Raw genomic sequence first — 72,089 nt, forward strand, 5'->3', positions numbered from 1 at the left:
TGATCAACCCTGAGCACAAGCATTTTGCAGGAAACTCTTAATTAATAGAGGCCTATTTCCTTAGGAATTGTGCAAGGAAATAGGGGCTCAAGTAGAGGCATAAATTGACTAAGTTTGTGTCAAAGATTCTTAGTGAGCAGAGAGATAGGTTACGCACTTGTAGGTTGTTCTCAATTGAGCAAAGTAATTGTAATACATCTATATTCATCATATTATTGCAAGCATACATTGGGGTTTTTAGCAGCTTTCTTTCCCCAGGAAAAATACTATTTGCATGTGTGTGATTTCTTATTGCATATTTGATTTTTTTTCTAAATTGTGAATTAACTTCCTCAAAGTAGTAGAGTGTGTTTGTGTCTTATGATTTTGATTAAAAATTCATGAGCAGTTGTAAATATACACTGTAATTTCTACAACAACTAACTACTAATTAAAGGAATTGTTGGAAATAAAATAAATATATAAGAGATACTACAACTACTTTATAAAGTGTGAAAAATACTTGGCTAAGGAGGGGGCCCTACCTCCTTAGACGATGCACTAGTTTACGAAAGCACTATGACACTATTTACTTAACACACTATTCATTGAACTAGAATGAAAATGAAATTTATAGTGTAGGAAACTGCAAATACAATAAAGGATTTAATTGTTATTCTGATTCACTCTCATCAACTTATCAACTCATTAATCCCCTCAGCTCAAGGAGAGCATGGGTTTTTATACATAGTGTTCTCTATTTAAATTAACCAAAGAAGTTGATGGAAAACAATGAGAATTAGGTCGTTCCAACCTATTACATCAACTTTCCAAAAGATAGAAAAAATTAAGCACATGCTAAATTAATCAATTATATGACAAATGGAAAATGGGTCATTCATTCCTTTCTAAGCACCTATTTCCTTTTTCATTTTCCTGCATTAGGATATTGGTTGTTCGAATGCCTATCCAATCCATAGATGATAGTTTTTTGGTTAATTGATGTGCTATTACATTTGGCATAGAGTTTCAACACCCTTCCCTAGAGTTGCAACAATGGTCGTGAGTTGTAGAAACAACCATGTGGTGCGAGTCATAGCAACAATGGGAATCACAAGAAGTAGGAGTAAAAACAATAGATCGGTGGTAGTCACAACAACAGAGAGGTGAGAGTCATAGCAACAAAGAGGTGGGAGTCACAACAATAAGGAGTTGTAACAAAAATCATAACAATCCAAATTTGTAGAACGAGTGGCAACAACTCAGAGTTGAAATAGCTACACTGAAGTAGAGAGTTGCAACACTCACAGTAGGAGCTATAACAACTATGTCCTCAAAAAGAGCTACATAACTTATTGGGAGCGTCATAACAATTATGCTTGAAAGGTACCTTTGTAGCCTTGTTCTTGTATACCATTGTTAACATAGAAAGGTAATAATCTCCTAAAAATGTGTAAGACTATGTATTAAAATGGGATATTAAGGGGATAACTGTACCTTGACCAAAACCACATCACTATGGATGAAAAAGGTATTAGGATAACATGGAAACGAGAAAAAGGCATGCAAAAAGGTAATGGACGAGTGCTGAAAATATGTCAGTTTGAGCAACCATCATCTCCCCCCAGTGAAATTCATTGCATGTCCCTATAAAACCAAATAGTTAGTCTGAGTCTTAGTAGTCATATCACTGGATAATGAAAATTTACACCTATCTATTTATCTTCACAACTTTTTACCCACTTAATATATCTGTGCACTCTCTCTAGTGATGCCTTCAGGTTGTTGGGAGTAAAAGGGTCTCTTGTTGGATGTCCTCACTAGCTTGTTTCCATCTCTCAATATATCTTTTCCATTTTTGCTTCTTCCAATACTTCAATTTATGGCTTACATTGTACAATATATTTCTCTTTGTTCTTGCTCACAGACTCTCATTAGAGGAAATTTTAACCTAAAAGTGCCCTGAAATTTTCACATAATTTTCATGTAATAATATGTAAACCAAACAAAACCCTTTAAATTTAAAAATAGGTACATGTAAATATTTTGGAGCGAAACTAAGAAAAACTACTTTTTTTTAATTGTATTTTTTTGTTTTCTCCTTATAGGTTTACTCAAATTTCAAGTGTAGATACTCGTTGGATGCGTAATTAAATTTCACATTCGATGAATACCCATTATGCATTCTTTTGAGAGGGTCCATATTGATAAAATTGAAGACACATTGGAAAAATGTGTTCAACACGTTTTTAATGTATCTTCAATTTTTATCAATGTGAGTTTTCTCAAAAGTATGCAGATTGGGTAATCGTTGGATGTGGAGTTTAATTCCACATCCAACGAGTGTATACACTTGAAATTTGAGAAAACCTATAAAGAGATAAGCAAAAAATACAATTAAAAAGGATATTTTTCTTCTTTACCCTCCAAAGTTTATCTCTTATTTTATTATTTTAACTATTATTTTATTATTTTTCCTTAGGAGGCCACTTTTGGGCTAAAATTTCTATGTGATGGAGAATAGGTCCATTGTTTATGTTTGCTAATGAATTGTAGAGGCCTATAAAATTCTCCTATGACCATAGGTTGCTTTTGAGATTGTTATCCGCAATATTATGAGTAGATGCTCAATCAACATGGTTGCTGAAACAAAACACAAATGCGCTAAGTTGGACATTCCCCATGAAGTGGTTAGGGTTCCAAATAGGGTCATGGAATAGTGAGATATTATGTTGATATAGATTCTAAAATATTCTAAAATATTTCGTCCAAGTTAAATCCCTAAATATCCACTTAATTACGCGAAGTAGATTAGGGCTTCCACAATTTTAATTAATTATTAATAATTATCAAGTGGATGGTAGAGATGTAACCTCCATCAAATATTCTAGAATATTCGTAGTAGTTACACAAATAAAAGTTTGAGATTTATCTCCAAAATAGTTATGCCATTTATTCCCTTTTTAATTAAATTGATTAATTAAAGAATGTCATATGATGTGAGTTATGGTTTTTTAGGCATGTGGTATTGATAACACATGGGGTTGGCCTATGGAATTTTAACAAATGATTAATAATCTCCACTCTAAAGTGGGAGAGAATCTTGTTCAATATTTTTTTAAATGTATATATATGTTTAGCTTATATATTAATTATTTTATTATTTATTAATAATAATAATAATTTAAAATAAAGCTACATTTTAGTATTCTTTTTGACATTATGAGATGTATTTGTCATAAATATTAATATTAATAAGTATTTTAATACATTTGATTTGAATTGATGCTTATTAATATTTATTAATCATTTAACTTATATAGATACTATTGATAATTAAATTAAAATTATGAAACATATTCCAAAATAAATACTCTTATGAACATAAATATATTCAAATAAATAAAAAAATTTAGAATTTTATATTTAAAAAAAATAATTGAACCTTTTTATATATCCAAAATTAAATAAATTCATATAAAATTTTCTACAGCTATTCTAGAACATACATATATAATATTCATCCTTTATCCTTAATGATAAGTATTAAAAAAGATAACATTAAAGATAAATCATAATCATTATCTTATAATTTTAAATTCTCTTACTTTAAGGTTAAGATCTCCACTCCGCTTCCTTTGCTCTCGGTGCAAATAACATAACTTTGATATGATTAGTTCTTACAAAATTTTGTTCTGCATTTATTAAATTAAAATATCATCTCCACCCGGCATCCTATGTTATTGGTGCAAATAACAGAGCTTTGATGTCATTACTTCTTACAAATATTTGCTGTCCACTTCTTGAATTAAAATCCTTCTTAATAATAACGGTTTTCCTCTACTATAAAGAATAGTTATAAAAGCATCACCTTTCCTTTCACACAAGGAAAATTGATAATGTATCTCCTCATACTTTCAAGGGTGAGTTTGTTACGATTGTGACGTGTCATGTCTACGGTATTAGATGCAGCGGAGACACATGTAAGGAACCAAATGAAACCAGGTCTGAGAGGCCTATACGTTTCACTTGCCCAACGCTCGTCAGCTAAAGATTCATTACTCAATCTGAACTCATGCAAAAAAATCTGAGATCATGGTTCAAGATAGAGGTGGTTGCAATGAAATTATAAGCTTAGTTGCAATGAAATTATAAGCTTAGTTTGTATTTCTACATGGTGCAATGCCATTTTACAGTTTTGTGACACCAAACAATATCAGAATGGCGGGAACAGGCACATGAATGAATGATTCTATAATAAAAGGAGTTGGGTGTTTGCAGATTTCTTACTGTTTTGAACTATTGAATTATTGGGTTTATTTGAACTATTTTCATCATTATTAGTCAACTTTGAAGATTACCATTGTTACTGATTTCAATATGAATAGAGATCTTCGTACCGGTAGGAGACCGAAGAGTGAAGTACCTCTGAGAACTTTAGCAAGAATTACATCAGTGGCCGCAGGAGTGCAGTTTGGATGGGCTTTGCAGTTATCTCTTCTGACACCTTATGTGCAGGTCTTGGGGATTTCTCACACATGGGCTAGCTATATATGGCTATGTGGACCCATTTCTGGCATGTTTGTGCAGCCACTTGTGGGATATTATAGCGATAGATGTGAAAGTCCATGGGGCAGGAGAAGGCCTTTCATTTTTATAGGGGCAGTTCATGTGGTGGTGGCAGTTATGCTGATTGGGTTTTCAGCAGACATTGGATATTTGTTTGGGGATTCACTCACGTCCAGGCCAAGGGCTATTGTTATCTTTGTGTTGGGATTTTGGCTCCTTGATCTGGCCAACAATATGTTACAAGGGCCTTGCAGGGCCCTCCTTGCAGATTTGTCAGGTACATGCATATCATTATCTTCTATACCACCTTGTTATATTTTTTTAGAATATGTAACAATGCCAATATTCCATAGATGGTGGATTCTATGCTGTATGGAAATCAGAGAGTATTGTTTCATGGTGTTCCATTTTCACTGGATTCCTTTGGTTAGTGTACTTGTGGGGTGTGTTGATGGGATTATGCTATCCTACCGGGGTGTGTTTTGCCTCAAAAAGTTGACAATGCACTACAAGTACTCTTCTCGATCCTCAATTCCAAGACCAGGAATGTGGGATTGTATTTCACCTCGAAAAGTTGGAAATGCACTGAAAATATTAAACTGAACTCTCAACTTTCAACTCTAAGAGCAGAAAACATCTTACAACTCTCTGAGTGAAAACGCCATATTTGGGTTTGTTTGGCTATTTTTAGTGAAAATTGCCTAGTTTTGCCAATGGCTACCTGGTTGAGTGGTGAGATCGATGAAGTATTAAGCGGTCACCAGGGTTGCACTTCTTGCTGTGGTCTGTCCCATCCAAATGGCATGTCGAAAAAGGGGCAAGGAATGAGGTTGGGCGCAACCCATGCGGAATTTGGTGGAAGAGGCACCCCTCAGACTTGACTCCTAAGCCGAAGGAAAACTGCGTTATGCGGTGCAGTTCCAGACCTTGGTGTGCATTTGTCCAAACAACTTCTATAAAACGAAAAGAATAAAATCCTTGTCTGAGGCCAATGTTACCCCTTCCATGTGTATGCAAACTTATAGGAGTTGATGGATGCATTGCCACTGTTTGTAGTATGCACCAATTCTGTTCTGCTTTGGCACCACATAATTTATTTAATAGTTATTGTAGGCCAGAAATCATGAACCGGTTTACATTGTGTTGAAAACTAGTCCTTGATAGGTGCATTTGTTTGACAATAGTGTGTAGATCCTTATTAACTCAGGATCTATCAAGTGTTGAAAGGGATCAAATCCCTCGAAGTCACAAACCTTTTTGGTACAAGTTGAGTGTTCTTAATAGTTAAGAACATGTGTCACTTCCTCAAATATCATGGGTTCAAAACCATGAGGTAGGAGTCTGTATTTGGCTTGTTGAGATGAGGCTCAACGGGTAAGTGTCCCTCTTGATTGGGACACCATGTAACCATTTGATGGGATGTGCCTCCAGGATATGTTTGTAACATGTCCTTGCCAAGCCACAAGTTCCCACTAGTATTGGCTTGCAGTATTGACAAAATTTAATGGTTAAAGAAAAAAATTCAGTTAAAGTTTGTACCCAGAGGGATTTGATCCCATAGACCTTGCATTGGTTTATATATGTGTGTGTGAGAATCGATGATTTTTTATTGAACTTAAATGGATGTGAAAATACTTATTTTAAGGCTACAAATGGGATGAATGTTACAATATCTTTCATCCTAGACTGTAGAAGGTGCCTCTCCACATGGTCAAGGTTTGTACTATTAATCTTAGCTACCAAGATTTCCCTTTCTAAGTGCTTTGCATTCAAAGGACAAACCTTGATAGGGGTGCCTTTTATTTGATAAAATGTAGTCTTTGTAGCTTAGGCTAATTGCAACAAACTCATTTTGTAAGCTTATGCTACAAGATTAACTTTTTGGGAAAAAGTCAAGGTAATTGTTGATGGCTCCTTTGACCTTAGTTTACCCCTCAAGGTATATCTTTCTGTATATTCCAATACTACATACGATTACCAAAAACAACCTTCTTAGTCAGTCATTTTTATTGATTGCACTATAAGGAAGCAAAGGTGTGGAACACGCTCCCTAAATTAATGAATGAATGTTCTAGATTGGATCATTTAATTATTTGTCATCTATCTCGATGATTTCAAATTGGAAAAAGTTAGGAATTAGCTTGCCGGGTTATTTTAACAATGGGACCCAAAGATTTGGGGTTTGAAACTTTTTAGAGCCATTTTGAGGTATCGAATGACATTTTTTGGGGTCAAAACTTTCCTTCTTTAGCATAGGACCCTAAGATGTTGATATACGCTATAAAGACCTTTCTAACAGTGCAAATATCACATCAATTGGAGTTCGCATGCAAAAGTTATGCCTCTTGTAACTTGACCTATCGTGTTGACTGTGGAAATTTCTAAGTCCGACAAATCATAAATCCCTACTGCATTATCTGGTTTATTATCTCCTACTTGTTCTTTCAATTAACAAGTTATTTATTAATATAAATACCGAAATAAACACAAATGCATCCTTCACACATAAACAGATCAACAACTGAAATAATTGAGACAACACAAAGGACACCATTATTTTTCGACAATCGTCCCCGAAAAAACCTAATGCGAGAAAACTGGTGTAGTAGATATGAAGGTTTTATTATTATGCAGCTTTTTGAATACAACTAGGGTGCTAGAAATGGCTCACCCTTTAGAGATTTTCCTCGACAGAAGTACCTTGCTCCAGAGACAAATATTCTGGTTGATCAACAACTAGATGATGAGCCCCATAGTGACTTCGAAGGGATGGGCTTATCATCAGACCTCAGTACACGTTCCAGCATCGGATGCATGCCCTTATAATCCCCCTCAGGCAGTTCAAAGTTTGATCTCACAGACTCCGAGTGAAAATAGATCACCACATTGATAGGGCAGATAGGATCTGCCAGCTCTGTCACTTACAGGAGATAGAAACAGAGACACATTTCATCTTCGGATGCCCTGCGTACTACGAGATCCGAGGCCGTTTCCATTGTCTCTTCAGGTCCTCTTAGACCTTGTCCAACTTCCTTAGATATGTTGACCCGAGATGCCTAGAACTTTATCTCCAGGAGGCCTTCAGATTTCGTGCCCGTTTTCTTCAGTCTCCCACCAGATCGAACACTATGCAGAAGATCACGGACTTCTTTAGGGCGCTACCCTCAACATGGGGCACCAAAAGAACCTTAGACCGTTCCACAGACAATGAAAACAGATCAGTGCGGTCCCGGGGGGGCGACCCACCAGACTGCACTAGTGCTCCAGGATTAGTTCCTCCCCTGGAAGGCGCCTTAGAACTTGCAGGCGATGTCATCGACAACCCAGTATATCTACAAGACAATAGGCTTTGACAAGCTTCCCTCAGTTTTCTTCTCTCGACCTTGGATGTTAGGAGTAGGGGTTACACAGGAGATCCTTCCCCCCCTCTTCTTCTTCTTTTTCATCTCTGCTTCATCGCAACGGTCTGTTTCGAAGCCGAGAGCTCCTTGCTTCTTCATTTACATTTTAGATGTATTTCTTTCTTTTTAAAAGAAATGTTTAAAGGGGACCATTTGGTCCACCAACTTGCATGATGTAATCATTATAACCGACAGTCCCATTGAACTACTATGGTCATTTGTTGGACATTAATAAAATTATCTTATCTTATCTTATCATTGTAACCGACAGTCTTGTTGACCTATTATGGTCATTTGTTGGACATTAATAAAATTATCTTATCTTAGCTGGATAGCGAAATATGCTCCAAGCTTCCTTCCTGAACTGCATCACCCTCTACAACTTTGCTTCTGCTTCTTAGCTCTCAATCTTCCCCACGAAAACACCACATCACATCTCTTTCTGCTCAGCATCAACTTTGATAGCCTCTATGTCTGCCTGCGTCAACTCTGTGTTAGCTTCTAGGCCTCTTGCATCCTCAGCGCTAGCTCTCCAAGCCTTTGCGTCAGCTCTGGCTGGCTCTGCGTCAGTCCAAGCTGCCTTTGCGCTGTCTCTTTGACACTATCTCTGCCTCTTTGCTCTATATTCTTGGCCTTCTACCGAACCGCCCCTCTCTGCAACAGATCACTAACTCGATTTCTCTTCAAACCCTGCCCCATAAAATCGAATTCTTGATCAACTTGGTGTGTCTTCAACTGATCCTCAAGCCTCTTCTTATACTTTTCTTGTTGACGATTCAACGATCGAGATTAAGTCTCTAATCAACGACTAAGATTAGATTTGGCTTGATCCTCGTTATTAGAACTTTCTCACCCGTATTATATTAATACACATTAATATTTTAATTTTGCTAAGTTTAGACTTAGGAACCACATTAAAAATATTAATTATTTTAATATCTTTTCGTCCGAGTGGAATTTCTCTTCCATACGATTTCTGGGTCTTGGAGATCTCATGGGCCTTAGCCTCTCCACCAATTTTCATGGCTAGAGCACATCCGATGCTACCAAAAATCAACACTCCCTCTTAGTGAGGAATGTGCTCTAGTAATGCTTCACCATAGAAACATCATACTGATCCTCCACATTGGTACCTGTGCTGATGCTTGGCCTGCTGCCTCACATCCTCTGCACTGCTGCCTATAACACTGCCATTGCCACTGCTACATATGTACTGCAGCTCCCTCTCAACATGCGGCCCATACCACTGCCTATGCTAATTTTTGCACTGCAACTCAGTTATCGAGAAGTAAGTAACTGACTTCTCCCAACCATCGACATCCCAATCAGTCTGGTAGCCTCGTGATGTTGAAGCTGCCTCTACTGCTAACCCATGCTCCCTCTGCTGCCACTGCGCTGCTACAGAACTTTGCACTCTAGCCCTGCCTTACTGCTCCACCACACTTTGCTCCACCCGACACCTGTCATCATGCTACTATCATTAAGGGCTATCGTAGCCAGATTTGATCCAAGAGTTTCGGCACCTCAAGGATCCTGCCCCTAGCATGTAGTCCTCTTGACTACAACTCTATGTCACCCCACCTCTTCTTTAGAGGCGCATGAGCACTCATGCCACAATTGTCATCAGTCTCGACCTCTTTCTTTGCGTTAGCTGGAGCTGCCTTTGAATCAAAAGCTTCTCCCTTGCCTTTCTTCCTGGGACACTAGGATGCATAATGACCTAGCTCCCCACAATGGAGCACTTGACCTTGGAGATATCCATCTTCTTCCTTTTCCCTTGCTGTCTCGCAGATGCTAGAGCCACATCCTCCTCCTCCTCCTCTTTCTTGACTCGAACTCCCTTACCACTACTCCCCGCCTTAATCATCCTCCTGGTCTCTTCATGTCGAAGAGCTGCCCACATCTCCTCCCAACTGGGAAGAGTAGCCCTGCCCAAAATACTTTGGTTAAATGTCTCCCACTCCTCGGAGACTGTATTCCGGGCAGTCCCGGCCATAAACTTTGGATTTGGTGTAGACCCCACGGAAGTAAGCTGGTCGCGAATCTCCTGCAACTTGAGAAAGAATGGATCTATCTGCTCTCCCTTATGCATCTGATATGACCTCAGCTAATTCTCCAATAGCATCTTCCACTGCACGGAAGAGCCCTGGTATAAGGTGGTCAGGGTGTCCCACATCTCCTTTGCTATGTTCTTCTCAGCAATGTGTGGTATGACATGATCTTTGACCCGTCTAGGATCATGCAATTCGCACTCGCCATCACCTCCTCATACTTCTCATTCTCAGCTGGGTCAACTGGGATAGCCACTACTTTCAAGGCAAAGTCCTTGATACAACGTCGATCCAGGACTGCCAGGATCCTGGCCTTCCAGATGACAAAGTTGGAATCCCCATCCAACCTGTCTTGATCCCTCAGTCTGTTCACTGCCATTTTAGCTCCTCTTTTGGACTCCCTCTGAGTCTCGACTCCCCTCCTAGAAATCTCCCTTTGAGTCATGATTTCCCTCCTAGAAATCTTATGGCTAGCTGTCGAACCGCTTCTCTCCAATCCTCCTTGCAACTGCAACTCGGATCTGGATTCCTTGGTTAGAAATCCATCGAGGTAGTGATTCCCTCTACCTTGGTTCCGTCTCCTTAGACACTGTTATGTATTGATAGAAACAGTGTCCCACCAACTCTTCAAATCACAATCTGGCCACAGCTCCCCAAGCCATGACAACTAAAGAAACTGAGCCTTTCAGGCTCTACGCAATCTCGACAGAAGTTGAATCTGCTCCTCCAACCAAATGCGTCAATCCTACCTAGCTGAGCAGGATGATGTGGCTCTTTGTGAGCCCCTTTTGCCTCACTCTGCCTCTACACTGGCCCTTCCCTTGGCTTGTACTGTTGATGCAGGCTCTGTGTCACCTCTTCTCTTGCTGCTTTTGCTCTAGAACAATGTTATCTTTCAAGACAGTTGCTACTGCTGCAAATTTCAGATTTCTGTTGGTGTCTTCAGTCCTCTTGTGATCTGCAATCCCTTTGACACCATGTGGAAATTTCTAAGTCTGACATATCAGAAATCCCTACTGCATTATCTGGTTTATTATCTCCTACTTGTTCTTTCAATTAACAAGTTATTTATCAATATAAATATCGAAATAAACACGAATGCAACCTCCACACATATACAGATCAACAACTGAAATAACTGAGACAACACAAGGGACACCATTATTTTTGGACAATCGTCCCCGAAAAAACCCAATACGGGAAAACCGGTGCATCAGATATGAGGGTTTTATTATTACATAGTTTTCTGAATACAACTAGGGTGCCAGAAGTGGCTCACCCTTCAAAGATTTTGGTTTTCTGAATATAACTAGGGTGCCAGAAGTGGCTCACCCTTAAGAGATTTTAGTTTTTTGAATACAACTAGGGTGCCAGAAGTGGCTCACCCTTCAGAGATTTTCCTTGTCAGAAGTACCTTGCTCTGGAGATAAATATTCCGGCTGATCAACAACTGGATGATGAGCCCCACAGTGACTTCGACTGTTCCTTAGATGGACAGTGAAAGCTGCTCCAAGATTCCTTCTGGAACTGCGTCACCCTCTAGGGCCTACGTCACCATCTATGGCTCTGCGTCTGCTTCTCAACTCTCACTCCGCCCCACAAAAACACCACAACACAACTCTTTCTGCCTAGCATCATATCTACTAGCCTTTGCGTCTGCCTGCGTCAACTCTGCATCAGCTTCTCGGCTTCCTGCGTCCTCAGTGATGGCCCTCCAAGCCTCTGTGTCAGCTTTGGCTGTCTTTATGTCAGCCCAGGCTGCCTTTGCGCTATCTCTCTAACACTATCTCTACCTCTTTGCTATGTATTCTCGGCCTTCTGCCGAACTGCCCCTCGTTGCAACAAATCACTTACTCGATTTCTTAGCAAAGCTTGCCCCAAAAAATCGAATTCTTGATCAACTTGGTATGTCTCCAATTGATCCTTAAGCCTCCTCTTATACTTTTCATGTTGACGATTCAACAACCGAGGTTAAGTCTCTAATCAACGGCTAAGATTAGATCTGGCTTGATCCTCTTTATTTAAAACTTTCTCACCCATTTTCTATTAATACACATTAATATTTTAATTTTCCTAAATTTAGACTTAGGAACCCCATTAAAAATATTCGGGTGGAACTTCTCCAAACAATTTCTGGGTCTTGGAGATCTCATGTGCCTTAGTCTCTCCACCAATTTTCATGGCTAGAGCACATCCGATGCTACCAAAAATCAACATTGATCACCATGGTATGAGAGGATGCCACATCAACTTCCATTACTCATGCAAATGGGGCTAGCCACTTGTGTACTTCTCTAGAAGGTCCAAAACCATAACTATAGTGGAGGGTTGAGAGAGTCAATCTTACCCCTAGTTGGCTATCGGGACGCTAGGATTAGGGGTTCTATTCTGTGCTATTGTATTTTTTTTGTATCTGAGCAGAGCAACTAGGAATGGAAAGTTAGAGAGTAGAACAGGGGGTGGTTAAGATTTTGTAGCAGCCTTATAGGCTATAGGTCTAAGATAACTTCATAGAGAGTACCTTTTACTTTGTACTTATATATTTCCACACTAGAGAAAAGGGAGTAGAGTGGCCTCACCTTCTAGTTGGGTTTTCTCTTGTAAGGATTTCCCATGTCAAACTTGTGTTCATTGTGGATGGCATGTGTGTATTTCTTTTTGTTCTTTGTTTCTCACATTTCAACTATTTCATTCATTTAAGCAGAAAATTAGCTATTAAATGATTTGAGATCTAAAGGAAAATTAAACTACATTGTATAGATTTCAATTATTTTTGTTAGATCTATTGTGACGATCTGTTCTAGTGGAATACCCACAATAGTTTACAAATCAATGAGAGAAGAATGTCTAGAAATTCAAAACAAAACAGTTGGAAAAAAGTTGAAATAAACAACAAAGAATTAATAACACTATTTATTGGGGAAAATCCTTTTGAGAGAGGGAAAAAAAAGCACTCCTAAAGCACATTGAAAGTATTACTCAACAACTAGATGGTTACAATATAGAGCCTGTATGCTGTCAACAAGAGTGTGTAGCAGTAGCAATAGTAAGTTAAAACTAACACTTTGTATTCCTCCAATCATAACACTAGATAAATAGGCATAACAAAGCCACAAATCATTTATGGTTTTTCCAATTTACTTGTGAAAAACCACCAATGAGTGACCACCTATTGCTACCTACTGTTAATTTCTTGCTAGACATTAATTCCTTGCTGCTAGTCAACATTTTATCCCTACAATTGCTCTACCTTTATTCCTTGCCACTACTATGCATTTATTCCTTGCTACTTCTTAGCAATAATCACATACTCCACTACAAGGTTGCGGGGTGTATGACACACGTGTTCCAACTTTCTCCCACTTGACATATATGTTGCAAGAATACAAGGGATAATGCATCAAGCATTGGTTTCAGAAGGGAGAATTGGTTTCACCAATGCATCTATAACATTTTGCAAAGTCTCAACTTTCTCTAGTTTCATGTTTCCATCCTCTACCCTGTCCATTTTGAAATGTTTAACTTTTCCATGGTTGCAACATTTTTCCTTGGACATTGCAAGAGATGTAGGTTTCCCATGAGATTTGGTTCTTCCCTTTTCTCTCTTCTTGTGCCTTTTCTTTGATTTTACACAAATATCCAATGCCTCATTTGTGGATTCAGAAGCTTTCCACCTCACTTTGAGAGTAAAGCACCTGGGACCTCAGCAAGCACCAATGTCCTTCCGGTGCTTACAATGGCCATTACTAGGTTGTCCCATGAATTTGGCAAAGAACACGAAAGGTCATATAATAATCCTCCCCATCCATCTTCACTCCGACTGAGGTCAATTGGGTCACAATAGTATTAAAGGCATTTAGATGCTGTAGAATCACCATCCCTCATTCTCAAAGAAAACAACTTGTTTCACAGCAAAATTTTATTGACCAAAGATTTAGCCTGATCCAAACTCCCCAACTTCTTCCAGAGAGTTGTTGCTGTTATTTCTTCAGAAATGTTCAATGATTCGAAATCAGCCAAACAAATCCTGATAAGAGAGTTGTTGCAGTTATTTCGTCAGATATGTTCAATGATATCAAATCAGCCAAACAAATCCTGATAAGGCTTCTCACCTTTTCTCTGACATCCCCCATTCTTCATTTTTCATACCAATGGGTTAGTTTCAGATACTGCAACTCATAGATCTTGATTAAGATACTTCACCTTGAGATTCCACAGCTCACAGTTAGTGCCACTAAACTTCTTCATTTCTAATCTAGATATGCTCGTCATTTCTCTGCAATAAGATTTCCTTCTGTGCAAGCTCCCACTCAAACCAAGAGCAGATAAAAAAATCTTTGACCCTAACACCTTGGATCCAAGGTTGTCAAGCTCTGATACCAAATCAAAGGAATTAGAGATGTGAAATACACTTTCTACACTAATACATGAGAGAAGAACGTGAAAAAACTTAAAACAGAACAATTGCAAACAAATAAAATATACAACAAATCATTAACAACATGATTTCCTGGGGAAAACAGTTCTAGGAGGAAACCCACACTCTAAAGCACGTACAATGTATTATGCAACAACTAAATGGTTACAATACAGAGTCTCTGTGCTCTCAACAAGAGTGTCCAACAGTAGCAAAAGGATTCTAGAGAAATTTCGATAGCATAAAAATAATTAATTATTCTATTTTCTTCCAACTCTAGCACTAAATAAATAGGCATAAGAAAACACTAAACCATTTATGATTTTTTTCAATTTTACATTCTAGAAACCACTATCAAGTAGTAGGCCAACTGTCACTGCTTAGCATTAATTGTCTGCCACTAGTTTGCATTTATTCCCTGCCATTGCTTTCCATTTCTTCCCTGCTACAGCTCAGAAATCATTGCTTGCTCCAATACAGGACTGCAGGGTGTACAACAGTCCCAACATGTACTATCGAGTTCAGTTCTTTGTATCTTTGAGATATTTGCTAACCAAGATTCCGTTGGTTAAGTAAATTTTGTCCAATTAAGAACCCTTGGGTGATTGAATTTCTGTGTTTGAACCATGGAGGGCTTTTGAACATTATTATTAATTTCATTATCTCCTCTTTGAGAGTCTCGGATTATTGGAAAACATCATGACATCATGTTCCCAGTTTCTCTCCAAGGTGACCTTTATCACAAAATGTGTATGGGTATTTGTTGGAGAGTGCAATCCACACCTTGATATGGAGTGACAAGGGTGCATGATATGAAATAGAAATGTATCTCAGTGGTAGAGCAGTCTATTGGCTGGGGCTGGTCCTTATTTAGATTCCTAGCCTGTCCAAAATTTCAATATGGAATCAAAGCCAGGTGTTGAGTATACTTGGTGAATTGTCTTAGAGGTGGGTGTTGGTGTTGGCGATCCACACCTTGACATTTGCTGGGGCAAGTCCTGGTTCAATTGCTATCCTGTCTACTACCAACATGGTATCAGAGCCGGGTCTTTTTGGTCGAGGTCGATTGCCAGGTGGATAGGCGGTCTAAGCGAATGTGTGGGTTAACTTTTTAAGAGGGGCTTTGGAAGGTTACCCCTAGATGTCAAAGCCTGGTAAGGGTGCCCAGTATGAAATGGGTATATGTTGTTCAATGGTATAGCAGCCCGCTGGCTGGGAGCAGCTGCTGGGTACAATTGCTAGCCTTTCAAATTTTCAACAATATTTAGGTGACCTATATAGACTGCTATTCTTATAATCGATAATTCGTTACTATTTTTTTTTTATATTGATACAAGTGCTTTCTTTAAGATCGAGATTCCTATACTTCCTGTCATGTTATAATCACTACAAGTTAGTTGAAAGGTTAAATTCAAATTTGATAAGTTGTCTATTCCTAAGATTGTTTTACTTGTGGCAGGAAGAAATGAGAGGCGGACAAGAAGTGCCAATGCTTTTTACTCTTTGTTCATGGCAGTAGGCAATGTGCTAGGATTTGCAACTGGTTCTTTCAGCAAATGGTACAAAGTCCTTCCTTTCACAAAAACAGAGGCCTGTGATGTCAGCTGTTCCAATCTAAAGTCTGCATTTCTCATAGCAATAATCATATTGGCAATAACCACCTTCCTCAGTATAACTGCCACACCTGAGAAAAGATGGTCACAAGCTGAATCAGAACCAATTCTGAGAGCTAATGCCTCAGGAGAAAAGATTCATGTTGAAGATGATGATAATGAACAGGAAGATGAAGAAATACAAGAAGCATTTATCTGGGAGTTATTTAGTGCTTTCAGGGATCTACCTCGTCCCATGTGGTATTTACTTATAACAACTGCACTCACTTGGATTGCATGGTTTCCTTTTCTCCTCTTTGACACAGATTGGATGGGTCGTGAAGTTTATAGAGGAGAGCCTGGTGGTCCGGGGCCTTTCTTTTCTCTATATGAGCGAGGTGTTAGAGCAGGATCACTTGGCCTAATGTTGAATTCATTAACATTGGGGGCAACTTCTCTAATGATAGAGTACCTGTCCCGAAAGTTGGGCCCTAAGTTATTGTTGGCACTTGCAAACACAATCCTATGCCTTTCACTTGCATGTACTGTTCTGATCACCAAAGCAGCAGAAAGTCTTAGCAATGAACCCTCGTCTCCTCCTACGACTCTTAAAATCATGGCTTTGTTAGTTTTTACAGTCCTTGGAGCACCTCTTGCGGTATGTTTTGCTTTTTCGATTTCGAAAGTTATTTTCTTTACATGCCAATTTTCCATGCTAGTGTTATATCAGGACTAGGAAATCACGTGTTTCCTGTATAACATTGAATTTATGTTTATAATGATAACGAAAAACTTCATGCAGGTGACATATAGTGTTCCATTTGCTTTGACAGCAACTTTTACTTCTTCTGCTGGGGGAGGCCAAGGTAGACATTGTATCCTGGAATATTTCTCCATTCAAACTTTTTTGAAAAGCTTTTTAATAAGGATAATGAACAAGATTTTGAAGAATTACAGGCTGTGAAGTATTGTTCAATTATAATTCTATTCAAACAGGGAAAATTAAATTTTTTGATTATGCCAACAACAATATTTTGAAATACATTTTGATTAGGATCGAGGTATGTTTGAAAATCAATTTACATAGGAAAACAAAATTGAAAATCGTTAGCAAGAGCAGGCTGCAATGTTCAGTCTTCAAGTGTGGTTCTATTTAAAACTTGGATCTATATTCATCAAGTTGGATTTATATTTTGGTCAAGACTGAAATATGTACAAGATAACAGCCAAAGGTGTGGGCACACACCATATTGAATTTTGAAAACACAGGCTGATTACATAACATCATGGACACATTTTCGAAATGAGATTCTTTAGTCAGGGTTGACATAGGGTTGGATTTCTAACAGGATCGAAAACAAGATTGAATGCATTGAAGAAACCAAGCCAAGGTAGAAATGATACAGTAAAAGTTCCACAGAAACACACAAGATCATAAAACATTTAACGTGTTCTGATTCCAAATTCATTCTGGGTAGAAAAGGTCGAAGAAATTTAACTAAATGGAACAAATGAATTCGTTTAAAATTCTTTGTTTTTTATGTTCTCTTTTAAGGATATAACATGTAGGGATTTCTTTTTCCATCCAAATAGTGGATTCGTTGACGCTATTTAAATGACCCAGGATCACAATTTTCATTAAAGGTTTTCTTTTATTCCCGCCCAAAGGAAATATAACCTAAAAGACATTGTTCAGGCAAGTGACACCAGCACAACATAGGTGGGACTACTGCAAATCAATTCCAAACACCAAAACTCCAGAGGCCGGAGCTGGTGATGGGACTTGCTTTCATATTGCTTGTGTTACCCCAGGTCTGATATGCGCCTCAGGGTTGACAAGCTCGAGGTTGTGTATTTTGAGTTCCAATATTTGATGAACATCAGGCAAATGTGGATATTTGTGAAAAGATGTGCATCCTCAAGCATCACAACATCTGAGATGCAAAGATGGATCTATGCTATGGGAGAGGACCCGGTAACTGTGCACCCTAACTTCAGGGAATGCAGTGTTTACAGGAGTCACTTTTCACTTTCAAGTTTTTCCACATATACATGGCTTGCTTTGTTCTTTAGTTTCAGATTTTATCTGGAGTGGGACATGTTTAAAATACTGCCATGTCAGTAAATGAATTTCCAAGGTCTTCAAAATATTTCACTTTAAATCCCAGATTAATGGTTGAAAATTAATTACATTACTGGTTGATTAATCTCTCATGTAGGTAGATTTAACTTAAAATGGAATTTAAAATTTGAAAACATTTTTTTTTTTTCTTTTGTATGTAGAGGAATCAATAACTGGGCTGGGTTGGTTTTGTACTCGTGTGACATAGGGTTAGTTCCAACCACTACCACTATAACTTCTAGGTTCCTATTTATGCCAAGCATAGGCGAGTCAGAGGATTTGAACTCTGAACCGAGTCGCACACAATACTTCATTTTCATGGCCATCGTCATTTCAGTTGAGCTGCCCAGATGCTAGAATTTAAAATTTGAAAACATTAATTTATTTCAAAATTTAAAAAAAAGTTGTGGTAAACAGTTTAAAAAACATACAAATATTATTTTAATATTAATATTTTCGAGAATCACAAAAATGTCGCACATAAAATAATTTTTATGAACAGTTTATCAGAGCTAGTTTTCCAAGTAGTTTTATATTTATTCAAGATTGGGATCCATTAAGCCAACTTCCCTCACAGTCATCCCTTACAGTATTGGACCTAGTTGAAGTTTTGAGTCTTCTTTCCTAATGACAATATTCAATACTCTCAATGCAACGTCGAGATTCAAAGTACAGTTACATGAAAACGAAGATTGGATGGATTGCCCCAACCTTAATGAAGATTACCTGTTTCAATTTTCACTTATGTCATACTTTATATCTATTTTGATTTGAGCATGCCATTAGTATTTACTTAACCTCGCCATAATACCCATTTCAAAAGGTTGTCTCTAATTTGTTAGTTTGACAACGAATTAGTAACTTTAGGTAAATGTAAATAGACATTTGTATACCGAATAATTAGTTATGTAACGATAGTTGGTGATATAAAACTATCGAATGCCCATGAAATAAAGAAACAGAGAATCATTGTTAAATAAAATTCTATTCAATTCAGTTTTGTGTTTTCATTTTCACGTCTTGGTCATTTGTGGTTTCTTTGCTGTTTCTTTCCTGTTTTTCTCCCATTCTATCAACAATTGGTATCGGAGCTCGAGGGCCGAGCGATTGGGCGTAGGCATGAAGACCCTGTGTGAATGGGCGTGAAGGCGCTGAGAAGAAGCTGCGCTGAGAAGACCTGTGTGAGGGAAGCTTCAGAATTTGTGTGAAGAGCCAGAAGAGCGGCTGTGAAGTTGCTTCTTGCGTGGTCTGCTTCAGAACCTGTGTGTGGAGACCAGAACATTTCTTTTTCAGCCTGTCTGAGGTTTGCCAGAATCTGCCAGCCTGCGTGAGAGGGTAGATCTGAGGTTTGCCAGAATCTGCCAGCCTACGTGAGAGGGAAGATCTGAGTTGCTGCCTGCATGTGGAGACCAGAACGTATCCTTTTCAGCCTGCGTGAGAGGGTAGATCTGAGATTTGCCAGAATTTGTCTGCGTGTTGGTGTTGGCTGCCAAACCTCTGCTGCGTTGGAGCAAGTGGCTCTGAAGTCTGCGTGCCGCTGCCCAGGACCGCTGCCTTTGTTCTGCGTGTTGGCTGCCAGAATTTTTTCGGCAAATCTTCTGCAAATCGGGTATTTTTTAAAGAAATTTGTCTCAGAATTTTTTTTTCGGAAAGCAGTGAAAGTAAAGTTCTTTCAAAATAAAAAAAAAAAAGGAAACAAAGGATCTCAATTTTTTTTTTTTTGAAGAAAAACAAAGGCTGAAAGGAAACAAAGGATCTGAAATTAAAAAAAAACTGTTGAGTTGGGAATTTTTTTTTTTTTTTACAGTTTTTTTAGAAAGACAAACAAAATTATAAATAATTCCTAGAAAGACTGAAACCCTAGGAAGGAGGAAAAATGGCCAAGATGTCGAATGCAAAATTCGAGGTGGAGAAATTCACCGGAAAGAGCAATTTTGCTCTTTGGAAACTGAAGGTTAAGGATCTGCTTGTGCAACAAGGGTTGCACAAGGCATTGGATGGGGCAACTAAGAAACCTGCAACCATGACTACTTCAGACTGGAAGGACTTGGATGCCCGAGCTCTCAGTACCATCTGGTTATGCCTAGCGGATGAAGTTCTCTTCAACATTGTTGAAGGGACTACGGCGTCAGGATTGTGGGAAAAACTTGAAAACCTCTATATGACAAAATCATTAACCAACAGAATTTATCTGAAACGACAGTTATACAGTCTTAGAATGAAAGAAGGTTCAAGTGTCGCAAAACATTTGAATGTTTTTAATACACTAATTTGTCAATTAACATATATGGAAGTCAAAATATAGGAAGAAGATAAAGCCATAACCTTGCTGTGTTCTCTGCCTGAATCATGGGATCACTTCGTAACTTCAATCAGCTTCAGCTCTGCTGATTCTTTGAAGTTTGAATCAGTCGTGGGAGCTCTTCTGTCTGAAGAAGTACGAAGGAAATCCATCACTGAAACAGCTGCATCAGAAGCCATGGTCGCTAGGGGACGCTCAAAGGAAAGAGGAGAAAAACCAAGGGGGTCTTCTAGGTCGAAATCGAAGGGCAAGAAGTGTAAGGCAAAATGTTGGAACTGTGGTAAAGTTGGACACTTGAAGAAGGACTGTTGGAAACAGAAGGAGTCTGAAAACCGAAGAACGAAGCGAATCAGGTCGATTCAGGTATGATAGACGAAGTTTTATCTGCTGAAGAATTATGTATGATAGATGAAACTTCACCTGAATGTAATGTCTCTCAAGTTTTGATAGCTGGTTGTTAGACTCTGGTGCTTCGCATCACATGTGCCCACATAGAAATTGGTTTACCTCGTATGAAAATGTAAACGGTAGTTCTGTGTTTATGGGTAACAATGTGTCATGTCAGATTGTTGGGATGGGAGATATCAGGATTAAGATGCATGATAACATAGTTAGGACATTAACTAGTGTTAGACATGTACCTGATTTGAAGAAAAATTTAATCTCTTTGGGAGTGTTGGATTTAGATGGTTATAAGTTTACAGGTCAGAATGGCGTCTTGAAAGTCTTTAAAGGAGCCCTTATGGTTATGAAGGCAGAAAAGGTCGGAAATCTTTACAGGTTAAAAGGAAGTACTCAGGTCAGTGAAGCAGCGGTTGCGTCAGAAAAGGAAGAAGCAAGTACTCGTCTGTGGCATCAGCGATTGGGTCATATGAGCGAGAAAGGTCTTCATATACTGATGAAACGTAAATCTCTTCCCGGTCTGAAATCCTTGAATTTAGATTTCTGTAAACATTGTGTGTATGGAAAACAGTGTAAACAGAGATTTAAAGTTGGAAATCATAATAGTAAAGATGTTTTAGACTACATTCATTCTGATCTGTGGGGGCCTTCCCCTGTTATGTCATATGGAGGTGCATTGTATTTTTTAACGTTCATTGATGATTACTCCCGTAGAGTTTGGGTCTATATGCTAAAAAGCAAAGCTGATGTATTAAATGTCTTTAAACAATTTAAAGTAATGGTAGAGAAAAGAACAGGCAAATCTATTAAATGTCTAAGAACTGACAATGGTGGTGAGTTCACTTCTGTTGAATTGAACAATACTGTAAGGATGAGGGCATTGTTAGACACAAAATTGCTGTTTATACTCCTCAGCAAAATGGTGTTGTTGAGCGTATGAATCGGACTCTTATGGAAAGAGCCAGAAGCATGATTAGCAATGCTAACTTGCAAAAGGAGTTGTGGGCAGAAGCAGTATCTACTGCTTGTTATTTAGTTAACAGATCACCTTCAGTAGTAATTGATTGTAAAATTCTTGAAGAAGTTTGGATAGGTCAGTCTTGTGACTATTCACATTTGAGGATATTTGGCTGTGATGCTTATTCTCTTATTCCGAAAAATCAGTGTTCAAAATTAGATCCAAAGTCGAAATGTTATGTCTTTGTTGGATATGACTATGCAGTGAAAGGATATAGGTTGTGGGATCCTACATTGCGGAAGATAGTCATTAGTAGAGATGTAACATTTGATGAATCCTCCTTGTTAAAATCAAATGTTGAAAGAATTGAATAGGGACAAGTATCGTCGAGTCAACGAGTTCAGTTGGAGGCTAGACCTTTCGGTGACAGTCGAAAGGAAGGAGAGACTTCTGGAGAAAAAGGTGTTGAAGACACAAAGGAAGTCGTTGAAGCTTCTGAACCAGTGCAAGTTTCTGAACCAGTTCAGCAACCGGTCGCTCTGAGAAGGTCTACAAGGGAAAGGAAAACTCCCAAAAGGTATGAAGATTCTGCTTCATCTTTTGCTTTGATTACTGAAGATGGGGAACCTTCTTGTTATCAGGAAGCAGTAGATGATACAGATAGCGAGAAATGGAAAATGGCTATGGAAGAAGAAATGGACTCCTTAGCCAAGAACAATACTTGGGATCTTGTAGAGCTTCCTGAAGGGAGAAGTGTTGTTGGATGTAAATGGGTCTTCAAGCTGAAACAGAAGGTTGATGGTAGTATTGAAAGGTATAAGGTGCGACTGGTAGCAAAAGGGTATTCTCAGGTTGAAGGTATAGACTTTCATGAGATTTTTTCTCCAGTTAAAAAACTTGTTTCTATACGTACTGTGTTGGCACTAACTGCGTTGCTTAATCTTGAGTTAGAACAGTTAGATGTTAAAACAACTTTTCTACATGGTGATTTGAACGAAGAGATATATATGGAACAACCAGAAGGTTTTGTACGAGGTCGCAGCAGAAGATTAGTTTGCAAGCTCAGGAAATCATTGTATGGTCTGAGGCAGTCTCCCAGACAATGGTACAAGAAGTTTGATTCCTTCATGGTGAGCTAGAACTTTATAAGAAGTGAGTATGATCATTGTGTGTACTTCAAAAGTTTCAATGGCATATTCATTATCTTAGTTTTGTATGTTGACGATATGCTTATTGCAAGCAAAAGCATGGAAGAGATCAATAGGTTAAAGGCTCAACTCTCTAGGACGTTTGATATGAAGGATCTTGGAGCAACAAAACATATCTTGGGCATGGAGATACACAGAGACAGGAAAAATGGTAAGCTTTGGTTGTCACAGCAGAAGTATGTGGAGAAGGTACTTGAAAAGTTCTCTATGAATAATGTGAAACCTGTTAATGTTCCTTTAGCTTCCCATTTTAAGCTTTTTTCGGTTTTGAGTCCTAGAGCTGATGAAGAAAAGTAGTATATGTCTCATGTACCATATGCAAACGCTGTAGGCAACTTAATGTATGCGATGGCATCTACAAGACCTGACATTTCACATGCAGTTGGAGTTGTCAGCAGGTTCATGGCAAATCCAGGTAAAGAACATTGGCAAGCAGTGAAATGGGTGCTTCGATATCTAAGAGGCACAAGTGACCATTGCATCGTCTTTAATGGTAGTGAAGGATCAGTCTGCGGATATGTAGATGCTGACTATGCAGGTGATTTGGACAAAAGAAGATCTACTACAAGTTATGTCTTTACTCCTGCAAGTGGAGCAATTAGTTGGATGTCAAAGCTTCAAGAAACAGTTGCGTTGTCCACTACCGAAGCTGAATATATAGCTGCTTCAGATGCCAATAAAGAAGCAATCTGGTTAAAGGGTCTACTCGATGAGATTGGAAGGACGCAAGAGAAAGTGAATGCACTTTGTGACAGTCAAAGCGCTATTCACTTGGCTACAAACCCTGCCTATCACAGCAGAACCAAACACATTGATGTAAGGTATCATTTTCTGAGACATGTGATCGATGGCGGAAAAGTAGCTCTTAAAAAGGTCCATACACGAGAAAATTGTGCAGACATATTCACAAAGCCGGTTACAGTAGAGAAGCTGCGATGGTGTTTAGCTTCTCTTGGCTTGCAGGAAAGATGATGAATGGGAAAATTGTTGTCAAGGTGGAGTTTGTTAGTTTGACAACGAATTAGTAACTTTAGGTAAATGTAAATAGACAGTTGTATACCGAATAATTAGTTATGTAATGATAGTTGGTGATATAAAACTATCGAATGCCCATAAGAAACGGAGAATCATTGTTAAATAAAATTCCATTCAATTCAGTTTTGTGTTTTCAATTTCACGTCTTGGTCATTTGTGGTTTCTTTGCTGTTTCTTTTCCTGTTTTTTTCCCATTCTATCAACATGATTTGTAGAGCTTAAATAGATATTCTAAAACTTCTAATCAAATATGAATTTTGTCTGTTTTTTGGATCTTTGTATAAGTCTGTGTGTGTTTTGAATCTTTCCATTGTCATGCTAAAAGTCTAATCTTATATGAATTTGTATTTTTTTTTATTGGATTAGGCCTGTCAATGGGAGTGTTGAACCTTTCAATTGTCATTCCACAGGTAATTACTTACCCTGAATATTTTTTTGATGTTGAATCCCTTTATACTTTAATCCTACTAGCTATATGTATTGCTCATTGTGTTTGTTTATTCAGATTATTGTATCTGTGGGAAGTGGACCTTGGGATGCACTATTTGGAGGGGGCAATCTCCCTGCTTTTGTCCTAGGATCTTTCTCTGCATTAGCAGGTGGAATAGCAGCTCTACTATTGCTGCCCACACCACCTCCTGACTTCCCAGTTCCGCGAATACTGCGAACAAGAAGCTCTCCTGTTCCCTGATGATCACATTTTCTGTATATTTTTTCTTTATCATTAATTAAATTCAAGATAAAGCTCTCTGTGCTCTTACCGAATCTCAGAATTGAAAGGTTTCATTCTAACTTAGTTTCACCATGGTGTATATTGAAGATGAAAGAGAGTTGTCTTCATCAGCAGAAAGATGGAGTGCCATATTTTTGCAGGCAGTTTTGATGGAATCTCCAACTCTAGACAATGAAGTTGTGTACGTTTTTTCAAAATAAAATAAAATATTAGACAGCCCTTTGATTATAATTTTTTATGTGTCTGGAAGGATGGCAGGCTAAAGATTTCGGACCTTCATGTTTTGTTTGCTCTTGTTTTTGCACCTTCACGGCAACTATTGGATGGTTAATATGGCTTTTTAATTTTCCATTCTTTAGCTAGTGGCAGTCTGTTTTAGCGGTTCCCTGCTTTGCTCAAGGGATTCACATTCTACCGTTCTAATGTAACTTTGCTTGATTGAGCAGTCCAATATTATTTTTTATTTTTTTTCTCTATATGTTTGTACAGTCTTTAGCAACGCGCATTATTTTTATCGATGTTTGTAACATTAAGGTAATCAATCTAAATGTTTAAACACATTGTATTTGGGAACTTATATTGGGGTATTCAGCAATTCATATTTTTATAAATATTTATACGCATTAGAGTAATCAACAAAGTTTTGATTAATAATGAACTAATAGCAATAATGTATTACAATTGTAATGCTAAATAGTTAACTAATAGCAGTAATAATAATAATATTAAAATAATACTTATTGGTTTTTTTTGTCTGGATTTGAACTTTAAATCTCATGTTTTACATTATATTTATTTTCTATATTATTTTATAACAAGGCGATCACCAATTGAACTACACCATAGCAATAATGATTTACTAATGAAAGTTATATATATATATATATATATGTCTAATCCATGGGGTTTTGAATTTTGAATCTCATCCTTTCCATATTATTTTATAAAAAGGTGATCACCAATTGAACTACACACTACACCAGAGTAATAATATATTAATGCATGTTGAGATATACTTTTTTTTTGTTGGTCTTTGAATCTCATGCTTGACATATTATTTCATATTATTTAATAACAAGACGATCACTAATTGAACTACACCCCATAGGCTATTGAGATATACCCTTTAAATTTAAATTTAAAATTTTATTTATTCATTGTAAAGAATATATAAATATACAATATTCACTACTATGCTATCGGGTGTTTATCAATTGCCATGTTTTTTAATTGTAAAATTTTTTAATTATAAATAGTTGTATGCATTGTTTTGGGATATATTACATTTTCCACTATTATTATTATTTTCGATAAATATGAAAGGAAAAGTTAATACAAATGGAAAATTGTGGGATATATTACATTTTCCACTAGCAACACAAATATAAAAATAATTTATGTACCCGCACAAATATAAAAATAAAAAGAAAAGTTAGTATTCGTATTAATAAATTTAAATATTGTCCTTGGAAAGGTTAGTACTTGTATTTAATACTCGTATTAATAAATTCAGATTTTGGTCTATATGAAGGGCTATGGTTTTGGGGAAGAGCGGGGCTTTTTACTACTACATGGTTCCCTAAATTTGATGCAACAACCATGGTAGTCACAACACTACTGGTTTGGGTGCAACTTGCAAAATTTCCTCTACATTTTTGGCACCCTCAAGTCCTTGAAGGTATTGGAAATACTTTGGGTAGGTTCAAAAAGAGAGATATGGAAAAACAAAGAAAGGTATTTTTACCTTTTGCTAGAATTTGTGTGGAGATAGACTTTAACAAAGGTTTATTGGATCACATCATACTTAAATAGAACAACCTTCAATGGTCACAATTTCTTGACTATGAGAATACACATTTAGATGACATTCTTGCTTCCAAACATGTCACCTTATCAAAATGAAATCTTTGCCAACGGGGTGATAGTTTGCAGACCCAAATCTTTCCAAAAATGAAAAAAAAGACACAATGAAGAATGCAACAAAAGAAAATGGGGGCACACAGATTAAAGATGAAACAAGCACAACTCTTTTAGAATGGGTTAGTTTTTGCACCATTACAACACTCAAATTGTCAAACAAAACTAGATCACAATGAGGATGACACTGTGGACAAGAAGCGTGTTCATGTATCTGAAAGCTTTGATTCAAAAAAAGGGCATCCAACAATGGATTATGATCACAGGATGGCCCTTGGACTAGTGGACCTCAAAGGTGGGGATAGGTAACAAGTACAAAAAAGAAAGGAAAGAAGGAGAAGATAGATATCCACATTTCTTGATCTTCTCCTTTGTTTTGTATTTATTTTTTTATTTGTATTTTTTGTTACACTTCATTAGGAATTTAGGTCACACATTCTAAATACTTTTCTTAAGAAATTATTTGTTATGTAAATCATGTGCCTCTTTTTTAGCCACTCATGGATCTAGGCACAACCAGGTAAATGCACACTTTATGTATGTATATGTAAAATATATTTTCTTTTAAACATGAATGGAAATATGGATTTCTTTTTGCAAGAAAAAATATACTAATACTAATAAATGTTGTATACATTGAAATATACACTTACACTTTATGTATTTATATATGAAATTATACAAACACGAGATAAATATAAAAAAGAAAGCCAATTGTCCATTTAAGTACAAGCACAAGATAAAGATAAACATAAAAAGGAAAGTCAAGTGAGTATGCATAATCAACTTGTAAGTAAACAGTTATTATTATCATGATGGTTACTTATTGATTTCCATGTCTTTTTTGAATGTAAATAGTTGTATACATTGTTTTGGGATGTATTAGGATGATTCACTATTATTATTATTGTTATATATATATATATATATATATATATATATATATATATGAAGTGGAAAGTCAGGTAAATATGAATAATGAATATGCATAATCAACATGCATTTAAATAAGTATTAGGTTGAATGCGAATGGTTGTACACATTGGTTTGGAATATATTACATTTTCTTTATTATTATTAATATGTTATTGGTTTGGAATATATTATATTTTCTTTATTATTATTATTATTGTGTTTGCTTATATATTACTATTTTTCAATATATGTTTAAGTAAACATTTAAGTACAAGCACAAGATAAACATAAACATAAAAAGGAAAGTCAAGTGAGTATGCATAATCAACTTGTAAGTAAACAATTATTATTAACATATCCAATATTCATTATTATCGTGATGGGTACTTACTGATTTCCATGTCTTTTTTGAATGTAAATATTGAATGTAAATAGTCGTAGACATTGTTTTGGGATATATTAGGATCGTTCACTATATATATATATATATACACACACACACACGAAGTGGAAAGTCAGGTAAATATGCATAATCAACATGCATTTAAATAAGTATTAGGTTGAATGTGAATAGTTGTACACATTGGTTTGGAATATATTACATTTTCTTTATTATTATTATTGTTGTTGTTGTTGTGTTTGCTCATATATTACTATTTTTCGATATATGTATAAGTAAGTATTTATAATTAATTTGAAAGTAAACAATTATTATGTTGGTTAATTGTGATTATTAGACTTGGTTTTTTTTCAATATATGTTCTTTTAATGAGTTAGTAATCTTATTTAAAATATAGTTCTTTTAGTTATTATTAGATAACACTGGGTCTTGTTTGCTATTAGCATACACACACACACACGAGTAATATACCATACTCTTCTATGGTATTACAATAAATATTTTCTATTGAATAATATACTCTTATATGGTATCCTAGTAGATATTATCTACCTCGTTGATTTGATTTTCTTAGGAACTTAATTTTTTCAGTATTTGAATGAGAAAAAATTTCCAGTGTTCGAATGAGAACTATTTCCTTTCTCATTACATATTTTGTATTTTGACAATGGATCTAATCATATACTGTCAGTGATCACAATTTGGGTGAGAGGGACTAATGCTATTGGGGGCTATGCTCAACCATTATGCAATTCCAATTAGTCTGGATCTAACTAGTGTAGACTATAGTAAGATTAATATCGTAATGGGATTGAAGGGAGGAGGAGCGGTCGAGTCTGGTAATGGATGTGGGTTTTTCTCGCCCACCCATTCTTATATGATGTTCTTAGATCCAATTATCTAGGCAACAAAGGTAAAAACTTGTTATTCCAATTGAATATGTCTCCAATGAATCATCTCAAAGATGTAAAGCAATTTTGATTGTCATTTTCTATTTGCATGTGAATTCCCAAACTTAGAAAAAATACTTTGGTGGGCCTTTGCAAATTGTGTCGCCTGGTTTGGTCTATTTTGTTTTGTTTTAGGGAATCTTTTGTTGATGTTTCTCAAGCTTGTGAACATAAGCTTGAATGGTTATTTGCTTGAAGTGGGTGTAGAGCAAGAAAATATTTTTAGGGATATACTATAGATAATTGTGTATGAAGAGTGGGAAACCAGTTTGATACAAATGGGGCATACATCTTGGTTTCTTATGTCCTCCTTGACATTTAGTTTAAAGGGTGTCTTTTCTTGTGAGTTAATTGTTGGTTATTACTTTTGAGTTTATTTTCTAATTTATTGTGTTGTTAACATTTTTTTTCAATGGGTAACAGATTGAAGGAACTTTGTGAGAAAAAGGTACCTATTCAATTTTGTAACGAGGTCCTTAACTTGTAGTTAGTTGTTGATTTTTTGCATACAAAGAATGAAGAACCAAAAGATCGGTTGCATACTAAGGCTACATTGTTCCATATTACTGTGGTTAAGAAAATTAGGAAGGTTGATAATGCGAGACAACCATGGGAACATTTTTTTAGAATCTTGTAGATGAATTTGAGATCAAGATTGACCTTCTTGATGATTTGGAGGAGGAACTTAAGGCTCTCTCTCATTCATAAAATTGTTGTCTTGAAGAAGAAAATTTGTAGGTTGGAGGAGAAATTTCCAAGTGAGATAATGAGGTTGTATATTTACATACCTAAGTGGAAGTGATTTGTGAAGAAGTTGCTCCTTTTCCAGTAGAGTGATAGATTGTTTGAAAGATATCATGCCTTTAAGAAGATTACAATCCCTTGTTACCGTAAGTAACTAAGAAAAATGAGATAATTTAGGGCTTCCAGGAGTGCAAAAAATATCTTGTGTTGGAAGTCAATTACCAACATAATGTTAAGAAAAAAATTGTTGTTGAGTTGTCAAGGTCACTTGTTTTTTCTTCTACCTATGATGATATTGGTTGTAGCTCTAATGTTATTAATTATGTTTCATCACATGCTTTTGTTCAACGTAGTTTTGAAAAACACACTACCACTAATGGGACTACTACACAAAATGGATTACACAGGAGGAGAACTTGGAAAGAATGAACAATGAATGTTTCTTCCTATTAACCCTAAAGTGCATACACCTAGAGTAGGTATTGGATATGTTTTTTCTATTGACTCATCTTTGGCTCATGGTCTTGTTGAATTTAGGAAGGTGTCATTTGTTACTAGTGAAGTCAACTTACTAGAAACACAACCCATTGTTGACTTTGTTGTGAAAATTGATGAGATGGATTAATATATCATTGCAAATGGAAATGTAATTGCACTAGGATTCTGTAGAACATGAATCAAAGCCACATCAACACCTCATACTAATCAAAGGAGCTTACCTATCAATCCTAGTAGATTCACATTCAAATCATTGCAAAATTGACATGAAATGCTAAAGCATGGACCAATATCAACCATTAGGATTGATTGTGGATGGATTGATGGATTCTCTTGGAATCATTTAAATAGGTGTTTGTGGATTTCATATCATTGTGTATCATCGACTATTCAATTGTATATCTTTCATATTTGTTTTTGATTTCTTTTGGAAATGATCGACTGAGGATTGGTCGAAAATTATTGTTGATTAGGTTGTTTATGGACAAATCTTTGATTGTTTCTACTCCCTTAGTCGTTTTTAAGAAGGGGATGTTTGATGATGACATAGGTTGTCTTTATGGATAGAGAATTTCTGTTGTTGTTGCTTTGTTGTCTAGTCAATTAATTGATTGGACTTTGTTGTCTCACTATCTTGTTGTTGACTTCATTGATAGTATTTCATTACTTGTGTTGATGGTAACAATGTTTAGACTTCTTAAAAAGTATTGTTGTACCATGTTTTGATCATCTTTTTTAGTTAGAACAAATTAAGGGGGGAAGTTGTATTAAGTAATTTATTTTCCTCCTTGCTGAATTTACAAGTTTTCCATACTTCAAGTTTGGACCTTTCAGTGTCTACAAGTCTTATTATTCATTTGATAATTATCGATATTGGTGGCTTTTGTTTGAGATATTTGTTGTTCTGGTAAAAATGGTATTACATATATGACAAACACCTTCAATAACCACTCACAAGACTAGATCAAGGATCAAAAATCCAATTTTTTACATGCTTAAAACCCTCTAAGAGAAAAACAATACACAACCTTAGCCAACATAGCCAGACAAGGAAATTAAATTAGTACAATTTATTTTTTCATAAGAGAGTTATGATAATCGATCATCAACCATGACCGTCCATGCTCTTTAAATAAAGATCATGGACCAATCAGGTGTCAAGCCACAGATAAATAGTCATTAGTATAAATGAGAATATGACTCAACATATCACTCTATGTCTTGCACATATTGTCACTGTCAGATTACAATGCAACTAATGCATACTGAAGAAACACACTAAGAAACACACTTTTACATAATAGACACATTCGGCCAAGTTGAACTTAACTAACTCCTAAGTTTCTAAATATCCTAATATCCCCCCTTAAGAACATCTTTGGATATGATTGAACAATAGAGCCTATCCCTCCATAAGGACAACTTCCTGAACTCCTAACATGGATCTAAGTTATGAAAATTTGCTTCTACAAGAGACTTTGTGGAAATGTCTAAAAACTGATTATATGTAGGGGAAAAGAGAAATTCAATTTGATCATGAATGATCTTTTTGATGAAGTACATCTATAGCTTATTATGTTTATTATGTCAATGTTGAACTAGAAATTTGGTGAGTTTGATGACACTTTGATTATTGCACTAGATGGTGGTTGGATGTTGTTGTTGGAATCTAAACTTTGAAAGGATTTATCAAAGCCACAACACTTTTTTACTTTCATTAAATACTACTCAGTACTCTGCTTCTACTGAAGAAATATAAATAACTTGTTTCCTTTTATAGGTCTAGAACCAAGATTAAGAACATAATTTGCAATAGATTTTTGATCATTAGGGTCACCAACCCAATCTAAATCAGTGAAACAAACCAACAAGGAGTCCCCCTGCAATATAATGTACCCCGAATATATCAAAGTATCCCTTTTTCTTCTTTCCAATGAATTTCATTTGGTGTTTGCATATACAAGGCAATAGGCTACGCGTAAAGAAGTCAAGAAAGAAGAGGAAAGACCCCCCCAACCAAAAATAAAGGAAATATTAGGATGGGTATGATTCAAATATGAGATACTACAAAATAACCAACGATACAAAGTGACATCAATTTTAGATGTAGTGTAGGTGGTAGTAAGTTTGACTCCATACTAAAAGGGAGAAGGTGTTAGTTTACAATCTTCCATGTGAAAGCAATGAATAAAATCACATGCATACTTATATTGGGAAAGAGAAATCCATTCCTTCATTTGAAATACTGAGAGGCCAATGAAATAATGCAAATATCCTAAGTCTTTCATTTCAAACTTCTTCTCGAGGCTTGACTTCACATGGGTTAAAAGCTTAGGGTCACTACCAATGAGGATAAGGTCATCAACCTAAAAAAAAAGGATTATGAGATGGCTTCCTACTTTCTTGGTGTAGATGTTAGAGTTAGAATGCCATCTAGAAAATTCAATGTCAAGAAGAAAGATATCCACTTTTTCATACTAAGCTCAAAAGGCATGTTTAAAACTACAAATAGATTTATTAAGGGAGAAAACAAGCTAGAGTCTCTCTAAACATGGTCAGAAGGTTGTTTTATGTAGATTTATTCTTGTAGATCCCCATGCAAGAAGGAAAACTTAGCATTCATCTGATAAACCTCCCATCCATGTGAGGTAATAAGGGATAGAATAAGGAGAATCAAATTAATTTTGTTAACAAGGGAAAAGGTTTCATTGTAGTCATTTTCTTTAACTTGAGAGAATCCTTTAGCAACTAATTATGCTTGATGTATTTCAATAGTTCCATATAATGAATACTTAGTTCTATATACCCATTTACATATGAAAAATGTTCTTCCTCTTGGAAGAGGTCCAAGTTTCCATGTATCGTTTGCCATCAAGGAACGATATTCTTCATTCATTGTTGTTTCCAATTATGGATGGCCTTAAGATTCTACAAATGTTTTTGGATCATGAGTCTTTAAAACATGAGCCAAAAGAGATGAGGCTTTATACCACGAATGAGTACAATGTTGGTCTATAGTATCACCAACAAGATAACTATCTTCTTCACGTGTTGAATAGAATCCATTTGGGAAGTTGTGGTGCATGCACAGGTTCATATTCAAGTGGAAATGTGAGTAGGAGAAGGTGAATTTTCATACTCGATACCATCATTAGAATAAGAAACCATAATAGGAAGAGAAGACATAACAAATGATCAAGATGGCTTGCAAGTCGAAGAGGTCACACTCACCAAATTAGGCTTACATGCCAAGAGATTTTCATTAAATTTAACATCTCTTCTAATGATTATTTCATTGGAGTGAGGTTAAATAAGTCTATAACTTTATATGTCTTTAAAATATCCAACAAAATACACTTCTCATTTTTAGGCTATAAAGCTTTCCCTTTTTCATTAGGAATGTGGGCCCATTCTTCACTACCAAAGATACATACGTGGCTTACATCTCTCTTAATGTTATTCCATGCTTCTTTTGGCTATATTAGTTAAATATTTAATGGGAGTGTGATTTACTATGTAACTTGCATAGTTGATTTCTTCCACCCAACAATGGAAACTTAATTTTTTTGATTGAGTCATACAATTAAAAATTCCCTTTAATGTACCATTTTTCACCTCCATTATATGTTCTTAACCTTTGCAGTTGATGTCCAATTTTCTTTTCTACAAGGGCCTTGTAGGCCAAGAATACGTAAAAAATTCCACTCTTAAGTTTTAAGAAATAAACCCAAGTTCATATGGAGAAGTCATCAATCAAGGCTAATAAGCACTGAAACCAAAGAATGAAGAGAAAGTGGACTACACAAATCACTATGAACAGGCTGCAAAGGGTTTTAGGTGTACCAAGAATCACATTTTTGAAAATTACTCCAATGATGTTTGTTGTTAATGCAACCAACATAAACACCATCCCTGCAAGAAATGAGAAGATGACTATTACATAGTTTTTGTAGTGAGTGACATTCTAAATAATGAAATTGCTCATGCCAAAGTTTGTTCAAGTCATCACTATGAACAATAAAAATTGAGAAAAAGGGTGATGGCCCAAAGTTGTCAAAATTGTACAACTGAGTAATATCATCAAATAATACATTGGCAAGGACATGCTTAGGGTATTTAAATCCTTAATTATAACTTGGTGAGCTAAAAGCTCTATTATTTTACCTTTATGTGAATGGGTGATCTAATATAATGATAGAGTGTTGCATGAAAGACTTGGAAAAAATAATACATCATTGGAATGACCATTTTCTACTTGAACTATTACAAAACTACAATACTAATATATCTATCTTCAACAACAAATATTTGTTTAGTGTTACAATCATTAAGAACATAAAAAGGGCTTTATTCTTATCCATATGAAAAGATGTTTTAGAATAAATAAGCCACCTGGTAGAAGAAGAAGTAGATGTTTCTTTTAATGTTGTGGGGAAAAATGCCTATGCAGGACGATCCTATCCACCTAAGGTGTGACAGTGCCTTAGCAACAAATAGAGACATCTATTCTAGTATTCTTCCTTTATGAATTAAGAATGAAGAGAGATGGATGGACTAACCGGTGTCTTCCGTTTGTCCCTCGATCCGGTTTCTCTTCTCTTGGAGAGTTCCCAGCTACTTGCCTTCTCGCTCGCCCAGTTTCAAGAGGTTTCTGCAAGATCACAAGAAGAGAACACTACACAAGACATGGATTCATATTCATAACTAGTTCAGGATTAGAAATAAACTAAACATACTAATGCAATCATACATCAAAGATACATCAGTATATAGGATAAACCAAGATAGCTTTATTGATGAATAACAAGGTTCAAGAAGAGATACAACCCAGAGGGCTCCAATCCAGCATCTCCTTCCCAGCAAATGGAATTCCTATCTTCACCCCCTTCAAAGCATTAAGCACCCAATGATTCCAATCTCAAACCAACAGAAATTATTTGCAATAACAAAATTCCCGCCTCCAGATCTCATGGAGGAGAGATCCATATATAGATGTTTGGAGAGAGGATGAGTCAGCTTGAGATCTGACTAGTGTCCTCTCTCTCTGTCAGTTCTTGATTCTACTTGGAGGTTCTTGCTTCCACTTGGAGATTAGGAACCTCTTACTCATCACCAGTCGAATTCACTGAGGCAAGTGTCCTTGAGGAAGATTCTGGAAGCTTCCTGGGTCTTGACACCTCGTGGAATGAACTTGCCACATGTCAACTCTTGGTCAACGCAGGTAGTCAGTGTTGGCTTTGACATTCAGCGCAGGTAGCCAGTGTTGACTTTGACATTCAGCGCAGACAGCTAGTGGAGCCACTGAATTGATCCTGAATTGACTTGTTTTTGAGCAGTTTCTGGTGGATAACTTCTGTGAATTGCTGTGGTTTGTTAGCCTTGTTCCTCTAGGGGTAGGAACAACATGTTTAGGGACTTGGATCCCTTAGATTATGGACATTTCATGCTCAATGCTGTAAGGCACAAAAATGTCTATAACAGTTGCCCCCTAAAGTATGAGGTCGTTTATCGGGTGAAATGCTTTATCAGGGGGATCCGAAGTTCCTCCAATGCTGGGAGGAGACCTGTAATAAGATACAATACAATACATTATTTTTCATACTGCTTTCATGATCTAGATGAGGCGGGCATTCCCATGCTGAGCTTTATAAATTCATTTTTCTGTACATAGAACAGACAATCGTCTGATGGTAGACTGATAATTTTGATGAAATTATCATCCTTTGGGTAGGATGATTATCTGCTGCAATGATGTACATGTCAATGTCTTTATTTTTTCCTGAATATATATCGCAGCCTGGATGGATGAAACTAGATCCGGGGTCTTCAAACTCGTTCGATCTTCACTCTAAGTACAAGTCGATCCATGTGAGAAATGTTCTGAAGTCGAACATGGAAAGACATCGCTTGATTACCGGTCAATAAGGTAAACCGTTAACAAGCGCGAGAGAAATCACCGATAATGATAATGACCCTCAAGATACTGCAGTACAATTCACGTGGTGTGAATAAAGGACTTGGCGTCGAACACCACGCAAAATCTTTCGGTCGAAGGTCATTGACGTATACCTGCCGCCGGAAGTGAGAAACTTTCCATTGAGGCATGCAAGCTTCAAAGTATTGAAGGGGTTGTTCCTAGATCAACTTCTTGGATAATGAGCTGATGTCGACAAGAAGTGATCCGTCAAAGGAGGGCCTTAATGAATCCCACATCAATGACACGAAACGGAGCTAATGATTTTGATGGAGGTGAAAATGATCTGTGACATATGATTCAGGGTGGCGGTCATGAAAGGATGAAAGATAATGTACGGCAGTGGATGGGACACGGTTGACTTTTCTGAACGACTTCTCTTGAACATATGGCGACACTGATGCGATGGATCGGTAGCATTACCCCAAATATGGATGGTATGGCGAGACCATGGATGTGACCGGTGAATGAAACAACCCAACCCGATTGTGGTACGGAGGAAAAGTGTCATGTTCAAGAGCGACTTGCTACCATCAAAGTTTTCTTGAGTTTCTCCCAATTTTTCCCCAGTCATTGCTGACCAGTACCTCTTTATTTTGTCAAGCTTGAGGAGGATATCATATGCTTGTTCTATAACCTGCCCTTCGGGCAAGCCCATCGCTATGTTTTAACGAGCCTAGCGATAGTGAAACTCGTTCTCGTCTAAAGACAAGTTTGTCGCTATTTAATGATTTTAACGAGTCTAATGACAAAGATAACTCAGTCCTTTTCATTTTTAGAGAGTGTGAAAAGGTACATAAACTTAACTCCAAAAGTCCTTTTTCGTCATCTAATCCCTTAGGTCCGAAAAAGTATAAAACAATACAGAAGGGATGAGTTTTCGATAGTTTTAACGAGCCGAATAAAACAAGCGCTCGATCTTTTTGTGCAATAATCCCTCAAGTCCAAAAAGATTAAAATCTAGAGGAGGGATAGCACTTCCTGTCCCTTTAACGAGCTGGAAGGCCAAGGACTCAACAATCTTTTCATATTTTACGAGTCAGATGAAAAGAGCTTAAAGAAGACTCGTCTTTTGAGGAACGAGTGATGAAACAGGTTAGCAGCTAATTCCAGGTACAGGTTGGAATTTTCCAATCACGACAGTGTCACAAGGATGGCTAGTGAAATCACTCTTCGCAGCTGTTCCTCAAAATGGGTAAACAATCATATGGTGGTGAACGATCGGCCAATGGAAAAGTGGAGGTGACGGTGCAAACACGACCAAGGCTTTAATGGCTGATAATGTTACATTCACGGTGGTTATTTACCGGAAGATAGTTCATTTTTTAACGAGCTTAAACGCGGAAAAACACTGCTCAGTCTTATGTTTATTTTTTAACGAGCATGAACTATGTGCTAAAACTGCTCGGTGCAGGTTTATTTTTTAACAAGCTTGAACCCTGTGGTAACACTACTCATGGTAAGTTTGCATGCCCCCAGCATAACAACGCAAATCGAGGTGCATGCCCCCCAAGCTTCATTACATTCAACTCGGTGGTTGGAATGAAGATTTACCTTTGAGATTTGAAAAGGGGATTTGTTTCATTTTTTAATGAGGTTGACACAGTAAAAGAACTATCCTCAATACTCCTTGTTTCATTTTTTAACGAGGTTGACACGAGATAAGAACCGTCCTCGGAGTCCAAATCCATTAGATATAGAAGGTTTCATATTCCACTGTGGCCACTTCCGCCAGATTACTCGGAGGCGGTAGGGCAAAAGTACCCATTAAGGCAGGGTCTTTTAGGAGACCTACTCCGATATTTTGGAGCGAATGATTGCTTCCATGGATCATTGGAATGCTTCCCGTAACTTGTGAACTGTTGGGGAGAAATGTTTGTTGGTCAACGATTGTAATTACTCCTTGGAAGGGAAATGCAATCTTCCTGAAGTAGGTCGACACAACTGCGGCCATGGCATATATCCAGGGTCTTCCCAATAGGATGTTGTAATCAAGGTTTCTGTCGATTACTTCAACATCAATTTCTATTGTTTTCCCTCCTAGTTCAACTTTCAAGTTATTTAGAATACCATATGGGGTATATGTCCTTCCGTCGAATGCTTTTAACGTCGTCGAAGATCGCGACAAGGTTGGAGATCCTAAAGTTTTCCAGTAACTCATCGACATAATGCATGTAGATGCCCCCTCATCAATAATTGTTCGATGAACAGTTTTGTTGAGGGGTTTCACTTGAATAAGGAAAGCTAGTTGAGCTGGTAACTGAGGGTCATATCCTTTATGATTAAAGGCCACAAGATTGGAATCCATTGGGTCAATCCCACCTATTGCTGATAATAAAGCTTGCTCTTGGGAGAGGCAATTTTGCGGTACCTCAAGCATCGACATAGCGGACGGCGATTGGGGCAGGTCCTCTGTTATATTATAATTCTGTGCTATTTTTGCACGAGGATTAAATGTCGACTTGTATACTACTCCCTTTGGCGACTTTATCATTTGTTCAGGAATGGTGGGTGGCACAACTTTGGTCAAAATTGTTGTCGAACTACTAGGTTGTTCATTAGCCTTGTTATTCGACACCTGTGGATTCCCATAATCTTTATTCCTTGCCAAAGCATCATTTTGCTGCTTTGAGATAGACAACATAAGCACTTGGGATCGGGAAGCATTTTGATTAGCAACCAGTTTGGTTCCCGGGCTTGGAAATGGATCAGTCAATACTGCTGAGGTTTTTGAACTCTTAAAGAGTTTCTTAACTTCAGCTATATGTGGAAAATCTCTCATCCAATGATCCTCATCGCATATATGACACCCCGCAGGGGGTTTCCTTTTTCTCCCTTTCTTTTTCTTCTTTCCCCTTGGTTGCTTCAGTTGTTTGCCCTTGTCGGTCGACACGACATTTACTTCCGAGGCAAGGAGTTCCTCATTTGCATTTTGATTGGAAATCTTACGGGCCTTTTTAGATGTAGCCTTTGTCGATTTCATGTCTGTCGCGCCAATCACGCCATCGATGGCATGAGAGTCATTGTTTGATTTAGGAGGAGGAGGAATTGAGAATTCCGGTCTAGGGGCGTCAGGTATTTTGTCGTAGAGCGTGTCAGATTGAGTATAGACCAAGTCCAGATATTGCGCACGAGCAATGACTTGCTCTTCCATTACGAATCCCCTCTTTGCCACATCTTCCATGATTATAGGAAGTAAGGATTTGATAAACCATTTAGCTAATAGCTGATCGGGAACGTACGTTTTTACCATCCTACAACGATGTCACCACTCATGTATATGATCAGATATGTGAGTGGCCGTTGTTTGTTTGAAGTTGGTTAGGAGTTCCGTTCCCGTTTCATACCTTATCGGTAATTGAAAATGGGTTAAGAAAGTCATGGCTAAGGTACCGAAGTTGTCGAACGAAGCTCTAGGAAATTCAATATACCATTTTGCCACTGGACCAGTTAACGTCCTCTGAAAAAGGCGAAGCCTAATCGAATCATCGTTTAGGGTGTTTGATGAACACCACAGATGAAATGTCATCACATGATTCGATGGATCTTCACCCGGATTTCCATTAAATTTAGGAATATCTGATGGAAGTTTATGCGGAATCGCTGGCCACCAAGGGGCATAAGCAATTGGATCATTCGTCAGCCGGTTTAGATCTGGTAATTCTAGAGTTGCTACAAAGGGCAACTATTGATTCAGGTTAGGCGAAGCATACCCAGGATACGATGGAATTGCCTAAGCAGTGGGTCTTTGCATACCAGCATAATGCTGGCAACTTTGAGAAGGTTGATGGGCATAACCACTATAATATGGTTTCCCATTACTTACAAAGACTTGTTGCTCAGGTCCTTGATATGATTGCTGGAATGGCGGTTGTTTTGATTGAACCATCCCTGGTTGTTGGACCATTTGCTGTTGTCCAATACTGGATGATTGACCAAGATGAGGAGTCATAGTACTTGTTTGAGCCTGAGTTGCTCCAGATAAGGAGGCACTAACCTGAGGTTGTGATTGAGTCGTTGAGACAAGAGGCTGTTGTATTGCAACATGAGGCTGTTGGAGTTGACATACAACAGGTAGCGCTTGTACTTGCGACGCATTCACCATAGCAGGTATAGTGGGAATATTCGACACAGGGTGGACTGGTTGCATTGAATATACAACCCTTGGTTGCTGAGGCAGTATTGGTACCCAACCGCTGAATGTAATTCCAGTTTGACCTGAACTTTGTTGTAAACTCCCATATGGTTGTTCTCTGGGAGGGAACAATGAAAAGGCATACTGCCCTCCATATGGCGGAAATCGAGTACTTAGGGTAGATTGGCCTTTGAAGACACATTGGATCAATTTGTTGAGTTTCAACGTAAGAAATACTAGATGATAATCCGGATGAAGAAATAGGAACTAACCATGTTGTCGAAGCAGTCCCTGATGGGACTCCGGCTTTTTGTTGATAACTTGCCAGGACAGATGGTATACCATTGAACATCGTTGGAGTAGCAGCAGGAGGTTCTGCTGCTGCTGTGTTGGATGACACAATCCTAGATGTCGACGGTTGTTCAAACATATTTAGTCTATCCAAAAGATTTTCTAGCGATTCTACAAGAACTTGCGATGAAAAGAGACTAACTTCGAAGACCAACGAGGGAATGGTGATGATTTTTCCGTTTAAAATAAAATTTAACGACGCTTAGAAACAACTTGCTTTTTCAATTTTAAAGAGTCGAGAAAAAGCTAAAGATGACTCTAGTCTCCTTCGATGTTTTAACGAGCCCGAAGTGACAAATGCTCGGATGGAATTTTTCCATTATAGAGTCTGAAAAAGGCCAAAAGGAACTGCTCTGGAGTTCTAGGTAGAGGGTGTGCCAAACTTTTCGTAAAACCGCAGAATACTTTTTAAGGTACGGGCAGTCAATCTTCCTAAATGCTGTGTTCAGTGCATTGCGATCAGTAGGGCGGCCGTCACGGCTTCCTAAGGATAAAGGTTTTATGCCTATAGGGGTCTCCCAATATATGCTCGACGGTACGTGGGAGCACAATCCGTACTGGCGCTATCGTCCCTCAGGAGGAATCACCCACCATCAGCGAGATCGACAGTCACCAGGCTTTACGACGCCGGAACACGTCTCTAGCCTAGACCTCTATGTTGTGCGTTAAGTTACAAAGCGTTGTTAAGTTCATTCAATTTATTTTAGGTTGATATTTCTTAGAAGTTTTCCTTTTTGGATCACCACGAGATGTATGATACAATTCCTAAATGCAGTCTAAAGATGATAAGAAAGCTTTTATATCTTTTCAACAATGAAAATCCTAGCTACAAAGGGAAAAGAAAGACACCATATTTTCTCAAAGAGCAATCAGCACACTCTAATGCACTTTTCCTAAATCAAACATGCAAACTATCAAAATGCAAATGCACAATGCAGGTGTTTGTTTTCCGCTTTCTTAGTATTGATGCCTACAAAGAAAGCTTTTTGTACAACTTTGAATTTTCTTTTAAATGACAAATACAAACAAGTTTACTTTTTCGAAATCAGAGAGGGTAGAAGAGATTACAACACTTAACGATTTCTGAAATGAATACTTGTTTCGACACTTAAAAGTGACAAACTCAAACCAAGAGCAAAAGTAAATGTATAATCGACTGCAAACAGCCAATGAACTCTCTCCTAAGATCTACATATCTGAATCAAGGGCTACAGGATGACTATTTCACTCTTGCAAAGGAAGACTGTAAATGACGCCACAAACACATAAAAACACTCACAGTCTTTTTGTACAAAAGGAGGTGGAATTTAAGCAGAGAAAAGGAGTTATCAGACTGGTACCTATGCTGGTTACAGGCTGCAAAAGTCAGAGATCAAAACAAGGCAAAACAGAGCAGAGAACCCCAGCTGCACAAGGCCTAACTGGATCAGCGCAACCTCAACACAGGGGTTTTGACATTCAGCACAGGTAGCCTTCACGGGACCTGCGTTGAAATGCAGAACCTCTTCACAGGGGTCGCGCTGAAGGAGAAACAAGAGTTTCTTACTGGGTTCTGGGTCACAGATTGCTGATTAATCTACGGTTTCAGGCCAAATAAAAGCAACAAGCAAGGTAAAATCAAAGGGATGCTTTGAGGGAGTACTAAGATCTATCACAAAGGATCATCAAATCATTTGTGAGTCCATTGTTCAGATCATAGACAAATCCAGTGATTGGATCAAAGCAGCAACTGTCTACTTTGCATCTGGGAATAACAGATGCAGTTCGGTTGTTGTTGTTGAGTCTATGAAACAAACAATGTTGGAAACACAAATAAAATGACTAAACAGATCTCCCCAGTGGAGTCGCCAATTTGTTGTGGGGAAAAATGCCTATGCAGGACGATCCTATCCACCTAAGGTGTGACAGTGCCTTAGCAACAAACAGAGACAACTATTCTAGTATTCTTCCTTTATGAATTAAGAATGAAGAGAGATGGATGGACTAACCGGTTTCTTCCGTTTGTCCCTCGATCCGGTTTCTCTTCTCTTGGAGAGTTCCCAGCTACTTGCCTTCTCGCTCGCCTAGTTTCAAGAGGTTTCTGCAAGATCACAAGAAGAGAACACTACACAAGACATGGATTCATATTCATAACTAGTTCAGGATTAGAAATAAACTAAACATACTAATGCAATCATACATCAAAGATACATCAGTATATAGGAGAAACCAAGATAGCTTTATTGATGAATAACAAGGTTCAGGAAGAGATACAACCCAGAGGGCTCCAATCCAGCATCTCCTTCCCAGCAAATGGAATTCCTATCTTCACCCCCTTCAAAGCATTAAGCACCCAATGATTCCAATCTCAAACCAACAGCAATTCTTTGCAATAACAAAATTCCCGCCTCCAGATCTCATGGAGGAGAGATCCATATATAGATGTTTGGAGAGAGGATGAGTCAGCTTGAGATCTGACTAGTATCCTCTCTCACTGTCAGTTCTTGATTCCACTTGGAGGTTCTTGCTTCCACTTGGAGATTAGGAGCCTCTTACTCATCACTAGTCGAATTCACTGAGGCAAGTGTCCTTGAGGAAGATTCTGGAAGCTTCCTGGGTCTTGACACCTCGTGGAATGAACTTGCCACATGTCAACCTCGCTCAGCGCAGGTAGTCAGTGTTGGCTTTGACATTCAGCGCAGGTAGCCAGTGTTGACTTTGACATTCAGTGCAGACAACTAGTGGAGCCACTGAATTGATCCTGAATTAACTTGTTTTTGAGCAGTTTCTGGTGGAGAACTTCTGTGAATTGCTGTGGTTTGTTAGCCTTGTTCCTCTAGGGGTAGGAACAACATGTTTAGTGACTTTGGATCCCTTAGATTATGGACATTTCATGCTCAATGCTGTAAGGCACAAAAATGTCTATAATTTAAGGTGAAACCAAAAGATCCATGAGAAGAATCGTTAAAAGAAGAACTAAGATTGATGTTGTGCTTCTTCATTATTGCTTCTAAGATCTTCACCTTTTTAAAACATTTATATTCCACCTGTACATGTTTTCCACAATAATTGTAATGTTTATCAATCTTCTTACTGCTTGATTTTGTTCCTTTGTCAGCATTAGGAGTAGAGGCTGGTTGACTCAGGGTTTGAGACTCTTATTTTGTTTGTTTTTGTGAGGATGTTCTTTCTTTGGATGCTTGGTTTTATCTCTTTATTGGGCCATCAGGTCGTTGTTAGATATACTTGTAGTGCTAATTGCTCCAATATGAAAGAGTTTGTCTTGCTCTCTAATTAGAGAGTCACAAAAATATTCAAGAGAAGGTTTTTGATAGGCATCCCCTATAATTTATTTAGTGGTATAAAATGTAGATACAAAAACATAATATGTATGTCACACGGAATAAGTCGATCTTGCGGACAAGATAGACCTTCCTAGAATCTAAAGAAGACCTAATGACAAGCAAACCAATCAGACACTATCTTTCTCTAAATATGCTTTTATAAACAAAAGGCGAACAAGTGTTTTAGGCCTACCTTAGGTCCAACGCAAGTTTGTGGATGCCCTCGCTCCTTCGATCCAGATGAGCTCCCTTGTCGCGAATTTGCAAACACAAACAAGCAAACAAATTAAATAGCACCTGAAAAGCCAATATCATAAAACATATTTAACATGAAAGTCAAGGAGATCATGAAACAAAAAACATGAGACCATTTGTTGAGAAAAATGAGTTTGATTGTATTAATTCAAAAGAAGAAGAACTTTACAACCTGTGCCTTGACGCTGTACAAGCGCCTCCCAGGGTCCAGCAAGAAGTCTCCTCTACTTTGACAAGTTTCACTTTCTTCCTAATGAAGCCAAAAAGGTATGTGATCTCTCCTGTTAAGCTCAACTAGGAAGTCTTAATTTCACCAGCATTTACCCTAAAAAATGTTCAGCTTCTAACCTCCCTAGCAACCAGTCCAATGCCTGAATTTATAGTGCAATGGAGGGAAGTTACTAGGTCCTCCTTCAAAGGGATAAAGCCCTCCTTCAAAGGGATAGCTCCTCTCATCAAGGGATTAGCTCCTTCTCTTTTGGGATGCATGAACCACCTAAGAGTGGCAAATCCACGTCAAAATTCCTTCTAGAATCATCTAGAATTAACCCAAAGTGAGTTTTTTAGAATAAACTTGTGCCTTTTTGACTTTCACAGGGGTTCGCACCCACACCTTTAGGGACAGAGCGGGCAGGTCCGCAGTTTTTGTAAACAGAATGTGTGGGACCCCAAGCAATAGTGAGAGAAAGTGCGGAACCAAAGTTTTATTGATTTTCAATGTCTTTCCCTCAATTTCAAAGCTTGACTTGAAGAGCTAAGGCTTGAGACTTGCTTAGGAGGACAATACAAGTGATGATAGACCCATACTGACTGCAAATAATCATGGTGACGATATTTTTGTGTAACAGATTGCCCCCTAAAGTGCGAAGTCTGTAGTAGATGAGGATTTCATTTATCATTTAGGAAGAGTGAAGTACTTTATCATTTCAAAGATCATCTTGTGGAGAGCCCGGTTGGAACCTGTAAAAACATTCAATGCAAGATATATATATATGAGATCATATCATCGCTGAGGTAGGCATTCCCATACTCAGATCAAAACTGACTTAGAAAACTAACTATTTCTCTGATACAGGAATGATCTTGTAATACATCACAAGTATAGACTCATGTGGACACAATATGGACGCAACCATCTATTTATGAATAGTCCATTATATAATGAATACCAAATTCCTTGCATCCTAGATTGTGGAAACTAGATCTAGGGTCTTCATTTCTTTTTCCCGAAACAGTACGATTCTATCCATGCGAATGAATGCGTTGAAGTCGAGCATGTTAGAAACCACTTGATTACCAGTCAATGATGTAAACTGTTAACAAGTGTGAGAGAAACCACCAGTGATGTCAATGGCTCTCAAATTACCGAATACAATCCATGATATGTGAATAAATGTGTTGATGTCGAACATGTCACGTAATCCTTTGATCGAAGGTCAATGATGCAATCTGTCGTCAAAGGCGAGAAACCTGCCATTGAGGCATGCAGATCCCAAGGTACCGACGATTTCTAGATCATCTTTCTAGATAATGAGCTGAAGTCGATAGAAAGAGATCCGTCGCAGGCAAGCCCACAACACGAAATCATAGATCAAGTTGAAGAAATTTAGTTGCAAGGACTGACTCAGGGATGGTCAAGATGGATGACAGATATTTTGCAGATGAATGGCTTATTGGCAGTGACCTCTTGAACACATAACGACACAACAGATGGCTTGGTGACAATTGACCCAAAGTTAATACCCAGAAACTGGCTTAAGACTTTCAATGTGGTTTGATCAACTGTTAGGCAAAGGATTTCCCAACCCAGGTGAATAAAGGTGTCATGTTCAAGAGTGGTTACAAAGTATGACAAACAGGCTCATTTTTCTCTCTTTTCCCCACCATTTCTGGCAAGTACCTCTTTATTTTTGACAAGCTTGAGGAGGATAACATTTACTTGATTATAAGCTCATCCTTTGGATGAGTCCAAATTAGTTTAAATTCAAACCCTAAGAAGGAGTGGTTCGTTCCTGTTTGTAATTGAACAGGTCCTTTATTGTGAAATTTTAACGAGTCCAGTATAGGAGAAACTCGGCATTTTTCAATTTTAGAGAGTCTGAAAAAACTTAAGAAGACTCCAGGGTTGACCTTTTTCGTAAATTTGTGTCTCCCAAGCCTGAAAAAGTGTAAAATAATACTTGAGAGAACCGCTTGATCATTACGACCAAGGAGTACTTTTCGTAATTAGTGCCCCTGATCCGAAAAAGTAAAAAAGCGATCAACGACACGTCGTTTTATAACCAATATTGAATTTGAAACGACAAAATCCGGCAATCTTTTCATGTTTTTACGGTCAGAAAAAGAGTTGTAAGTGGACTGTCTTTTTAGTTCCATTTTAACGAGTTTAAAAAGAAAAACTCGACAATCTTTTCATGTTTTAGGAGTCAAAAAAGAGCTTAAAGGTGACTCTAAGGTTTCAATTTTTCGTAAGTTTTAACGAGTTCGAAAAAATGATAAAAATGTACTCATGGTTTTCACTTTTTCATAAGTTTTAATGAGTTCGAAAAAATGATAAAAATGTACTCATATGGCCGACTTTAAATTTAATTTACGAGCAGGAAAAGACGGAAAGAACTTGGCATTTTCATTTATTTTACGAAAATGAAAGATAGCAAAATAATCTCGAGATTTTCATGAGTTTAACGAGTCTTGAAAATAACTGAAATTGACTCGAGATAGGTTTCGTTTTTACAAAAGCTTGAAACAGAGAAAAACTATGCTTCAAAGTAGTTTCATTTTTACACAAGCTTGAAACAGAGAGAAAACTATGCTTGATGCCCCCTAAGCTAACTACTAGAGCGCATGCCCCCCCAACTTCATTTCATGAAACTAAGTACATTAATTAATAGCTGGATGGAATGAAGGTTCAGTTACGAGATCATTTGAAAGACTCGACCTAAAACTGTAAGAAAATTATGCAAAAAACTGAAATAACTAACCTAAATATACAACTTAACATTTATGAGATCTAGTCAAACTCTCGACTCAATTATAGGAGGATTTGTTTTACTTTTTAATGAGCTTGACACAGGAAAAGAACTATGCTCGGATTCGGTTTCATGTTTTCACAAGCTTGAAACGAAAAACTATGTTTGTTATAAGTTCGCATTCCCCCAGCATAATGACGCAAATCGAGGTACATGCCCCCCAAGCTTCATTGCATTCAACCAGGTGGATGAAATGAAGGTTTACTTTCGAAATCTTGGAAAGAATCGTGGGAGTTATTTCATTTTTTAGTGAGGTTGACACAGGAAAAGAACTATCCTCAAAACCCTTGTTTCATTTTTTAAACGAGCTTGACACAAGATAAGGAACTATGCTCATGACTACTCTCTACAATCTACCTATATATCCTAAAATCTACCTGATTCATTTTTTAATGAGGTTGACTCAGTAACAGGAACTATCTTCTAACACCCTATCTCATTTTTTAACGAGGTTGACACATGAACAAAACTATCCTCGCTTCTACTCTCTACAATATACCTATATAACCTATCCTTGTTTCATTTTTTTAATGAGCTTGACACAAGACAAGGAACTATGTTCAAGACTCCTTGTTTCATTTTTTAACGAGCTTGACACAAGAAAAGGAACTATGCTCAAGACTCCTTGTTTCATTTTTTAACGAGCTTGACACAAGACAAGGAACTATGCTCAAGAAGTTTGCATGCCCCCAACATAACGATGCAAAGCGAGGTACATGCCCCCCAAGCTTCATTACATTCAACGAGGTGGATGGAATGAAGGTTTACTTTCAAGACTCAACTCGAAAAGGGAGTTGTTTCATTTTTTAATGAGGTTGACACAAGAAAAGAACTGTCCTCATACCTAATTCATTTTTTAACGAGGTTGACTCAGTAACAGGAACTATCCTCAACGCAACCTATTTCATTTTTTAACGAGGTTGATACAGGAAAAGAACTATCCTCAAACCTGATTCATTTTTTAACGAGGTTGACTCAGTAACAGGAACTATCCTCTGACCAACTGATTCATTTTTTAACGAGGTTGACTCAGTAATAGGAATTTCCTCGAACCAATTGATCATGGCTTCCAAATGGAATAAAGACATGTCAATGGACACACCTTGATCATGGCTTCCAAAAGGTCTTCATCAGAAGGAAGAATAGTTCTTTGGAAGGAACACATGTCAAGGGACTCAAAAGGGATAAGAACATCGTGTTCAAGTAATCCCATAGAGTTTTCCATGTCAATTACCGGATCTAAATCAAAGGAAGATGAGCAAACAGTGAGAGGCTCACTTACATCGGTAACTGAAAACATGGGACCAGTTGCCACATAATTAACCCGTGGCGAGGTAGATACCACTTGAGAATCAGGAACATTTAGGGCTGTCATATTATTGGTAGTTGAAACAAGACTAGGGAACGAAAGCTAGTCTACAGTCACAATATTTCCATTGTGAGGGAAATACATCACGCGAAAGAGTGTCGATACGACAACTTTCATTGCATAAACATAGTCTCACCCAAGGAGTAAATTAAAATCCAAGGGACCTCGAACTACCATAGGATCAATACAGACAATTTTACCTACCAAGGTAACGGAAAAATTAGGAAGGATCCCTAAAGGTTCACTAATGGTTTTGTTAAAAGCTTTTAGATTCTGCGTAATAGGCGCAAGCTGAGGGGAACCCAAAGCTTTCCAAGCAATTGAGGATAAAATACTAACAGAAGCACCTTCATCTACTTGCGTGCGATGCATGTCCCTACCACCAACCTTGATAATGATTTGGAAAGGGATGGAGGAAGGAAGATGAGGTTCTGTCAATCTATTCCAATCAAAGGAAAAGACCTCTTTACTTGGAGGGGGTTCCATAGAAACAGGTGAAATGCCCCCCAGCATAGAGGAATCTGATGTAACAAAAAGAACCTGAGCGGTATGAAGTTCACTCTCTAAAGGGAAAGTGGGATCGACCGAATGTGAAATTGAATCGACCACTTGATCAACTAATGGATCATCAACCTGAGTGACATGAGTTTCACTCTCCAATGGAAGAGTGTGATCGACTGTACTTGAAATTAGATCAATCACTCCGTCAGTTGATGTTAGGTTGGGAGAAAGTTTACGGTAACCAGTTGGAAATTCTTGCTGTGGAAAAGTAAGGTTTTCCAACGATTTCGAGGCTTCATCCATGTGAGGGCAAATGTGAGTTTGATGACTCCATTTGCATAACTTACAAGGAAACCTAACTTTACCCTTCTTCCCAGGAACCTGACTATCACTGGTTGATGGATCAATGGAAAGTTGATGAGATTTTTCTGAGCATACTTCCAAGACCTTTGGAATACCAGGAAAATTGGTAAGGAAGTGGTCACCCTTACAAAGCCTGCAAGGGTATTTGGGTTTACGATGCATGTCAGAGTTTTCTTCAACACAAATAACACTTACAGTTGTGGTTGGTTGGTTGACTTCTTTCTTATCTTGCTTCTTCTTCTTAGCCACCTGGTTACTAGCATCAAGGTTTTTACCAAGCGAAGAGGAAGAAATGGAGGAAGAAAAATTAGGCGAAGAAGGTAAAGGGTCAACAAAAGTTTGGTGATGTTGAGATGGTGAACTCTGTTGAGGTGGAACATTCGGTTGAGGTGGAATAATTGGAGTATTTGGGGCCAACGAAGTTGAAAATGACCATATCGGTAAACCTATTGTAAATCCAGGTAATGAAAAAGTAGCCATATAAGGAGGACCAACATTTCCAAAGAAAGGAAAAGTACTAGGATCCTCGTTAAGAGGGGTTCCTTGGTCGGTAAATTCTGGAACATTTTCCATTATATTAAACTTTAGTGAATTAACAATTTAAAACTAAAATTAACAATTCACAATTCACACCTATGGTCTCTAAAAGTAAAAACAAACAAATTAACACGCGCTATCAAATCTAGGAGTCAAACCACACACAAACAGTAACTTTCCGTACTAAAAACACTAGTTGGTGATGAAATCTAACGTTGCAGAATTCAATACAGAAACGACGGTTGGAACAGTTACCCCGACAACCTGCTTATTGAATAGACTGGCACAATTTTCTCCACTAAACCGTCTCGAGTGAAGAGAACCCCCCAGAAAATCCAAGTGAGTCTAGTCGACGTCTGCTCCAGGTACAGTGGGATCTTCACTCCACCGTCACCTTAGGAAAGAATCCTATAGAATATGGTCACTAAGGTTACCAACGGAAACAAATATACCTAGGGGAACAGACTACGATCCGATACGCACGCAAGGGCAGAGTAACAAGCTCAATCCCCTTGAAGGCTCCAAGACATAATCCAAGGTTTACCAACAAGTGACCCCAGGCTCCTCGACAATGGTCAATCCAAGGCTTATCGTTTTTAATACATGAATATCTTCTATCGTTCCCAATGAGTAAGGATTGATTACCTCACTGGTTCAGATATGATCTTGTGCTTCTCCTTTAAGAGGAGCTTTCCCAGAGCATAGATGTAACACTTGGAATTTCTCCCTACCGCAAGATCGACTACTTGTTTGTTTTACTGTCTTGGAGAGTTAACTAAAACCTATTCCAAGACACTAGCCTAAGCTAGATTGGTGGAAAGAGCCCTAAAAATGTAAAAATTACTAGATGAATTTTAATTAAGCGCTCTGTTATTTAGGCTGTTATTACTCAAAATGGTAAATGGATATGAAACCAATGGTGTTATGACCTGACCCAAAACTGAATGCAATCGAATATGATAATGTAATCTTTTAAATTCGATGAATCCTAACTAAAGTAAGGAGAGAGTTTCCATCCACTTCCAACAATGCAAAAAATTGATCACTAAGAGAAAATATAACAAATTCTCTAATGCACTAATTTCATCAAGAAAAACTAATGCAAATCAATTCCAAAACAGTTTTTATTTTTATTTTTGTGTGTTAAAAACAAGCATAAAAATATGTAAATTCAAATCAAAGAAAACTGATCTAAATCTACGATTGATTTTTCAAAATGTAAACTATGCAATTGTAATCTATGCACAATTCACTTGAAAACTATGCAAATGTAATCTATGCACATTTTTCATTCATATTCTGAAAATGATAATTCACATTTTTCATTCATATTCTGAAAATGATAATTCTAATTATGCAAATGTGATCTATGCAAGAGAATTTTCATACACAAGATGATTCTAATGTAATCTAAGAACCAATCAAGTGCAAGTCAAGAAAATTGGGTGAGAGTTCCAAGGATCAACACTCAAAGGCGATTAACACTCATACAAAAGCAAAAAGGTGCAAAATTGTGAAAAGACTGAGACAAACCTCCAAGTAATGACCAAAGGAAATCAAATTAAAAATTTCTCAAAAAAGAGACTCAAAACACCCAATTGATAAAAGCTTAAAACGGGAATGCCAATGGAATTAACCTAAGAAAAGTTCCCGACAATTCACGTGCAGATTTGGGCAGAGGCTAAAAACACATAAAAAAATCCTAAGCTGACTGAAAGAGAAAATCTTAAGTTTTTCAAAATTTTGACAGGGTCCGCAGGCCCACAGTTAACACAAGTGCGGTACCGCTCTGTGCTAAAATCAAAAGTGCGGATAGGTATGCACTGCGTCAAAAGCCTAAGGTGCGGTCCTCTCCCAAAGTTATGAAAAACAAAAAATAACCCTGGATCTACTATTTCTACCCAATTCCACACACAACAAGCCAAAAACAGAAACAAAAACACAGTTTCTCAGGTCAAAATAAAAACAAGGAAAAAATCAAGTCCCCAGTATGGTCACCATTTTGTCACATGGAATAAGTCGATCTTGTGGACAAGATAGACCTTCCTAGAATCTAAAGAAGACCTAATGACAAGAAAACCAATAAGACACTATCTTTCTCTAAATATGCTTTTATAAACAAAGGCAAACAAGTGTTTTAGGGATGCCCTCGCTCCTTCGATCCAGATGAGCTCCCTTGTCGCGAATCTGCAAACACAAACAAGCAAACAAATTAAATAGCACCTGAAAAGCCAATATCATAAAACATATTTAACATGAAAGTCAAGGAGTTCATGAAACAAATAACATGAGTCCATTTGTTGAGAAAAATGAGTTTGATTGTATTAATTCAAAAGAAGAAGAACTTTACAACCTGTGCCTTGATGCTGTACAAGCTCCTCCCAGGGTTCAGCAAGAAGTCTCCTCTACTTTGACAAGTTTCACTCTCTTCCCAATGAAGCCAAAAAGGTATGTGATCTCTCCTTTTAAGCTCAACTAGGAAGTCTTAATTTCACCAGCATTTACCCTAAAAAATGTTCAGCTTCTAACCTCCCTAGCAACCAGCCCAATGCCTGAATTTATAGTGCAATGGAGGGAAGTTACTAGGTCATCCTTCAAAGGGATAAAGCTCTCCTTCAAAGGGATAACTCCTCTCATCAAGGGATTAGCTCCTTCTCTTTTGGGATGCATGAACCACCTAAGAGCGGCAAATCCACGTCAAAATTCCTTCTAGAATCATCTAGAATTAACCCAAAGTAGAATAAACTTGCGCCTTTTTGACTTTCACAGCGGTCTGCACCCACACCTTTAGGGACAGAGCGGGCAGGTCCGTAGTTTTTGTAAACAGAAGGTGCGGGACCGCAAGCAATAGTGAGAGAAAGTGCGGAACCAGAGTTTTATTGATTTTCAATGTCTTTCCCTCAATTTCAAAGCTTGACTTGAAGATCTGAGGCCTGAGACTTGCTTAGGAGGACAGTACAAGTGATGATAGACCCATATTGACTGCAAATAATCATGGTGACGATATTTTTGTGTAACAATGTATAATCAAGCTTGGAAAGAATAACATATATGCAACATCCATCCTTCAGTTCGAGTTGACAATGTGAAAGTTAATATATAATTGCTTTAAACTTAGCTAGATGCAAGAGAAATCATTCAAAATTAAATCCATAATTTAATTTCCAAGCTAGAGATACATAATAATATTAGGTTCACCAAATATTTGTTTTAACTTTTCTTAGGCTTCATTTAGATCATTGATTCCTTGAATATGAAATAAAAAATAAATATAAATTTGGACTTTATAATTAATCCACGCGCCTTTTCATTCCTATTATCCCATTTGGATTTCTTTTTATTATTCTTGGGGGGCATTTCTTATCCCAAGGTAATCCGCTACAACTCTTCTTAGTACATCCTCCATGTAGGATTCCCATGAGAATTAGTTGGTATTGATAAGCAAACGTTCACTTGCAATGGCCATATTAAAAATATATATAATATGGATTCATAAGAAAACCTCACTATCTGGATGAAAAACTCCCCAAAAATTAATTTACTTAACAGAACGACACTGAAAACCGACTTCGGATGTGAAAGGTATGCCTTTTTAGAAACAAATCATTAATGGTAAAAAAAAGCCATAAGGAATGTATAAATTGACCCATGTAGTGATGGATGTAGATGAAACAAAAAAAAATTCCTTCGGTAGCTTTGCTTGTAAGCTCACTTTTGCAAATAAATTACTTTATGACATGACCAACTTTTATAAAACAAGTGACAATTACTTTTACAATGAATTACAATGAAGTTTATAAGTTGCATGAAAAAAAATAATTAATTTTTTTAATAGTATTTCATCATTATATTACAAGTGAAATACACTTTACAATAATGTTATGAAATAACTTAAGTTTGCATGAAATTTTTTAAAAAGTAACTTAGAAAAAAAGATTGTTGGCCCACAGGCCACATTGAGAGGGTGGGGGAGAGAGTGTAAATCAGTGTACGATTAATTTTAGAATTTCACATTCTTAATTAATCATACATCCATTCAACCACTACAAGGAAAAGGCCCTATAGAAAATGTTTTTGCGGATGCCCCTATAAAAATAACCCAAAAATCCATTTCTAGTGGAGGTCACTAGCAGAGTTGGGCGGGCAGATGTTTTCGCAAAAGTGTTTTAATGATATGCCTATAATAAACTAATGCACCAGTGCTTAATAACATATGGTGCACTATGACAGAGTTATTTTTTATAGAAATAAAAAATAGCAGTGCGCTAAGTAAATAAGGCACACTAGTGCATATGCTACTCGATAGCACCAAAAAGGGGTTAAATTTAAAAAAATGTTAGTTGTAAAATTCATTTATGCCTACTCTAGTGCTATACTCTCACGACGTTTGGTTGTTGAACCAATATATAAATGCCCTAATGCATAAACAAAATGGTGCAATGTTGTGGGGTTTTTAATTTAAAAAGAGTGGTGCACATATTGTATTAAATTCATCAACGTTGTTAATTGAACTCAAGTCCCCTATGATTAATATAAAATGGTGCACTATTGCAGGGTTACTTTTTATACAAATAAGAACAACAATGCACTATGTTTATAATGCACATTAGTGCGTGCACTATATTATCATGAAGCACTGGTGTTATTCCTATTTACGAAAGCCCCGATGCTTAAACAACATGGTGCACATGGAAAAGTTTTTAATTCACAAACGGCGATGCACTTTGTATAAAATAAGCATTGGGGTAGTTCATAGAACTGTATGCCCGGTAACAAAAAATAACACACCATGGCAAGATTATTAATTATTAATTTATATGGGTTAAAAAATTCATAATATACACCTTGTGGACAGTATATGTATGCGTTGTTAAAATAATTCCTTATCATGTAGCCTTATCGCTTATGATTACCAAACTTTTGTATGATATATTCTTGTCAACATTGCGCTAAATATTGATTGAAAAATATTTATCTAAAAAACTCAAAATCTCAAAAGTTTGATGCACTCTTATCTAAATTTTCAAATCACTTTATATTTTGTGGTTTGATATGCAAATGGTTAATCAATTTGGAATCCTTGAATATTATTGTGAGACTGACAACTGTGCCCTCGAAATTTGAAAAATTTGTTGAATTTCGCCATGATCCTATTCAACTTGTAGAGGAATCTTATTGTAAGGTCAACAACAATGTCCTCCAAATTTGAAAAAGATGTTGAATCATGTACTCTAACTATTTAATGTTTTTTTTTTTTTAAATTTGTTACTATAATTTGTGTGTTTTCAAAGGTGCTAAATATTTTATATATATTAAAAGACATAATTTTATTGTGAATTATATTTTCTAAATTAAAAAATAGAAATTAAATAGCTAAAATAGGCAGATACACAAATCTAGATAATATTTAGTATATTATTTGATAGCACCAAACAAGGGTGAAATTTAAAAAAATGTCGGTCGTGAAATTCATTTTCACCATTTTGGTGCTATACTCACATAAATCACATGATGCTTTCCCATTTTATGAAATCCCCTTCTATGTAAACACATGGTTGAACAAGGAAAGGTTTTTAATTAAAAAAATAGTGGTGTGCTACTCATGTAATAAGCACCGGTGCAATACAAAGCACTGTACGTCCCAATGCTTAATAGACAATGGTGGATCGTTCGAGGGTTATTTAAAAGATATATATATATATATATATATATATATATATATATATATATATATATATATAATATGGTTTTCTCAATAACTCTAGAGCGCTGGTGCACATACCACTCGATAGCACCAGACTAGTGTAAATTTTAAAAAATGTTTGTTGTAAAATTCATTTTCACCATTTTGGTGCTATACTCCCACAACTCCCTGGTGCATTGACATTTAGGAATGCCCTATTACATACACAACATGGTGCATTGTTGTAGGGTTTTTAATTAAAAAATAGTGGTGCACTAGGTGAAACCAGAGCACTGGTGTATATATTTCTCGATAGCACCAAGCAAAGATTTAATTTAAAAAATTATGGTCGTAAAGTTCTTTTCACCATTTTGGTGCTATACTCCCATGAAACCCCGTTGCTATTCCTATTCTGAAATGGTTCAATGTGTAAATAACATGGTGCATCATAGTAGAGTTTTTAATTTAAAAAACCATGGTGCACTTCATAAATAATCCACCCTGGTGTGGTTACTTGAGCACACCAAAACAAAGTTAAATAAAAAAGAAATTACTTGCCTTAAAATTCATTTTTACCATTTGTAGTGTTGTAGAGCTATCAAGCATTGTTACAACCTTTTCCTCTGTGAAGCGCCTTGTCATCCTTTTGTTTGTTGCTCACTGCTTGCCTTTTGAATTTTGTGAAATGGTGGTGAAATTTTATTTTTTCGTTTACTTAGAAACCATGCCTCCCTGATTAGAAAATGCCCAAGTAATGTCTATATTTCTCCCTAACTTAATTTTTTAGCAGAGTAGAATTGAAAACTAAGTTAAAAAATGCATTTCTTTTGAATTTTTTTCTTCGCAATGCATTTGAAATGTTCGGCTTGCGCTGTTCATGGGGCCATCTATAAATTTATAGTGTGCACTGCAAATTGGTACGTAACATTAACACATTGTTAGTGATTTGGTACGTTGGGTAAATCGAAACGTACTGGGAAATTAAATTCCATGACACACCACTTTAACAATGATAATTTTCACGACAATGTGTCGAGTAAAATTAACTTCGTGGTGCGTTTATTTTTCCCAATGCACCACCCAATATTTAAACCTGAATGAGCAACTTAATTCAGTTTATTCGTTTACTTAGAAAGCATGCCTACCCGATCAAAAAATTTCTAGGTAATGTCTATGTTTCTCCCTAACTTAATCTTTTAGCAGAGTAGAATTGAAAATTAAGTTAAAAAATGCATTTTTTTTGAAAAAAATTATATTTTCTTCAAGGTGCATTCAAAATTTCACCTCGCACCATTCAAGGTGTACCCTGTAAATTTACAAGAATCAGGGTGTAATGTTAACACATCGTTAGTGGTTTGGTGCATTGGGTAAATTGAAACGCACTAGGCCGTTAAATTCCACGACACACCACTTTAAAAATTATAATTGTTACGGTGATATGTAGGGTAAAATTAACTTTCTGGTGTGTTAAATTTTCCCAATGCACCGCCCAATATTTAAACCTGAACGTTCTGGAGCGGTGCGTCAACGTAAAATTAATGCACTGGTGTGAAACATTATGTCGACGCACTACAATGAAAAACAAAATAACTAATATTATATATGTATGCAAATCGAAGATAGTGCGTCAAGTCGATGTACACACCATTTCTGGTGCATTCCATTTTTTTGGCGCACAAAGTCCGATGTGTTCCTGTTTTTTCAGCACACCAAGGTTGAATTCTATTTTTTTAATTGAAATTTATATGTCCATATTTATAAACACATTTTTCATTTAATAAAATAAATTATGTTTTATGTATGAGGTTTATGTATTTTATATGTCAATCATGTAGAGACATCAGAGGAGAGAGGAGAAACAATAGGAAAAGTAGAGAGTTGATCAGTTCAATATGGTATGAGGGTGGGAGGCATGAGAAGGAGAGGGATTTTTACCCTTGCACTATTAATGTAGCGACCCAAGGCCTCTTGAGGAATGTAGGCCTCCTTAAGTACTATGAGGAGGTTACATCCTTGAAGGGGCACTCTAGGTTGTTGGCACAAAGGATCTGTCAGTGGGATTTCCACTGAAAAGATTTCCGTGTCAGTCTTGATTAGTGGTTTCAACCCACTAAGGAGGACATTTATTTTATCACTGGCCTATCTAGGAGAGGGGAGGATTTTCCCCAATTCCCTGATGTCCCCCATGGTGTTGCAATAAAGAGTCAACTTATCTACTCTCAAAGATATGTTGGGGATCATGTAGTTTCTCTAGCATATTTTTAGGTGTTTGCTGGAAAACTACAGATCACTTCTTTTGGTGCAGATGAAGTTAGGTGTTGCTCATTATTAGTGAGTACCATTGCACACTATACTAGTGATGGGTAGTGCATTAGTTGCCCTATTTTTTTTTTATGTTGATTCTTTGGTGTAGAGGCCATGATGTATCAGATGATTTACCATTTTTTGTGGTAGTTTTGTATAACTTTATATAGATGTCATGCTATTATAGATGGGAGGGCGAGTTTCCATTTTGCTTCAAATATTTCTTTTTTATTTTTTGAGAGATTTCTAGAGAGGAGGCCTACTTTTGACTGTCGTCATCTTAGGCCAATGAATGAGGTGTAGATGCGCATGTGGGGTGAGATGATGCCAAAAAGGGCCAACCAAAGTATTCAACCATGATTTTTCCCGAGGCATTGGAGCCACTGGGCAGTGAGGCCAACCACATGTTCATCTTTGCGTGTCCTTACGCAGGGATGGACTGGCGATAATGTCTCAACATCCTCTTCACAAGATGAGCCAACATATTCTAGAGGTAATATTAGTGTTTTCTTTAAATTAATCTAGTTTCATTTTATTGTCTTAATTAAATAGAATAAAATTTATTCTAGCACCTTCTTTAACTTGTTTTATTAATTTGTTTAATAAAATTGTATAATCCTTGTCGTGTATTGTATATTTTTTATACATTGACATTCATTGGGGGCATGCCTCCTCCCCCACTGGATGGAGATATAGAGATGGCTGAGGCCATAGAGGGTGAGGTTGGATGTCTAGATCGAATACACATGGGCATGAAACCATGATGTAGGCTTGATATTGGATTCAATATGGAGTTGGGCAACCAACTATCTAGAGTTTTGGTTGAAGTGACAATCCTCCTTTTGATGACCTGATACATTAGGGTAGATCCTATGCTCCTAGATCTTTGAATAGACTTGGCACATGATATGATGAGTCTTATGCATCACATCATCAAATCTAGCACGTTTATATAGGAATTGAGGAGGGATCGCTGCCATGCAACAGATACAAAGTCTTCACCAAGTACTACCTGAGTAGAGCATGATGATCAAGGTGGTGATCATTTTGGTAGTAATCCACCTCCATAGAATGACCATGCATCAGATGACGATTAGGGTGATTCAGGAGGATCTCGTCAGATTAGTTACACAGTTTTAGTTTCGTCGTCAGCATTCAGTTTGGTGTCGTTTAGCTTCGACAATGTCGTTCATGGTTCAGGTTGTTCAAGTGATGTCAATGGTTTTCATGGTGATATGGTTTTGTACCTGGCCGTCACCATGTGGTTGTCTTCAGTTCTGCCAGGATTTGGTTGTCGTCATGCGTTTGTCATTCGCCTCGCAGGATTTAGGTTGTCGACATGTGGTTGTCGTCCACTTTGTAGGATATGGTTGTCGACGTGGGTTGATCATTTGCCTTGCAGAGTTTAGGTGTCATCAAAGGTTTGGCATCGTGCGATGTTGCTAATGTCGCTTTGTGACATTAGGTTGTAAATGGGTTATTTTAAAAATCTAATGTAAAACCTAATTCAAACCTAATACAAACCTAATCCTAAACCTCAAACCATACATACCATAAACCTATTGAAAACCTATTGCATATTACATTACAATGCAATCAAAAGAACTAACCCTAAGTCCTATGAACCTAACCTTATGTTCTAAACCTTTGGGTTATTGTATTATATTCAAAACAAATAAAACCTAAGCCTAAAAAACTCTCGGCCTTTGAATTACATATCAAAACATTACAAATTGTAAACAACAATCCCTAATCGCGGGGCTAGACCGCGTCGGAGATCGCAGGAAGAGACTATGACATGTGATCAGCCACAAGGAATAAACTGTTAAGGTTAGCGTCGGGAGTCTGACCGCAGCGGAATTCGATAACTGTCGGGGGTCATAATTCATGTGAACAAGGATATGGAAACCGCGTGGTAATCCACTCAACCGTAACTGCAGTAGTGTAGACCACAAGTTGGAACTGCCAACATGTGAACAGGCCGGAGTATCTGCCAATGGTTAACCGTATCGGCCAGCATGCAGTGGAACCGTCAGGATATAACCGTGGGTTAGTAACAGCGTTCACATGCATTGTCTTCCCTCCACCTGGTTAGCAAAATAGCTAATGGTCTTCGACTTTATCATAAGGTTTATATTTGGGTTTTTTGTTGCAGTTTGTTAAAAATTAATTGAAAGACCATGCATATGAAACCTAAGGTTGAAAAACCTAATAAGACCTTAACTCCAAGAACCCAAATTAGAGAAAATTCATTCCTAAACTTGATGGAGGGAGTTCGAATGCACCTGATAGGTTTTAAAAGGCAGTTTTTCTCATTGAAGTGAGGGAGAGTGGTTTTGGGTTTTGTATGCAAGTTCTAGAGGTTATAGTCGATTTTGTTTTCAGTGTAACATGAGCATCCGGAGTCAGAATTGGGAATCGTGACAAGCGTTGGAAAGCTGGTTTAGAGATATAGCTTATGATAGTGACCAGAAGTGCTTTCATGCACATTCAATTTGGTCAATTATCTATGTAATCGACCTCCTTGGTTTTAATCCCAATAAAGCGGTTGCCCATCTTGAAAGCGGACCCGGAGACGTAGTCCATCAGGGATGAACTCCGTAATCAATCTTACTATCTGGTATCACTATGCATTTACTATTTTCACTTCTGTTTTGCATCTTACTTATGGTTTATCAGCTCTCGTAAAGTATTTCTCCTCAAGCAGTTCTCACGATTTTAACACTTTCAGTTAACTTTATTTTCATTAATGGCATAATCAATTCTACTTCAGTTTTAACATATGATCATTTCAGATTGTAGGGTGTCGATGATCAGGGTGCTGATGATCATTGTGGTAGTACTCAGCCATCTAGTCCTCCTCATTCACCTCATGATCACCCACTACCTCATGTTTCAACTTAGAGAAAAAACCAACCACCTCCTCCTCCACCTTATAGTTCGACTCTTGATCAAACAATTGACCATCCATTATCTTCTACTACAGATCAAGCTGTTGTTGGAAAAGGTAACTTTTTTTGATCTTCAATAATGTACTTGTCAAAAGAATAAAGAAAAGAATTATTATTATTGTTATTGTGACTTATTAAAGCATGGGTTTCATGCTTGGGTCATCATGTTTTAGGTCACAGTCCCCATTGAGAACTTCTAGGATTTATTATGAGTCTATAGAATTACTATACATTTAAAGAGACCCTTCTTGGGATTTTGAATCATGTAAATCGGTTTAGTATTGAGTCAAATATGAATTATGGAACATCCACACCATGTCGTCCTAAGAGAAGATCAAGTGAGCCTAAGGACCCATTCAACCCTACAAGAAGCCTATAAAAGGAAGGAACTCGAATTCATGTGGAGCATCACTTCTCACTCTCTTTCTTCTCGGCAGAAGTGCGAAAATTTGTTTGCCAAGAAGAAGTGCGAAGTAGGAAGCTGGCTAAGTTTGTTGCCGGGAAGCTGAAGTGAATGTGAGTTTGGGTAGTATAAGGATTCAAAGAAAATCTAACTTTTGGTGGTGCTATCTCTCTATTTCATGCTCTGGATTGGGAGAGAAAAGTATCCCAAGTTGGATTGCTACGGGAAGCCATGAGCTGCTGCAGGTTGCTGTATAGTTGAAGTTGCTATAAAGAGATCAGTATTCTGGAGGTTGACTTGGTGTGGAGGGAAGGTCTGATCAAGGTCTAGGGTGAAGAGTCTCAAAGAATACTATTGAAAGGAATAATTACTGTGACTGGGTTTTCCCCTCGAGGGGGGTTTTGTCCTGGCATGTGCCTACATCTTGTGTTCATTGTTTTATGTATTGCTTCTTTGTGTAATTACTTGACGAGCTAAAGAAAGAAGATATAAAGAATCATAATAGCAAGTAACATCACAAGTAATTATCAATATCAAGAAAATATTTACCGCCTTTCTGATTTTCCAACATGGTTCAAAGCTTTGGTGAAGAGAGAAGAAAAAGAAAGATCCATTCATACGCACTATCTGAGGGAAGGAATCTATCATAAGAAAGAAATATGTCTAAATCTATCAAAGGTGAGAACAAGTTTGAAGCAGCATCTAACTTTAGATCTTGGAAGAAGAGGAATGACCTAATCCTCGAGAACAATAAGGAGATGCATGAAGCCTTGTCAAAGTTGTTCACTATTAAGGACATTGGTCAAGTAGCAAGTTTGAAGAATGAGCTAAGGAATACAAAGATGACAAAAAAAGATACTATGGAAACCTTCTTTGTGAAGATAGCTAGACTCAAGGATGATCTCTTGACCATTAATGAGAATGTTCCAGAAAAATAAGTATCTCATTTATTTTTAGTTTTGGGCTGATGCATTCATTTAATTTTGATTATGTTAAATACTAATCACCATTCTCCCTCTATTTTCTTGATTAGGGAAAACATCTGCAAGAAGGAGGATCTCTCAAGACAAGGTTAATCAAGAAACAAAGGCAAAATATCTGCAAGAAAGAGGATCTTTGAATACAAGGTTAGTCAAGAAACAAAGATATGCTTTGAATTGATTGATTGATTATTCATTTGATGATCTATTACTAACCTTGTTATGACTAGCGATATTTAATCCTAGTGATTCTTGTTTGGGTGATTCATCTCTTGATAAATCTACCCACCCAACTCTTATCTGATTTGGTAGAACCCTAGACAGGTTCTGGAAAACCCTAACTGAAGGGTATGCTATTGTGAATGTCTAAAACCCTAAACTAATTAGGGATATTGTGAAATTCTAGTTGAAGTCTTTATTGATGATTTCATGTTTGGGATTTTGGTATGATCGGGAAATCCTAACTTGTTAGGATGGAATGATAAGATCTAAAATCCTAGAACCTTTGAAGTTTTGGTAATATAGGGTTTGCTGTGTTTCCACCATGGAACCCTAGATCATTGGGTTTTGGTGGAATGTGTGAGAAAGATTCTTATATTGTCTTAGAATTGATTTACTTGGTATGTGTGTTTTGTCTGATTAAACCCTAGTATAATCAAATGATTGTGTGTCTAACTCTTATTTGATATTGTTATGAAGTTGGGTTTGACTAACACATGATATGAAATATCTTTGCATGATAATGATATCTAGGCATATACATACATGTCCTTTTGGTTGAATCCCTAGCTTGGTCTAGGTTAGATGCATTTATGTTATTGGACATGTGATATGCTTATGCATGGCTATGAATTCCTAGATATGTGTGATGACCTAGTGATTGATGGTCACGAGTCTTAGGATTTAATGAAATCCTTGTCTGAGATTCTAGGATGTTGATGTTTGGAAATCTAGGGATTTATAGCTAAACCCTAGTGAAGTTAAAAGTTGTTTAGTATGTAACAATCTAAAGTCTTTAGATGATTGTTGGAAAATGAAAATATAAGAATTGGCAGTTAAACTCTAGTAGTGACATTGTCTACTGTGAAATATAAAAATCTGAGACTTATACATGTTATGATTGTTGAGATTGGAAATCTAAGATTTTGGAATTAAACCTTAGTCTAAGTAGAAATCTTTGATGAATATTGACTATATGATAATTTGATATTTGTATTTTTGGTTGAGTATGATAATTTTTGGGAAATCTAGGGTTTGCAAATAACCTTAGTAGTAGTTGGTCATGTTAGTGATTGATTGATGGTTGATTGAAAAACTAGGGGCCTGGAACTAACACTAGTGGAAGCTGGTCAGGTTGATGACTAAGTTGTGATTGACTTTGATTGATTTGTTTGTATGAAATCTAGGATTTATATGTATCCCTAGTGAGAAATCTAACATAAGTATTTTGAAAGGTTGTTAGATGCTTTGAAGATATATTTGTTTTGAATTATTTCTAGGGTTTTCTATATGTTGTAGTAAGGTATGTTATACCTTTGGAAGACACAGTTGAAACACTAGATGGAATGAATGATCTTATGAAGGAATCTAGGGTTTATAAAGTACCTAGCAAGATGTTGAAGCATATATGTCGATTGTTTACAATTAATTCTTGGTATCTAATATGAATACAATTTAAATGCTTCTATGTTTTTGATTTGGCTAACATCATGCTTCTATAGTTTTGGTTGTACTTGCTATTTAAGATTTGCAGGTACACAATATTCAACTTGGTGAAGATGCTCGATGTGACAAGCAAGCTATGCAGGTACACAATCTTCAACTTGGTGAAGATGCTCGATGTGACAAGCAAGTTGTGCAGGTACACAATATTCAACTTGGTGAAGATGTGATGCGCATGACGGGGATGATGATAACTCGGATGAAATGGTTGGAAGACACAAAATATTCTCTGATGTTGAAAAGAAGAAGATGATCGCCCAAAGGAAGCATGAATAGAAGAAGATCTCCCTAAGATTAAGAAGGAGTGACACATATGTTTCTCTGATTCATGTGTCATGAACTAGACCAGGACTAAGAGTGAAGGCCATGAGAAAGAAAAGGAAATTGGAGAATGCATTTTGTAGTGTTGTTGAAAGAAGAAAAGTTGGATTCAATTGAAGAAGATGTTGTTGCATATGAGGTAGGAAGAAAAATGTATGATGAGGAATCTTTTGTCAAAGATTCAGTTGATAGTCTTACTGTGGATAATTGATAAGCAACATCTATTGCTTGGAAGACCCTGGAGGTTTATATTTATATACTTGTGAAAGTATGTTATTAATTGGGGTTGTGTTTGTACATGTGAATCTCTGGAAGGAGAGCATGCTGGTTACCAATTAGTTTGATTGGGAGAGATTGGTTAGTATTGATCTGCTAGATAAAGGGGTATTGAGGCTTTGTGAGTGAAGCATTGTCTAGGGAGACATCTGTATGACACTTTGTGTTGATTCCTAAATCCCCGAAGTTGGAAAGGTGGAATTGGTCATTGAGCTCTGACACGCACCTAGATTTTGGGTTGGTGGTTAGCAAGTAAGCCTGATGGTACCTAGAGGGGTTGAAAGCTTGAGTCCACCTTTCTACCACCTGGATAGATTTCCCTAGTAAGGGATATAGTCCATGGAATTGTGTGCCAAAATTGTTGAGTGACTGGTTGGATAGATTTCCCTAGTCAGGAATCTAGTCCATGGCATTGCGGTGCCTAAAGCTCTTCATGGTTCATATAGTTTGAGATATTCCATTTTATATGTACATTATGAATATCTCACTAGTTAAGAGGGAGTGTTGGAAAAAGTAACTATGTTCGATCTTCAATAATGTACTTGAGTCATTATGTAATGTACTTGTCAAATGAATAAATAAAAGAATTATTATTATTATTATTGTGACTTATTAAAGCATGGGTTTCATGCTTGGGTCACCATGTTTTAGGTCAAAGTCCCCATTTATGACTTCTAGGATTTATTATGAGTCTATAGAATTATTGTACATTTAAAGAGACCCTTCTGGGGATTTTAAATGATGTAAATCGGTTTAGTATTGAGTCAAATATGAATTATGGAACCTCTAGACCATGTCGGCCTAAGGACCCATTCAAACCCACAACAAGCCTATAAAAGGAAGTAATTCGAATTCATGTGGAGCATCACTTCTCATTCTCTTTCTTGTGAGCAAAAGTGCAAAATTCTATTTGTCGGACATAAGTGTGAATTAGGAAGTTGGGAAAGTCTATTTTCGGGAAGCCGAAGTGAATGCAAGTTTGGGGGAGTCTAAGGAGTCAAGAAAAATTGAAATTTTGGTGGTGGCCTCTCTCTGTTTCGTGCTCTTGATTGGGAGAACGAAGTCTCCCAAGTTGGACTTCTACAAGTTGTTGTATAGTCAAAGTTGCTGGAAAGAGATCAATCTTCTGGAGGCTGACTTTGTTGTGTGTGGAGCATGATTGTTCAGAGGTCTTTGTTTCGGCCGGATGTATACCCCAGGAAGTTTGTACACCCCTCCACGCGGGGGGGGACTTGTCCCCCACGCGGGGGTCCAGGGGGGCCGATCCCCCCCGGCTGGGGGGTTTGGGGGCCAGCGGTCCCCCGGCTGGGGCTCGGGGGCAACGCCCCCGAAGCTAGAAACAAATGTAAAATTGCCTTGTAAAAGTATAGTAATTTCTAGTCAATCTGGGCCGTTCATTAGGCAGATGATCTGACGGTAGAACTTATGTTTAGTTTAGGGTTTTTTTCCCTAGAAGGCAACCCCTCTCTTTGTATGAGGGCATTGTATTTGAGGCTATGAAATAGATGTGTATTCTGTGAGCGAGAAACAGAGAGGTGAGACTGTGAGAGAAAACAGAGGATATTACAGCGGATTTGATGTAGGTTGTGTCTCTTCATTTTGCTGGATAATAGAAAGGAAGGACTGGCTGTTCGGGGTGGACGTAGCCCAAACTGGGTGAACCACGTATATCTGTGTCTCTCTTATTTTGTGCGTTTTCTATGTTTATATTTCTGCAATATTTTATGTGTTCCATTTCTCCGTAATATATAATTTTCTAACAACTAGTATCAGAGCCGAAGGTCTATTTGGCTGATAAACTCGCAGGAAAGAAGGGTTCCTGGTTCGAGTGGGAGCAATGGCGGAAGATGGTAAGTTTACGGTCGAGAAATTTAACGGCCAAAACTTATCGCTGTGGAAGATGCAGATGGAAGATTATCTGTATCAGAAAGATCTATACCTACCATTGGGCAGAAAAACAAAGATGCCGACGGGTATGAAAGACGAAGAATGGAACCTTCTCGATAGAAAGGCACTCGGAACAATACGGTTGTGCCTTGCTGCATCAGTCGCCTTCAACATTTCGAAGGAAACCACGACAGAGGGTTTGATGCAGATGTTGTCGAAACTATATGAAAAACCCTCGGCCTCAAACAAGGTATTTCTTATGAAACGGTTATTTAATATGAATATGTTGGAAGGTGGATTTGTTGCAAACCATTTAAATGATTTTAATACAATTACAAGTCAGTTAAGTTCCGTAGGGGTAAACTTTGATGATGAAGTTAGAGCTCTGTTATTCTTGTGCTCATTACCAGAAAGTTGGAATGGTTTGGTAATGGCCATTAGTAACTCCGTTTCTAGATCTAGTACTTTAAAGTTTGATGATGTTGTCGGTGCTATCCTTAGCGAGGAAATGCGACGGAAAAGCTCCGGTGAGACATCGGGAAATGCTTTGAGTGCAGAGTCTAGAGGAAGAAAAATGGAAAGAGGAAAGAGCTCAGGATATCGCAGTAAATCAAGGAAAGGCAGATCCAAGTCCAGATCGGGGATAGTGTGCTGCAAATGTGGAAAGAAAGGACACCTAAAGAAAGACTGTAGATCTCGGAAGGGAAAAGAAGGAGATGCACAACAAGAAAACAATCATGAAGCAAATGTGACAGGTGAGGTGTTACAAGATGCTTTGATTCTTTCTTTCGAAAATATTACTGATTCCTGGGTGGTAGATTCAGGGGCTTCATTCCATGCCACACCTGATAAGAAATACTTTCATGACTATGTCCAAGGAGATTTTGGACAAGTTCGTCTGGGTGATGATAAACCCTGTAAAATCGTTGGAATGGGTAAGGTTCTTGTAAAACAGCAGAATGGAAACCAATGTCTATTAAAGGAGGTAAGGCATGTTCCATATCTAAAGAAAAATATGATTTCAACAGGGCAGTTAGGCGGTGAAGGTTGTGTGACAACTTTCACAGATAAAGCTTGGAAGGTCACCAAAGGAGCCTTGGTAATAGCAAAAGGCGAAAAGGTTGGTACATTGTATTTATGCAATGGTATTTCTAACTCTGTTAATGCTTTAACTTCCAAAGGAGCAGATGCAGCATTATGGCATCATAGGCTCGGACACATGAGTGAAAAGGGGATGAAGATTCTTCACTCAAGGAATTTGTTGCCGGGTTTGAAGAATGTTGATTTGGACTTCTGTGAGAATTGCATTTATGGAAAACAGAAGAGAGTCAGATTTCTCAGAGTTGGGAAAGAAAAGAAGAATGAAAAATTAGAGCTTGTGCATACAGATGTATGGGGACCTGCTCAGGTATCATCTCCCGGTGGCTCTCGTTATTATGTTACTTTTATTGATGATGCAACTGCAAAAACTTGGATTTATTGTATTAAGAATAAATCTGATGTATTTGATACTTTCAAGAAATGGAAAGCTTTGGTTGAGATTGAGACAGGAAAGAAATTGAAGTGTCTTAGATCAGACAATGGAGGTGAATATTGTAGCAAAGAGTTTGATAGGTACTGTTCAGAGCATGGAATTCGCAGAGAGAAGACAGTTCCAAGAACACCACAAGAAAATGTTGTGTCAGAAAGGATGAACAAAACAATCATGGAGCGTGCAAGGTGCATGAGATTGCATGCAGGATTGCCTTTATAGTTTTGGGCAGATGTTGTAGATATTGCTGTTTATCTAATAAACAGAGGGCCTTCAAGTTCCTTGGATGGTGGTGTTCCGGAGGAAGCATGGACAGGTAAAAAGGTAAACTACTCTTTTTTAAAGCCTTTTGGTTGTGAGGCCTTTGTCCATATTGATAAAGAAAATAGAACAAAGATTGAGGCAAAGTCAAAGAAATTTACCTTTATTGGATATGGTGTTAATGATTTTGGTTATCGCTTATATGATTATGAAAATCACAAAATCATTAGGAGTAGAGATGTAATATTCAATGAAAAGGTCTTGTATAAGAATCAGTTGCAGGAAAAGAAAAAGGAAAAAGAAAACAAGGAATACGCAGTTCTTGATGAAATCACTGAAAAGGTAAAGGTGCCTGAAAATAATAATAATCAACAACAACAACCACCACAACAAAAACATGCACCCCAAACACCTGAAAGTGGTGTTAGAAGATCTACCAGGATAAGTAGACCCCCTGAACGATACTCTCCTTCATTATATTATTTATTGTTGATTGATTCTGGTGAACCCGAATGTTATGAAGAAGCAATGCAGGTTGAAAGCAGGAAGAAGTGGGAGGTAGCCATGGAAGAAGAGATGGACTCCTTAATGCATAACTAGACTTGGGATTTAGTCAGGTTGCCCGCATGAAAAACTACATTGAAGAATAAATGGGTTTACAGGTTGAAGGAAGAAGATGGAGGAAAACAGAGGTACAAAGCTAGACTTGTGGTGAAGGGGTTTGCACAGAAGAAAGGTATTGATTTTGATGAAATATTTTCTCCTGTTGTTAACATGACTTCAATAAGAACTATTTTAAGTCTTGTAGCAGCTTAAGATTTGCATCTTGAGCAGTTAGATGTAAAGACAACCTTTCTCCATGGGGATTTGGAGGAAGAGATATATATGCAGCAGCCACAATGATATGAGGTGAAAGGGAAGGAGAAACTAGTGTGCAGGTTGAAGAAGCGCTTGTATGGATTAAAACAGGCTCCAAGGCAGTGGTATCTAAAATTTGACAAGTTTATGTTCTGAACAAGGTTGTACTAGATGTCACTCTGATCATTGTGTTTATCTGAAAAAGCAAAATGATGGCAGCTATATTACACTGTTATTGTATGTAGATGAAATGCTTGTTGCAGGATATAACATGCAGGAAATAAATGTGCTCAAAAGAAAATTGGCAAATTCATTTGCAATGAAGGATTTGGGAGCTGCAAAACAAATCCTTGGTATGAGAATAACTAGAGATAGGAAAAATCGTAAATTAACATTGTCTCAGAATGAGTACATACAAAAGGTGTTGAAAAGATTTAATATGCACAATGCAAAACCAGTTATTACACCTTTTGCTAGCCATTTCAAACTTAGTAAGGAAATGTGCCCAAAGACCCAAGAAGACATGGATTATATGTCTAAAGTTTCATATGCATCAGCAGTTGGAAGCTTAATGTATGCAATGGTCTGCACAATGTAGAAATTTTGAATAATTTAACACATATTCAACAAAGATTATCCTGATCATGTACTATTGCGGAAAACATACACAATACATAAGCTCCTCTACGTTGATCATCAATATAGCAGCATCAATAACAATAAAACATCAAGAGCATTCACACATTAACACAGTATGTATCCCGGGGAAAGAATCTCGCTAAAAACCCCAACTATCTGTATATTAATGATTGAGTCATGTAACATTACACAACATAATACTTCTCACAAGTATCTCCACCTCTGTTACACACAATACAGCTCAGATCTGATCTCCAAATCTCTTCCACTGCTTGCCTGCCTCCACTGCTCAATACCTGCTCAAGAACTGATGAGAATGGCTCGCCAAACTCGTTTTTCACCTACAAAATAGTCACTCACTCTTTGTTGTTACTGAGTTTATCCTTGAGCGCCAGGTCGCTCTTGCTTTGGAATAACATTTGCAATCCGTTGAAAGACATTTCAACAACACTGCTGCAAATTTGATTTCCACCAGCTCCAAACTCAACCGCCTCCGATCTAGAATTCGTGAGAACACAATATTTCTCGTACAGAGATTGACTGTATGGGAATTCACCGGATATCTCACCTTCCAAAAGAAGGATGAATCTAGAGGCTACCTAATCCGATTACAGACTCTTCCTGAATAAATAGAATGTAAACACTTCCTGAATAGTAGATCTGATGATCAACAGCTCCGATACCATGTAGAAACTTTTTCTACAATTATCTAGCTCGCTCTGATACCATGTAGAAATTTTGAATAATTTAACACATATTCACAGAGATTATCCTGATCATACAATTATAAGTGGAACATGTATAATACATAATCTCCTCTACGTTGATCATCAATTTACAAAAGCAGAAACATTCACAGGCACACATAGAAGCATCAATCAAACTCATAAACACAGTATGTATCCCGGGGAAAGCATCTCGCTAAAAACCCCAACTATCTGTATATTATATTGATTGAATCATGTAACATTAAAAAGTACAATGCTTATCACAAGCAATCCAGTACCAGCTCCACCTGTTACACACAATACAACTCAGATCTGATCTCCAAATCTATTCCACTGCTTGCCTGCCTCCACTGCTCAATACCTGCTCAAGAACTGATGAGAATGGCTCACCAAACTCGTTTTTCACCTGCAAAATAGTCACTCACACTTTGTTGGACATGAGCACAAGCTATAATGTGGGAAAATACGTGAGAAAACTCATTGGCATACTCAATCCCTTGATTGTGCAAGATCTGGTGCACAACTATAGTCACAACTGATAGCAATCTGATTCTCTACCACCTGTCCCTGTTGAACTGAACATGCACTGACATGCAACTGAGTTAACTGATGTATTCATTAGTTGTATTATGAGTTAACAACTTGTGAATTAATTAATAACTAATTCACCCAACTCATCTCTAGTCTATTTTCCAGTTAGACTAAATACAACCAGTTTAACAAAGCTAAACTGAACACAACTCCATCAACTCCACAATCAACTCCACCAAACTCAACTGATTGAGTTCTAACTGAAGTCATGCATGCAAAAACTCAACTGACTCATAAGAAAAGCGTATTTCCTTCTGACAGCTGCATGTGCCACCTCTGTAGCTCAAACTGAAGTGCTCCAAGAGAATAAGATTAAGTTTATAGTCCAAATATTATTGTGAGATAATAATATTTGACTTTTCTATTTTTGACAGCCAGTCTAAAAATAGACTTTGATCACTCACACTGTGATCACTCACACTTTCATCAAAAATAGAAGTCCATCTATTTTTTCCCAACTTGATCAATCATCCATAAACAGCAACCTGCAATCCATAGACATGATCCATATGTCTAAAAATAGACATAGTCTAAAAATAGACTTGCGCCAAAAGTAGCCTACGGGCCCACTTAGTGAAGGCGACTCTTTTCACTAAGCTCCATCATCTTGTTGCAATCTCAACACACAAGGCCTGATATTGCACATGCACTGGGAGTTGTAAGCAGGTACATGAACAATCCAGGAAAGGAACATTGGATGGCAGTGAAATGGATTCTTAGATATTTGAAAGGTACCACAAATCAAGCATTATGCTTTGGTGGTGCAAACATTTCTCTACAGGGATATGTTGATGCAGATATGGCAGGTGACAGGGATAACAGGAGGAGCACTACATGATATGTATTTACTGTTGGTGGAACAGCTATCAGTTGGATTTCAAAAATCCAAAGTGTTGTTGCAGTTTCAACAACAGAAGCAGAGTA

General features: G+C 37.3%; 1 protein-coding gene across 1 annotated transcript; it reads left to right on the plus strand.

The window, feature by feature from the left end:
* Positions 1-3,976: 3,976 nt before the first annotated feature.
* Positions 3,977-24,848, plus strand: LOC149173597 (sucrose transport protein SUC9-like). The gene is made up of 5 exons (XM_089424670.1): positions 3,977-4,825; positions 15,877-16,667; positions 16,812-16,875; positions 24,403-24,446; positions 24,542-24,848. The coding sequence occupies exons 1-5, from the start codon at positions 4,360-4,362 to the stop codon at positions 24,725-24,727; spliced, it is 1,551 nt and encodes a 516-aa protein (XP_089280796.1). The 5' UTR covers positions 3,977-4,359; the 3' UTR covers positions 24,728-24,848.
* The last annotated feature ends 47,241 nt before the right edge of the window (positions 24,849-72,089 follow it).

The sequence above is a fragment of the Pinus tabuliformis genome, chromosome 4_2, assembly GCF_031772625.1.
Source record: "Pinus tabuliformis cultivar Carrire ecotype Pingquan chromosome 4_2, CPIR1, whole genome shotgun sequence".
Taxonomy (NCBI): domain Eukaryota; kingdom Viridiplantae; phylum Streptophyta; class Pinopsida; order Pinales; family Pinaceae; genus Pinus; species Pinus tabuliformis.

What these genes read in the sequence shown, in the direction of transcription:
- LOC149173597 (XM_089424670.1), top strand. Translation starts at nt 4,360, where the DNA reads ATGAATAGAGATCTTCGTACCGGTAGGAGACCGAAGAGTGAAGTACCT. An exon ending in TCCTTGGAGCACCTCTTGCG is followed by an intron (nt 16,668 to 16,811) that starts GTATGTTTTGCT and finishes AACTTCATGCAG; the next exon opens with GTGACATATAGTGTTCCATT. An exon ending in TTTCAATTGTCATTCCACAG is followed by an intron (nt 24,447 to 24,541) that starts GTAATTACTTAC and finishes TTGTTTATTCAG; the next exon opens with ATTATTGTATCTGTGGGAAG.